Below are 72,089 nucleotides of genomic sequence, written 5' to 3'. Positions count from 1 at the left end.
AACAACATTCTGTGTTCTGTTTGCTAAAAACTGCTCAATCCAGCCACACAGCTGGTTTGATATTCCGTAGGCTCTTACTTTGTTTATCAGGCGACAGTGCGGAACTGTATCGAACGCCTTCCGGAAGTCAAGAAAAATAGCATCTACCTGGGAGCCTGTATCTAATATTTTCTGGGTCTCATGAACAAATAAAGCGAGTTGGGTCTCGCACGACCGCTGTTTCCGGAATCCATGTTGATTCCTACATAGTAGATTCTGGGTTTCCAAAAACGACATGGTACTCGAGCAAAAAACATGTTCTAAAATTCTACAACATATCGACGTCAGGGGTATAGGTCTATAGTTTTGCGCATCTGCTCGACGACCCTTCTTGAAGACTGGGACTACCTGTGCTCTTTTCCAATCATTTGGAACCTTCCGTTCCTCTAGAGACTTGCGGTACACGGCTGTTAGAAGGGGGGGCAAGTTCTTTCGCGTACTCTGTGTAAAATCGAATTGGTATCCCGTCAGGTCCAGTGGACTTTCCTCTGTTGAGTGATTCCAGTTGCTTTTCTATTCCTTGGACACTTATTTCGATGTCGATGGACTGTGGGAAAACCGGAACAGAAGAGAATCGAAACACTGGAAATGTGGTGCTACAGAAAAATGTTGCAAAATAGGTGGACTGACGAAGTAAGTAATGAAGAGGCTCTGCGCAGAATCGGAAAGGAAAATGTGAAAAACACTGACAAGAAGAACTGACAGGATGATAGAACATCTGTTAATACAGCAGGGAATGACTTCCATGGTACTAGAGGGAGCTGTAGAGGGCAAAATGTATAGAGGAAGAAAGAAATTGGAATACATCCAGCAAATAATAGAGGACACTGGTTGAAAATGCCACTGTCAGAGGAAGAGGTGACCGGAGAGGAATACATGGCGGGCCGCGTCGCCTAGTCAGAAGAATGATGACACAAAAAAATGTTTTTACCTCAGGCGGCTTATAGAAGCACCATTTGTTAATCGCTGGTTCCTGAGACACCCCGATACACCATCACTTTAGGTGCAGACGTATCAATTGTGACAATTGTGGAGATAACCACTTCCATAATTTCCGTTGACCATAAATGACCGTAATTTTTACTATATATTTTTAAGAGATGTTCTCAGGGAACACTGAAGCCTTTTTCGATATTAATACGCGTCATCGATATCCAGAGATTCAAATTTACGCTTACTTATCCACGTAAATCAAAAATATGTACGCAAAATTCTGGCTGAGGCTCAATTGTAGTTGTCTTACTGAAAGAGCTCTAAGATAATGGCTACGGTTTTCAGGTCACCAGGCTATGTTTGTAGTCAGCCTTTTTTAACCAATAATAGCTTATGATGCGCTATTCATGTATAATGGGTGCTTCGCGCCTATACAAATACGGCTCAAGATTTTTTGCAGTGGCAAGAAATGGATCAAAAATTGTCTTAATATGAATGAAGAGAACTTAAAATGACTACGATAAGTTATTTAAATGTGAAATGACAGCAATATGTGTCAAAGTATATAAAAGCGTCGCATACAAACAAAATGACGGAACTTTACTGACCCATAAATTTACTTTTACATGGGGTGGTCTGAAACAGTCTGTAAAACTTATAAGGGTATTGGAGTGTACTTTGTACTGAGAAATGAATATTCTGAAAAAATCTTATACGTTGCGCCGTTGGGTTAATTAGCACTGAAGTTAATCTACCAGGCTGCTGCGCACGCAAATTCAAGCGGTCCGCCAGATACACTTAGTGTCATAGTGTAGGCGATAGCGCGCGGGACTGCTCAGCCTTTGTCTGGTGCTCGATCCTTACTACCGTCCCATGTCCAATTTTTGCATAGTGCTCTTGTTCGGTTTTAGGGAACCAATCGAAGAACGAGTTTGGCGACACTATTTCTGGCATGTTGCATGAATTTGCGCGCGCGACGGCCTGATTGCCTAACATCAGTGGTAACTAACACGAACATGGTGTAAAGTATCGAATTTTTCCTTAAAAATTATTTCTCAGCATAACCTAAGCTGCAACAAACTTACAAGCAATTCAGGTAGTTTCTATCCATCTTATATAAGCAGCACACCCTGATGTGGCAGGTAGAAGAAGGGAACAAGGGAACAAATGACAGAATTGTCCTGCACGTGCACAAATATATTGAATCTTTAAAAGCCTCTCACAGGTATGGAAGAAACCAGATACCTCAATCCTGATTCCACCTTCATCCCCAAAAGTTTTCCCCCTGAATTGCGGCCATTTATTATCAAGCTGTAGGTGGTATTACACAGTATTTGCGTGGCTAATGTTTTGTTCAGTTTGCTTGGCTATTCCAACCCTTGTTTTGTTGAATAAATAAAAGAGTTAAAATTTTTAACTCGTTCTCGTACTATGTAGTTGACGAGAAAACCAAAAGACGTTGTCGAAATGACACCCATTTAATCATCGGATAAGACGAAATAATTAAAACGCGTCTCGTGTGTACGGAATAAGTTCTGACGTGTTAGTACTTTGTTTTCAAGTAATATAACAGCACAACGTACTGGGCTCTATTAGTAAAAAGCGAAGCACTAACACGTACGTTGTGCTGGGGAGCAAGTGGTCGTCGGAGACAAAGATATCGTCAGGAGTGCCCCAGGGAAGAGTGACAGCATCGCTTTTGGTCTTTACACACATGAACGATGTGACGAACAGGGAGAGCAGCTATCCTGCACTGTTTGCTGATGACGCTATAGTATACGGACAGTGTTGTCTTTAACTAACTGTACTAGGTTACAGAATTGCTTGGAGGAATTTTTGTTTGGTGCGATAAATAGCAGCTTGCTTTAAATGTTAATTGTCGTCTTCATCATCATCATTAATGCTCTGCTCGTAGACAGGTTGTCACATGGTAATTCTCCATGCTCTCCTGCCTTCTGCTATTATCTTCAAGTCCACGTTCTTTCTGCTTCCCTCTATGCTGTCTGTCGTCTTATATCTCCTTCTTCCTCTTAATCTCCTCCCAGAAACTAAACCTTCCAAAGGATCTGTGGCAAGCACTCTCATCTCAACGAATGTCCGATCCAATTTCTCTTCCTTTGTCTTATATACTGCAGCAGCTTTCTCCATTACCCAACCCTTTCCATCACTCTTCATTGGTTATTCTTTCCCCACATATTACTCTTTAAATCCTCCTCCACACCCACATGTCACATGCCTCTAGGTTTTTACCATCCTCTCGTGTCCTCCATAGTGTGCCACACTCCAGACAAAACACTTGCCAAGTCTTATCCTCAGACCTTTAACAAATTTGCCTCATAATATTTTCCCCTTTCTATTGAACGCCTCCTTTGCTATAGTAATGTGAGTTCTCACCTCCAGATACCGTCTCAAGACTTCAGTGATTCTTCTTGCATGATATTTAAATACTCTTATTTGGCAAATAATAACTTGTCCCGTCCTGCGTGAAAAATATAGTGCACCGAGAACCACGACGTCAATTTTATTCCGATGAAAATAGCGTAGTGGCGTAGCTTCCACAGCGCCATCTTCGTCTCCTCACAGCCAGAAGGCTCAGTGTGGTGTGAACTTGTGCACACGCAGACAGCAATGCCGCAGAGACGCGTTGGTGCTTCCCACAGCCAACTGAGCGAGTTCGAAACGATGTCGAAATGGTCCTTTTGGAGATTTGCCACACAAGTGGGACGTGCTGCGTCATTTGTATGCTGATGCTGGTCACGTGAACATTTTCCACATGTAGGCGAGGTTCTGAACGTCCACGCAGCATAGGTGCCCGCCACGGTCGTCGTACAGTTACCACACCACATATAAGAGGGCCTGTGAGCTCTGACGTGTCTACACAAACTGTTCCGAACCGGTTGTTACCAATGGGACCATAGACACGCCCCCTGTAGCCGGTGTTCCACTCATTCCGGAGCATCGACGTGCATATCTGAATTGGTGGCGTCAGAGGATAGCTTCAAAGGTGGAATGGCGCATCGTAGTCTGCAGCGATGAAAGCGGATTCTGCCTGCACGCAAGTGGTGGTCATTTGCGTGTAACACATAGACCTGGTGAGCACTGTCTCTAGGGACCGATGGCCCTAGCAGTCTGGTCCCTTCAATCCCACAAACCAACCTACCAAGCACTGTCTCTGACAGTGCATTCGTACAAGACACGCTAGCCCCACCCTGGGTCCTCAGGTCTGGACTATGATAAGCTATAATGCTCGTTCACGTTTGGTGTTCTTGAAGGGAACGGTAACAGTGCAGCTACCTTCAGAATATAGTTACACCTCGTTCTTTTCCGATTCTTGAAGAAGTATAATGCTCACCCTCCTACTGCCCGTGAAACTCAACGTGCTCTGCAAGACATGCAACAACTTTCCTGGCCAGCATCCGCTCCGGACTTGTTCCCGATCGAGCAAGTATGGGGTGTGATGGGACGAGAAGTGACTCGTGTGACTCATCAATCAATACTTCTTACAGAACTACGTGAACACATGGAGCAGGTGTCGCTTAATATATCACAGGACGTATTCGCCACGTGTACGACGACTGGATGCCAGAGTCAACATCCATGGAGACTAGACCACGTACTAAAATGGTTGTTTCAACATGAGTCTATATCTGGTAGTCCACAACGACTTGCGCTATTGATCAGCAAATGTAATCATTTCATGTACTCCACATGCATTGCCGCAAAAATAAAACTTGAGCGATATGGAAAACTCTGAGAGTGTGCACTATTTTTCTTTCGATAGTGTATTTGCCAGTTTTCATCCCTTTTCAGCCAACATAACCTTTGTTGTCACCGTACTGATTCTCATCCCATACGCAATACAAGCTTCATTCAGGTCTTTTAGCAATTTATTTACACTTTTTTCGCTTTCTCCCATTAATACGATGCTATCAGCAAGTCTAATATATTATATTCTCTTTGCACCGGTACATACTCCTCTTTTTTCACTTGAGACTTCCTCAGTAATCTCTTCCATGTATGGGTTGAAAAGTGAAGAGGAGAGAAGACGAAGTTGTCTGACGTCCCTTCCAGTGCTACTCCCTTCCGACTTTTCATTTCTAATCCTTATTCTTAATTGATCTTGTAAATATAGATTATGCACCAGATGCGTAGGGAAAACAGTTCTGTCATGTTCGACTACAGCATTAGTGATGCGTCGGTTAAACACAGTCACATCGATTAAATCTCTAGGTGTAAAGTTGCAAAGCGACACAGAATGCAACGAGCATGTTAGGTCGTTAGCACAGAAGGCGAAAGAACGACTTCGGTGTATTGAGAGAATGTGTAGGTCATCTATGAAAGAGACCACTTAGAGAAAACTTTTGCGAATAATTTTTATGTGCCACTCGAGTGTTTGGGGAACTTACCACGTCGGATTAAAGGAAGACATCGAAAAAATTCGGAAGCGTGCTGCTAGATATTTTCCGTAGGTTCGATCAACACGTGAGTGGCAGGAAGTAGAACTTTTCGTGGAACGCTATTGAGAAAATGTAGAGAACCATATTTTTCGACAGTCTGCAGAACGATACTACTGCCAAAAGGGTCACATAGGGGAATGGGAATGACCGGCAGCAGTGTAAGGTACTCTCCTCCAGGCACCATATGATTACTTTAAAAAGAAAGAATGTAAATGTAGATCAAGAATTGACATAGCCATATCTCTACCCTCTTCCTACAAACTGTAAATGGAATCACATTGTAAGGTTGCCCGACCAGTATTATCAGCTACTGTTTTTCAATTGTCCCAATGTGCTCTATGTCAGCCTCGTTACAACCGCGAGATGTACCAAAGAAGATGTACAGCAGATGTTCGTTTACGAGTGCTTCATCTGCTTCAAAATGCGCAGCCTTCTGCGTGCAAGTGGTACGTGGTGAGAGATGGCGACTGCCTTGAGCACATCGTGTGAGACCGCAGTACGGACGGCGAAACACGTCAACTGCGAGCGCTGCTTGGTGTTCGCGTCACGTCCGCTCCTACGGCCCATCATGGTGTGTAGAAACTGGCTGTTCGCCGGGATTGCCCAACTCCCAGGCGCCCAGCTTCACGAATCCGTGTTCCCCTAACAACTGCGGCGCATTCAGTTTTGCGTCGCGCTGTTCTGTTTTCGTTATTTCATTTGTTTTGCCAGTTTTATGACTTGTTTGATGCGTCTGGCCACGACTGACTAAACTTTTTTCCAATTTTCTTCCTGCAGCTATATGGTTACTAAAAGTACTTAATGAAATAAAGTACAAAATACAAGAAAACTGTTACATATAGTGGATACAAGTAAATAATATAAACGACAGTAGTTCAGGGGCATCAGGTATGAGTACATCAGATCTCTTAAGCCGGGTTCCCTGATGCACTGTCACACGCACCACTTGTATTTCAAGCGTAAACCGTTTATATTCTCTACTAAGATCAGGTCACATGTTTAATGTATAAATTTTACGTAGTTATATGATACCACGTTGGCTTGGGGTCCTTACCTCCTTACTATGCACAAACCCGAATTTGTCGTTCTGCATGTTTCCAACTGAATAGTAATTTTTAACCATTCCCTACAATATAATTTGGCTCGATTTATGTTTCTTCCGTAGTTGTATATCTGCATTAATTATGTTCACCTATAGAACTTTTAATGACACTACGTCGCTTACGTGACAGTGAGATGTTATATCACTGTTAATATTTTAATGCATACCTCCTTTCTACTAATCATGATTATAATTTTACTGTTACGTATCTTAATTACGTCCAGAGTGCATATTCCATTACAAGCACATATACACAAATCAAAAAAGTTTTCATCACTTCGGTACCGAGAGTTCCGGAACCTGTACAGAAAATTGGAATAGATATCAACATAAACATCATTTCCGCCCTTTTTATTGCTCATGAATACTACACATTGCTTTTTGTACCACCATACAGCGAGACCTTCAGAGGTGGTTGTCCAGATTGCTGTACACCGGTACCTCTAATACCCAGCAGCACGTCCTCTTGCATTGATGCATGCCTGTATTCGTCGTGGCATACTATGAAGGCACTGTTGGTCCAGATTGTCCCACTCCTCAGAGGCGATTCGGCGTAGATCCCTCATAGTGTTTGGTGGGTCACGTCGCCCACAATCAGCCCTTATAAGTCTATCCCAGGCATGTTCCATAGGGTTCATGTCTGGCGAACATGCTGACAACTCTAGCCGAGAGATATCATTATCCTGAAGGAAGTCATTCACAAGATGTGCACGATGCAGGCGCGAATTGTCGTCCATGATGACGAAAGCCCCATTAATAAGCTGCCTATACGGTTGTACTATCGGTCGGAGGATCGTATTCACGTATCGTACATCCGTTATGGCGCCTTCCATGGCAACCAGCGGCATACGTCAGCCCCATGTAATGCCACCCCAACACAGCAGGAAACGTCCACCTTGCTCCACTCGCTCGACAGTGTGTCTAAGGCGTTCAGCCTCACCGGGTACCCTCCATATACGTCTCCGATAATTGTGTGGTTGAAGACATATATGACACACATCGGTGAATAGAACATGATGCCAGTCCTGAGCGGCACATTCGGCATGTTGTTGGGCCCATCTGTACCGCGCTGCACGGTATCGTGGTTGCAAAGATGGACATCGCCATGGACGTTGGGAATGAAGTTGCGCATCATGCAGCCTATTGCGCACAGTTTGAGTCGTAAAGCGACGTCCCGTGGCTGCACGAAAAGCATTATTCAACATTGTGGCGTTGCTGTCTGGGCTCCTCCGAGCCATAATCCTTAGGTAGCGATCCACTGCAACAGTAGCCCTTGGGCGGTCTGAGCGAGGCATGTCATCGACAGTTCCTGTTTCTCTGCATCTCCTCAACGTCCGAACAACATATCTTTGGTTCACTCCGAGACCCCTGGACACTTCCCTTGTTGAAAGCCTTCCTAGCACAAAGTAACAATACGGACACGATCGAACTGCGGTATTGACCTTCTAGACATACTTTAACTACAGACAACACGAACCGCGGACGTCCGTCCTGGTGGAATGACTGTAAATGATCGGCTGTCGGACCCCCTCCGTCTAATAGGCACTGCCCATGCATAGATGTTTACATCTTTGGGCGGGTTTACTGACATCTCTGAACAGTAAAGAAGACTGTGTCTGTTATACAATATCCACAGTCAACGTCTATCTTCAGGAGTTCTAGGAAGTTTGGTGATGGAAAAATTTTTTTGATGTGTAAATCCTTTACATGGTGTTTCATAATTTTGAGTTCGCTCTCTTCTTGCATACCAACACGTTCGTTATTAAGTTTATTTAAAGTCTTTCTTACAGCTTCATATGTAAACCTGCTACTTTGTTGTTGCCCTTTCATGACGGAGCAGCTATTTTAATCCAGCTGACATTTTATTTTCATGATTGTTTCTACTTCAGATGGTGTTTCTTTTTTCCTTTCGATAATGCATTTTCTCAATAATAATGTAAAATGAACCACCTTGTTTTATGACGTTCCATCATTCTAAAGGTTAACGAATTCTCGTCCTGCTAGTTTCCATCCAGTATTTCTTATATTACATAACTTGAGCCGGCCGGGGTGGCCGTGCGGTTCTAGGCGCTTCAGTCTGGAACCGCGTGACCGCTACGGTCGCAGGTTCGAATCCTGCCTCGGGCATGGATGTGTGTGATGTCCTTAGGTTAGTTAGGTTTAAGTAGTTCTAAGTTCTAGGGGACTGATGACCACAGATGTTAACTCCCATAGTGCTCAGAGCCATTTGAACCATTACATAACTTGAAAGGTACCCTGTACCATTCTTACGGATGCCACTGAGTGGCCGTTGTTTCTTACTGCGGCCGTTGTTTCTTACTGCCTGTTTACATGGTTTCACAGTGCTCTGCATGTATACCAACTTCTACGGTTTTCACGGCATAGCTTGGAATATTTTTGTACTTGAGACAATTTTATTCTCTTTTCTTTTTGATCTAAGAAATAATTCATGTTGACGCTACACATATATTATGCACAATCGAACCTCAAACTATTTCACATTGCAGTCAATTATTATCATTTTTTCTACTGTACTACTTTGTATATTTTTTCATACTCTATGACTATATCTTTTTACATCATCCCTTATTTATGATATTTCTTATTTCTGACCTCTTACATGTGCTTCATATGTTGTACGTTGAATACGTAGGTTCGCTACATCCCATTACAGTGACACCATTGTGTTCAATAGTTATCTTAAGAGACCTGATGCACTGATACCTACGGTTGTTCATCCAATTTTTAGTTCAAAATTATTTACTCGTATCTGTTTAACGCCACAATATTATTGTATTATTGAATTATTTTATAGTTGTGGTTTTAAATATCTTTCGTAATCGCGTAGGTGTCTGAAGGAGATGCTACTGAGCTATTGTACCTACTAGCCTATTCGTCACTCCATATTTTTTATGATGAATTTATGATTAATCTTCTTTTCCTGTTTCGTACAACCAGTGATTAATTTCAATACAAGTTATTGTGTCGTATGCACTTTCTCACAAATATATTTATGTAATTAAGACCTATATTTGATACTATTAGTCTTCTTCACACAAGGAATTCCTCTCCCTGTGCTAGTCTTTTCGTTACACAATATTTGGTTTTTGCGCTATTCTTTACTTTGCTTGCAAGGTAACAGAATCCCTTCACTTCTAATCCCCAGTTTCAGTTTTTGCTGTTGTGGCCTACCTCATTTCTGCTACTCCTCAATACTTCGGTTTTCCTCTGGTTTCCTCTCAGTCCACACTCCGTGTTCAGTAAATACTTCATTCCGTATGCCAGATCCCGTAACTAGTTCTCACTTGCACTTGTGGTATCAACATCATCAAGGAACCTGAAATTCATAACCAAAAATTTTAACACATATCTGAACCATGATTTTATTTTGATCATTGCTTCTTTTATGCGCATGGGGCAGTCGAATGAAGGCGAAACACAAGGAAAGAAGTTAGTAAACTGTTTATTATATCAAAAGTAATCGACATAACTGTTAATATATTTATCCCAGTGTGAGATAGTATAGTCAGTTCCGTCATGGCAAAATGTTTCCTGCTGCATACGGAAGCAAACCGACTGCCATGAAAGTATTTCATCAGTTCTCAAAAAATCTGGAAATCGCGTGACGAGAGATCGAGACTGTAGCAGGACGTATAAGGGCTATCCAGTAAGACTTTCGCAATGCAGTCGAAACACTCTTACAACAGAATGGTGCTATCCATCAACATTTCTGGGCGTTTCGACTTCAACGCGTGCTTAAATTTTTAAAAAGTTCCCATGTACTGCACTATGTCAATTGAGGCACCGCGTTCCAGAATGTTAATGAATATCGGATCCATGCAGTCAAACGAAAACATCGTCTTGACTTTTCCGGAGCTGCTGTGCCTGTTGTTTCGCTGGGAACCCCATACACTTCCCGATCTTCCCCGTGCGATTTCCCTATTTTCGGAGCCCTGAAAAAAGACATTCGCAGATTTTATTCGAATGAAAATGTGCATACCTGAGTACAGTAATGTTTCCGTAGGAAACTGCAAACATTTTTCCGCGAAGACATTGACTAACCAGTGAGAAAGATATTAATGAATGCGTGCCTACAATCCTTTTCACCCCAACCAGGAGGAACTGGAGTTCTACATTTAGCTCTACTGCCAATATTAATTTCATTGTATGTCCTAACACATTGGTGAGTGATATAATTTGAAGGCACTAACCAATAGAGGAAATCTTGCTACTGTTTACTAATCTAGCACTAATTATAACCCTCGTGAGCTGGCGGCAACCTCGGGATTTGTCCTTTTATCTTTCCCTCATATGCTTACTAAACTGCAGCTAATTCAACTAACTACAACTACGGACTTTATAGCTATGTGTTACTAGGGAGGATTCTAGAAGACAAAAGTTCCTATGGGTCTATTCCTAACCTATATTCACTTATTATCGGAACTAGCTAGAACAGTGAGAAAAGCATAGTAATCGCCATGACCGCAGTGTGGTAAACTAGCGGATTGTTGTCATACGTGAATGGTTACAGATGGAAATCGCATACCTGAAGAAAGATGTGGCCTCGGATACAGCATTGAGGTCATTATCAAGGCTACACATGACGTTACTCGGTATTGGCATGATGTCTCCTGTGGATTTCACAGAGGAATTAAGAGTCCATATACATTTGTACTTTCTAGAACGATATTACATACTAAAGTCTGTGGTGGATCGTAATCTCACATTTCCTATTATCTCGGCAAAGCTCGTTTAGGCCACTTGTACATGATGTCCCACAAATGTTGCGACAGATTTCGAGAGGCTGTGGAGAGTGTCTTGAAGAATAAATTGAGGACAGGAATCAGTGTCAGGAAACTTCATGCAACGACGCTAGGATCCAAGTTATAGGTGCCGGCGCAGACGTGAGTTTGTACGCTGACAGATCATAGGTAGAACATCTCGCAATGTAGGTTTTTATTCATTGATTGCCACGAGGAAATGGAGCTAGTTTCTGCGTAGAAAGGCTCTGTCTGCTATGAGTGCGATGCTCTATTATCCAGGTGGATGACCGTTTCAGACATGGGTTTCCACCCACAGATTATTAATCTTCTGGAACACTCTAATTTCTCCTTTGTTTTTCGGTACTCAGAAGAAAATAATCAGCAGGTAAACTGTGCCCGAAGCCGTCACCCATGAAGGCAACAGAACATGGCATTCTTAGGCGACAAGGTATGTCCTCCAGGATCTAGCTCCATCTCTCCACTGGGTATCGTGAGCAACAAACAACATTGCCATACGTTCCGTCTATGGCCTGTGAGTCTACAAAGTCACGTTTGTTGCCGAAGGGGAGGTCTAGTGATAGTCACCATCACCTGCAACTTTGACGCTCTGTTACGTCGTTGGATGACGTTTTCTGACACGGGTTCCTATCTTTTGTTCCTCAAGACACACTCTACAGCCTCTCGGAGATTGTCGATATCATTTTGTAACGCCCTGTATATAAATGAGGCTACTTTCAGCAGAAGCTAACTGTTTTTGCTCTGCGGTCTGTTAAACCACAAATATGATGTTGGCTTAGTGGGACATATCTATTGCAAGCAAACAGTGAAATGCGTGGAAACTATAGTGCAGTATGGGATAAACTCAACTTGGTGACACATACTGCGTCATGATCACGAACTCGATGCTTGGTACGTCACGTGAAAAGAGTGAGAATCTGTTTTATGGACTCCAGTTAGCTATCCGGAGCACACCCTGATAAGAAAATGTCTGGCTTCTGAGTGGCTAGTTTTTCAGAATAGACGCCAGCCTAAACGACCTGGCACTGCCGGGTGGTTTCAGTCTGAGGAATGGAGAAAGACGCGTGCAGTGCCAGAGTGCCTTTTATTACACATCAAATGTGTCATTATTTTTCAAAGCGCTTGTGATTACGAGTTCCACAAGGATTGTGTTCTTCTTCTTCTTCTTCTTCTTCTTCTTCCCATAAAGGTTAGGCCGTGTGACCTGTTCCAGCTTCACAGGATTCATTCTTATCCTTTCTTTGTTCTTCCCACATTTCTTCATGCGACTAGCTTTTATCTACTGGCTGCTTTTCTTCACATATGTGGTCTGGATGGTATAACTATTTTTATGAAGAAACGTTTTTTTTCAGGATACGTATTTTCAGCTCTGCTCTAATCTCTTCATTTTTAAATAGATCCTTTTACAGATCTTACAAATTTTTTCCACTATTTGTACGCGGCTTGTTTTTATCTCTTTATCTATTATCCATGGCCAAACAACACAGGGACTGCCATTATATGATAGAAACTAAACTCGATTTCCTTCCAGTTTCTTTTTATGTCATTCTTCTGGCGCTACATATCATTCTGAACTTATTGAGCCGTGGCGTCATTGAGATAGTAGACTGTTGTGTCTGGCGCCAATGGTTCAGGTGTAGTATCGACTGTCCCTGTTGAGGCCCCACTGCCAATATCTATGAGGATGAGTTGGTATCTGTAGGTTGTGTCCTTAGAAGGTCTTCGCTTGCCGACATATATACGGGTTTCGCTGGCCCGAGAGGGAGGCACAAAGTTTGGGGATTAGCAGTAGCGTCGCCACAAGAGGTGGTCACGAGGTCTGAGCGGCCGAAGCCACGAGCTGCGCAAGGAGGGCCTGCGCAGAGCGCGGATACCGGAGTGCATCACCGGGGTCAGCGTCGACTACAAGCAGCAGAGCGACATCTCGTCGGTTGGTTGGCAACATTCGTGTCGGACGACCGCTCGTGGCCTGGCTGCCCTCTTCTATCTAGCTTACATCGGCGCCGCTCAGTAACTACTGCGACGCACCATGAATCCATAGAACTGCTTGCTAATAAAGGGACCTTGTGGTTCCGTCGAGTAAGTTCTCTTGTAATAAATGTTCACAAGTAATGTTTTAAGACCTTCCTTCACAGCGGTCTTAATAACTGACAATCAGTTTAACTTTGACAATATTAACAGCCAGCTGTCACTAGGTCCTTAGTCAAAATAAAATTGTCAGAAGGGACGGGTTGGGAGTCAGTCACACCTTGGTTGCCAATTGAAATTAAGAGATTGGTTGACCGGCCGTAGTGGCCGAACGGTTCTAGGCGCTTCAATCGGGAACCGCGCAGCTGCTGCGGTCGCAGGTTCGAATCCTGCCTCGTGCATGGATGTGTGTGATGTCCTTAGGTTAGTTAGGTTTAAGTAGTTCTAAGTCTAGGGGACTGATGACCTCATATGTTGAGTCCCATAGTGCTCAGAACCATTTGAACCATTTATTTAAGAGATCGGTTGCTTTGAAGTAAGCCTTATCATTATCATTTTGTTTGCTAATCGGTTTAACCTTTAAGCAAAGGTGCGCCTCTTAACCCCGAACCTTTCGACATACAGCTTTCAAATTAAAAGTCGTCTGTTTTGAGTAATTGAATCTGTCTTGTCATCAGTGGTGCTTATACAGTTTTCATGTGCTGCAGAAAGGCTTTTAATAAGACAGACTGTGTCCAGCGCTGTGGTAAACACCGCTGTTTCACCCGATAACAAACAAACAAACAAAAAAAGTGTGTGAAATCTTATGGGACTTAACTGCTAAGGTCATCAGTCTCTAAGCTTACACACTACTTAACCTAAATTATCCTAAGGACAAATACTCACACATCCATGCCCGAGGGAAGACTCGAACCTCCGCCGGGACCAGCCCACACAGTTCATGGCTGCAGCGCCCTAGACCACTCGGCTAATCCCGCGCGGCTCACCCGATAACAGGCGAGCTACATGTCCGGCAGTCTTGTAATCGTTGTCATATTGTTTGCTGTTTTGCAATACAGGACTTCAGATTTCTCTGCAAAAATTAGAAGCTTATTGAACTTTAAGGTTTAAGGTCAAAAGAATTTTGCAGATTTGTTGATTTTGTTAAAGAAAATTTTATAGTTAAATGCTTCGATTATGTGTAAATCACAGTTTGTAGATTGTTAAATACAATTGTTAATTCCAGTAAGTACCATGTACCACTTATTTCACTTAAAAATTATTGCTTTCCATTATGACACGGTGCTACAGCAATTGCAGAACAAAAACACTCTTTGTCGCGAAATTATTTAATGTCAGTGACATGTTTCACCCTTTTGGGGCATCATAAGATTGTAAAAACAAGAAACTCAAATACTAAAAAATAGAGGAAAGGGTGTAAAATTGACTGAAAGTAATACAAAATTATGTAAAGGTACGTGGATGTTTATATGGCTATATGACGGATGGTTTTCATATTCAGCTACTCTTAGGTTAGTTTTTGTAACTTTCAATTCATTTTACCTGCATAGCCGTACGGGATAGAACCATACCCCTTCCACTATTTGTAACTAATTGATTGGTTTCTTGTTTTCATAGGCAATCTGAAGATGCTACGACAGGGAGAAACGAGTCATTGGCACTGAATGATTTCGCAACCAAGATTGTTTTTATTCTGAACTATGTAATTTAGTATCTATATCTCTGTTGTCGTCAAGGTATACTCGTGTATTAATGCCAAGTTAGAGACTTGTTCTGTTAGTACATTATTGTCATTAATTGATCATTAGTTTGGCTCTTTAGGGGGGTTCGCCCGTAAAAAGCCATTACCTTTTTTTATGGAACTCTTTAAATTACGTTACGATATGCACATCTGCTATTTAGGTAATGTTCTATTAATTCAGCTTCCGTTTTATCTGTAAGCAGCAGACCGCCAGAAAATAGTAGCGTTTTTATAAATTCACTTTGCCCTTGGTTAATAACACCTTGTGTTTGCAGAGGACTTTACAAAATACGAGTGGGATCCTCTAAACATACCTTAAACACTGTCGCAGAGAGGCTGGCTTACTTCTTGGATTTATTAGCAGTACCTGCTGCGAGCTACCTTTTTGCAGAACTTCTCTGTCTTCAAATGTAGAGTCTTTATTGCTGAAAGACGATGTTTAGAGCATCCATGTCTGTAAAATGTCCCATAGCATCATTCTGTCTGCCTTGTCGATCGCCTTTTCAAAATTCGGAAGTTTATATTCTTTCGCTTCTTCAGTAATATATTTATTGTCTGTAGAGTATTTGAGCAAGATCTAATTTTATCTGAGCCCGTTTGAACTTCTTATATGTCGATTTCTGCTTTGAGTGGCAAACAAGCATTAGGTATCTTAGCACATATTTTGAACCGAGCTCAAGATACTTACTCCTCTATTATTTTTTTTTGTGCAGACTCTATCCTCTTCTTGTAGACTGACTCTGTATTCCTCCACTGTTACGGAACCCTCTGTTCTACCGGGTAAATATTTATCAAGTGGAGAAAACGATATTGCAAAAGCATTCTTCCGTATGTTGGTAGTTCCGCAGTAATTCCTTTTTAACCGGGAGTCATTATGTACTTTTTTTTATTTCTCTTCCAACATTTCTACACAGGCCGTAACAAATCGTAACACCAGCAAATAATTAATATAGGCTTTATAGGGCAATAAAATTTCGGGTATATATTTATGTAGGTAAAATGTTTGTACCATTAACATCGCAAGATCACAAGTTAATGTCAGCGAGAAATAAGACATTGCAAATGTGAAATGCTGAAACCGGCGTGATTGCCAGAATGTTGAATGCAGGCAGGAAAACGTGCATGCATTGTGTTGCACGGGTGCCATATGTCAGTTTGTGGGATGGAGTTCCATGTCTGCTGCATTTTGTTGCCAGCCACTGTGGCCGAGCGGTTCTAGGCGCTGCAGTCCGGACCCGCGCTGCTGCTACGGTCGCAGGTTCGAATCCTACCTCGGGCATGGTTTTGTGTGACGTCCTTAGGTTAGTTTGGTTTAAGTAGTTCTAAGTCTAGAGGACTCATGACCTCAGATGTTAAGTCCCATAGTGCTTAGAGCCATTTGAACCATTTTTGCACTTGGTTGGTCAGTACCGGGATGGTTAATGGGGATGTCGCTGAACCGTCGTAGGATGAAGTCCAATATGTACTCGACAGGGGCAGATCTATGGATAGAGCAGGCCAACACGACATGTCGACACACTGTTGGGAAACATGCCCTGGAACGCTGTTGATGAATGGCTGCGCAACAGGTCGAAGCACCAGATAGACTAACAAATTTGCAGTCAGAGTGCGTGGGATACCCACGAGAGTCCTTCAACTGTCACAAAGATTTGCACCACAGATCGTAGCGCCAAGTGTTTGTCCAGTGGGTCTAGGACCCAGACAGGTCGATCGAGGGCCTCAACTAGTCTCCTTTTAACCAACACTCGACCAACACTAGCAACGAGACAGAACCATCCTTCGCCAGAAAACACAACAGACCTCCACTCTGTCCTCCAATAATTTCTTGCATGACATGAACTCGCAGATGGTGGTGCTTTGGGGTCATCGATCTGCACAGTATGTCTCTCTCCGACTTTTTCACTTCTTTCATCAATCTATAAGAGAAATCCATTTACTTATGAACATCATTTGTTATTAGCGTGACAGAACTGTGTCATCTTTCTCTACATGCATTCCTGATTGTTGTATTAGCCTTTTTCCGTTGTTGTTTGTATTTATCTCTTGAACCCTGAGACACTTTGTATTAAATTCAAGAAGGCTTTTCATTTTTGTCCTAATACCTGTTTTACTTCTGTATACCATATGCTCAAACCTTTCTCAAATTTTTTTATTCTACTTTTTCACAATTCATCTGTAACTGTTCTTGTAATGGGTTGTTTTATGTTATTCCGTTCTATACCTTCTACTATTAGGATTTCTAACACATGTTTAGTCTGTTATCTTTGATAACGATCTCTTATACTACAGTTCTGTATCCTTTCCCTGTTTCTCCTTTGTAATTTTTCTCTTCGATCTTGTCCAAAGAATCATTTTATTAACAAGTAGAAAATGATATGTAAATAAGTAGTACCGTTGTAGACTCATGGACTGTGTACCACAATGTCAGTTCTCGTGGTAATTAAGAAATATGGTATTTACTTATTGCAAATTTAAAGAACTGTTACCTGGTTTTTAAAACAGGTCGTATATATTTCAGTTTTAGTTTGTCATCCTTCTTCAGTTTTTTGTATACATTTGTTCTGCAACATTTGGCATGGAATAAATACCTTTTAAAAAATATCAGATAATTTAGGGTTAAAGTATAAATGAAAGTTTATTGATTTAAGATATATGTAAAACGAAGGTAGGATAGAGGAGAGATTTGTTAGAGCCATCATTGATTGTAGCTAGCGTTGAATATCTCAGAATATTTCAAGCTGTTGACCACGAGTCGCAACAAAATTGTTCATAGTTAGTGGTATATAAACGGTATTGCTAATGCTATGCATTAACATTAGGTATTCACTGTGGGTGTCGTTGTTCACCTTCTGGAGAATGTTGTTACGTTTGCATATAGACATATCTGTTATGTCGTGTCAATAGATAATCTTCATGTGTTTGAAATACTGTCAGTTAATAGGTTTTATTGTACCCATTACTCTTGTCCCTTATTGCTGTGCAGAAACGTATTTTTGTTTCTGTGCATTCTAAGTGTACATACCTGGTAGTGAATGTCAATTGTTCACGTACGGCCGGCAGAAGAAGACTGGAGGATCTTCTTCCTCATGTGCGTGTTGGTGTTTGTCTCAGACTCACACGGTTTAAGTGCGCGGTATAAGGTCCGTGTCCAGTTGAGAAACATGCATTCATGGTTAAGGAATGTACCATCATCGTATGTCTAAAATATTAATTTAATACCTATCAGCAATTCCCAAGGAACCCATGAAACTTACAGTGATCCCCACGAGCGTCAAGTTGACTGCTGTCAGTGGACGTATGCACTGCGTGAAATCTTCCATTTTAAGGACACATCTATAAAAGACACAGTGTGAGTGGGAACAAAATTAATAACATATCCCTTAAGTGTACATGTCCAGATGCAACGCCATTGTCAAATGTCTGGCTTTTACAAGAAGCCACATTAATCACATTTTTGCGAGTAATGACGAGTGAAAACGTTGCAAAGCGCTCCCAAAACTGTGACCATATCAGCCGTGATCTAAGGGAGAGGTGTGAGTGTGGCCGTGCGGTTCTAGGCGCTTCAGTCTGGAACCGCGTGACCACTACGGTCGCAGGTTCGAATCCTTAGATTAGTTAGGTATAAGTAGTTCTAAGTTCTAGGGGACTGATGACCAGAGATGCTAAGTCCCATAGTGCTCAAACCCATTTCAACCATTTTTTGAGAGGTGTGAAAGTATATATTTATAGATACGTGGTGGAACGTAACAGCGATGTACTAGGAGTGTGTGGGAAGTAATGAAACTCAATTTTTTACTTACCGTTGATCTTATTTTGTTCAAACAACAGTATTGTCTCAATAAGGTAGTTCATTTCAGCAGCTGTAAGTCGGTAGAGTCAACGTTAGATGCTTTTTGAGGCTGAAAAACCGCCTTTAGAGGTGCTCATCTTTAACGTGTTCTCGGTCTTGATATCAGCTACAAGCTTGTGTCCTTGATAAGTACTGTTCCCCATAGGCCAGTATTCTATTCAAGGGTCAAATTCGCGGATTCCCCTGTTTCACACAAAACTTGATGACATAACGTTGCTGTAAATACCGCTGTTTCATTTGCGGAACATACAACGAAAACGCAACTTAACAGACTGCACTCCAAAGATCACGTGGTGGCGGCTCAGAACTGAAACTCAGACTGAAAATTTGGAAGGGATGAACAAGCCACCTATTCAGGTACAAGGACACAGAGTTGGCAGACCGCCCGTAGCGTTGTCAGTCTCATTGCTTGTCTCACACTCCTCGTACATTCGAGTCGCAGACATCTCCTATGTTTTTCGGTATACATGACAGAAACAAACTGCAGACAGAAACCCGTGCCCCAAACCATCACCCACCAAGACAAGAGAGTATCGCAGGAGACAAGGCCCGTCCACGCAGCAGCATCTCCCCCCCCCCCCCCCGCCCCACTCCTCACACAGCTAATCGCGGCTGTCAGACTATCAGACGCGATCACTGAACAACTAAGAATATTTCCAGGAGGGAGCGGTCCATTGACACGATTCAGGCCCATCAGCTTCGACGCTCCGCAGAGCTGCCGGAAGACGCTCCCAGACACGGGATCCCATCCTCGGACAGTGCCGCAAGACACCCTCGACAACCCAACGAAACCCGTCGCAATATCTCTGGGATGCCCTGTATAGTTACTACCCCAACGACAGTCTAGTGGATTTTCATTAGTAAAACAATCCGCAAATAAATCCCTATACGTTGATGTTGCCTGGTGCTTGAAGGACCCAGGAGAACTACAGTTACGGAGGGACGCACGAAGCGTCATCAAACTTATTGCCATCTCCCTCCTTCATACAATTAAGCAAAACAACATGCGCCCCAATACTACAAAAGCAAACTCCTCTCATACATTCATTGGACGGTGAAAAATTCTCCTTTTATCCGCAAGGATCACAACCGTGCATTGCATAAGCCACCCAGTCTAAGACTGTCTTCCGTTGTTTGAATAAAATACTCTTTCAACAATACCGTGTTAATTTTTCAAATATAGCAAATATGTCGTCTCCGACAATGACGCACTGAGTGGGCGCTCACTGACCGAAGAGGGGGCCCTCTCTGGTATTCGCAAATTCCTATTCACAAGTCTTCCATGAAAAACACAATGGTTAAAAATAGATGCGTTTCTACACCCTCTGCGCGTTAGATCATCTATGCAATCGGGCCTACAATCAGCGTCATACAAAGCAAGTGAAACGATTGCAAAATCATTTTCACAATCATATCGAAGTGAGGCCGAATAATGTGATTGTTCGATATTTTTCCCTTTATAACGGATATTTTACGTTGGGATAAATTTATTTTATTTTTGTTAGATGTTTTCGTTAAATAGCTGAATAAATTGTAATTAGGAATAATTTAATTAAGCAGAGTAGAAAAGATAAGATGTTCATTGGGCGGACATTGTCGTAATGTAACGCCATTGCGTTTTTCGGTTGTTAAAACAAGTCGTTTCTGTACCTTTCTGCTGTTCTGTCGTGCGCGTATCTGAAAGGAATTAATTCGGGGACTAGAATAAACTTTCACATAATAGTTACGATTCGATGTTCCGACAAAAGGGGTGAACGTCAGTGTTAATTTGAATTGTGGGCGACAGGATTAGTTTTGACAGATACGTGAAAACGGGTGTAACGAAAGTTGTTCGCATACCATCCTTGAACGTGACTGTTATTTAATTATCGATTGCGGGCTCATTAAAAGCTATTGTCTCCTAATTAGGATCAATCCCTCTTTCCTCCTAGATAGTGATCATTCATTAACATTTACGCCATAAAAAAAGGATTGTTAATAAAAGTGATATTAAATGTCAATTACGTGTTATTCCGTTAGTGTGGAACCGACGTAATATCTCTGAAATGACATTGATATATAATTTGTGTTAAATACTGAACTGAGACAGGAAGTAAATTGAAATTAGTGAACATTTGATACTGAGACTCTAGAAGCAGAAGCGCTTAATGTTTCTCTTCTCTAAAATGGCAAAATAGGTACGAACTTTAACTCAGTAGTCGACATTATGTATTGCAAGGACATTAGCATTTCGCACGTATTGTGACGACACGCTGTTAAACAAAGGAACGTTGAGTCTCTATACGAGTATAAAATTAAATCTAAAAACAAAATTAATAACGGCGAACTCTGCTTTAACAAACTGTATTGCGTGTCGTCATCGGCCAATAACTGCTCAACCCTGGAGACTTGTGTGAATAAAACAAACTTAAAAATCCATTCAAGCTACAGTGGAGTTGGCACAACACGACGTGGGCAGTTATACCTTCTATGGCAGAAATAAAACTGGGAGAGTCTGTATTTTAATTAAAGCCGTTTGCTATCTCAATCCATCTTTTCTCCTTTAATTCTTGAATCTCTGTTTCTCTTTTGTTCTACCAAATCGTCAAACAAGATTCATATACGACTCCTCAGATGGTAGCGCAACCAATCCGATATTTCAGTGATGCCCTAGTAAATACTGTAGCCACAATGCGGTACTCCTCCTCCGAGATAGGGTCCTTCAGTAGTCGTAGACATCTGCCGGAGATCCACTGCAGACGCTTCCGGCGTGCGTTACATCGACGCGCGACAGCCGGAGTTCGGGACGCGGCCGTCGGAGGGCGCGGCGGTGCGGCGTCGGCGCGCCCGGCCTGCCACCTGGCGGGGGGCGGCGGCGTCGCCGCGCGGCGGCGCCGGCAGTGCGCTGGCCGCTGCCCGCGCGGTGCCCGACCGTCGGCGCGTGCTGTGTGCGTACGCGGGCGCGTGCCTGCTGGTTTGGCACGCGGGTGCTGCGTGCCCCCGGCTAGATGCGGGGCTGGGGGCGCCCCCCTGCCGCCCCCCGCTGCTGCCGCTGCTGGTATCGCGGTCGCGGTCGCTGCCGCTGCCGCCGCCGCCGACGCCGCTGTTGGTGCCGGAACGGCTGGCCCGAGAGGAGCAGCCGCCCCCGCAGCCGCCCCCGCTGATCCGCACGCCCCCGCCTTCGCCGGCGTCCGTCTCGGAGGCGGCCGTCTGGACGACGCGCTCTTCGGGATGCTCCACCGGTAGCAGTGTGGGTGGCAGCGACGCCGGCCCTCCGCAGGTAAACCCCGCCACGGCAGCGTCCGCCTCCACAGACCGACGGACAACGCCGAAACCCTCTTGCGAACGGGAATTTCGCAAGACAAAGAATTTCGAGTGACCAGTTTCCAAGGAAAATCGTCCGAGTTGTTCTGCAGCTTCTTTCATCACCATCAGCAAGCATATTGTCTATAAGCCAGGAAGGCCTATATCCATTTACAAATCTGGCCCGATTCTCCATAACCTCGTATTTGTTCAGTAAACAACAGTGTGGAACTGTACCGTATGCCTTCCAAAAGCCAAGGATCACGAGATCTATTTTGTGCCTCTGTCTAAGGCTATCTGGATTACACGGACGAAGAAAGCATTTTGAGATTCGGAAGATGTCCGTTTACGTATTCCTGTTGTTACGATTTTCGTTACTCAAAAACGTTGCCATGCATAAGCGTAACACATGTTGGGTAGTTCGGCTACAATCTTCGTAAAAGTGTGTTTGGAGACCCGTCTCATTTGTTCAGCACCTTCTGTCATCGTCTTCAGCACGCAGTCTTGCACAATCACACCGCTGTGATCTGTCTCAGAAGATACCGGCGATAAAATAATCGCACTGTGTTCAACTTGTGGATCAGACGAGTTAAGTCAAAGTATTGGCCACAACTGTCGACTGCGCATTCTGAAATCCATTTTCTATGGAATAGTGACACGCGAGACATCACAATATTCTGGGAAGTGTTACAACATTTTAGACAAGTGGTGGTACACTGAAGGGACGAGAACTTCCCTGTGTATTGTTTGCAACTATTTAACTATTTGAAGATTAAAATTCTTCTGGGTGTTGCATAATGTCATTGAATAAAATATTTTCATTATGATTTTAAAATCAACGTTCCGACGGTGTTCTCTTATCCTGGAGAAAGTCATTGTAGTACGGTCAAAATGTTGGTTTTGAATTTGTAAGTAAAGTGTATTATACAATGACACGGTACAACACCCAGAAGAATTTTAATCATCGTGACACCGGCTGCGGAAGTCCGCATAGTTACGTCTAAGGAACGTCGTCTATGTTGCTCAGGATCTTATGTCATCGTGTTCAGCACGCAGCTTCTCTGTCACACCACTGCGGTTTGCCTCAGGACTCACTGTCGATCAAACAATTGCGCAGTTATTCGCCTCGCAGATCCAATGAAGTCAGCCAAAATATTGGCCATAACTACAGACTGCACACTCCGCAATTAATCTTCCATGGAATTGTGACACATGAGACATACAAATATTACGAGTAGTGTTACAACGTTTTAGTCAAGCGGTGGTACAGCGAAGGGTGACAATTTCACCAATTTCACACTGTATGTATTGTTTGAAACTTTTTAACAATTTGACGAACGAGACATTTAGGTGGAAACATTTAGGTGAAACTACACGGCCTCCTAGCGCCGCTGAAACAAGAAAACTATTCTAACATAAGGTTTTTTAGAGTTTGCAGACAAAGTTTTATCGGGAAGGAGCTGGAGAAGCCCTGATCGAGAAGCACAAGAAAAATGTCATATTACACCTTCACGTAATTTTCCTAGTAAGCTTTGGGAAACAGCACACCATATCCTGTGTGCTTCCACTCTTCTGTAGCTCTCCAAATCTCCAGATCACAACTGACACTCTCGAATAGAACGTGGGAAAAATGAACACTTAAATCCTTCCGTCCGAGTTATAATCCCTTTTATTTTATCAGGATGTTCTTTCCTCGCAGTATAGGTGAGAGTTAACCACACATTTTTGCATTCAGTGGTCGATGATTGTAATTTCGTGAGCAGATCTCGCCGCAACGGAAAACACATTTGTTTTTAATTTATTGTGACCACTATCTCGCTTATCCTACCCGCGACACTTTTTCCCCTATTTCGTGATAACACAAAACCAATTGCTCTTCTTTGAACTGTTTAGGTATACTTGGTCAATCCTGCATTACAGCGATCCCATACTGCGCAATAACACTGCGGGTGAGAACGGTCTTAGTGTAGTTAGCTTCTGTAGTAAACTTGTCGCACTTTTTTCAGTGCTCTGCCAATAGAACGCCGTCTTTGTTCGACATCCGCACGATATCTTTTACATGGTGGTTTCTATTCAAGTGGCATGTATTTGCAATCCGTTGGTAAAGAATTTAGTTGAATCTGCAGACTTTAACACTGTGCGATTAGTTGTACTTTTCGGACGAATGTATCGCATTAGCCCTTGTATTTTCATAACGTTTAACTGCATGCAGCAACATCCTATGTACGATTGTAAGTAACAAAAGCTCTTCAAAGCCGTCAAGTAATGTCTACAAATTGTGCTTGTCACCTATTTATAACAAAGTTACGATCATAAAACATGTAAGGAATCCCACTACTTTGTACTTCTTACATATCTAAACCTATCTTCGACAATTTATTAAGGATACACAATTTCCAACATATTGTACAGTAATGGTGCTGGCTGATTCATGCGTGGCACGAGTTTTAACTGATTTCTAGATGACTCGGGATTTTAGTACTCCGCCAGTGTCTGCCAGCAATCTACGTGTAATTCATACCAACTACTGAGGATCAATCTGCATTACTTTACAAAAAGTAACCTGCGTACATACTTTTCGTATAACTATTATGTCACTTCCTACAGTAGTGCTTCACACATTCAGTCTTTGTTTTACCTAGGATAAGTTTGTTGCGCACTGGAAGCAAACGACTTTAGGAAATTCTCTAGATACAAACCCATTCTTACGAAAATATTCATGATTACTAATTAGGCCGCTACTTGGCAGAGACATGAATGTTTCTAAACTGTTCATATAAATCAATTTTCTTTTACTTAATTGTAGTCGTTAGAAGATGACAAAAAAGACATTCGCTCACCGAAATGTCCTGTTAAACAAAAGTGAAATAGCATAAGTCTGCTGCGAATGGATGAAAATTTTTTAAAAAATTGAAAATATATAACTAGAATAAATTATCAATCTTGTAGAACTTATTGGTAAAATAAATCTAAAAGGTTGTATCTATAAAAACTTTCAAATACGTCGTCCAGAAAAGTATACAAGTGAGGTTAAGTGAACGAGCTTTAACTAATCCTTGACGGTAAGTTTGATGATGTTCAAACCACAGCTACCATCGAAGATGCATCTCACATACGTAATGATAAAATTATGGGATATGTACTTAGGAGACAAAATAACTGGCTCTGTCAATCGGCTCATCGGAATTTCGTCTTATACACCTTCAGCGGTGTACTGGAGGCAGACGCGCGGTGTCGATACGCGAACCCGGACGACGGCGCTCTGAAAAAGTGTGACACCCTTCCGTGGCGTCAATGGGTGATACTCATTGTGATCATAATCATTTTAACTTTCTTGCAATGAGCTGATTCACACTTTAAAGAAAGTCTTTGTATGAATAATACAGAGCGTTATACCAATAATTAGCTCTGCGATAGGAATTTAAGATTCCCTTTCTTAGTACAGTTCTTAAATTATAGCATTCGCTGTTTGTGTTATGCTTTCCTTTTTTTTCAAATTACAAAACTTACTCCAGGAAAGAAAGGTTTCTCCGAATGTGAAAAGCTGCTTCAAGGTTAAACATGTGAGCTACATACATAGGAACAAACATTCTTTGGAATTCAGAAACATTGCAATAAATACATCTGGTTATTCTGCATTTAATAGTTGATTGTTTTATTACCACTCTTCTACATACCGGTATCAGTAAATGAAACCAAATTAAGTAGAAATTTTATCAAAAACCATTTACGAGTTAAATACATTTTGAAATACATTCTGTTCGAAACTGACACAAATTTCTGTTTTCAAACAGGTAAAAATGTTGGAACATTAAAGAAACTCATTTAATTTTCAAGTACCCCTCTTTCCACGCTAGAAGGTCTTCCGTACATAAAATAGAAATGAGGCTTTCTACCATGGAACATGAGATGTTTGCAAACGAAATGAATTTCTTTAATACCTTAACAGTGTGACATATCTTGAAATTTAAATAATGCACAACGACAAAGTATGGCTTAACAGTCCCCACATTACACCATTGTTTTTAGAAAAATATGCAGAATTTTACTCACCGTGATATTATACAACTGAAAAATTGACAATATATTCGAAATAGCTTTAATACATTACACAGCAATTAAATGTTTAGAACTCGAAATATTTACAAAATGCTGCAAAAATATATCATTACTCACAAAAAAGTTGAAAATGCCAGAAATTGCTCAAGGCGGTCACTAGTTGGGATTATTTTGTGTGATTCTGAAATCGGTTGAACATAAATTGAACATGGGCCAGTAAACATCATGTTTGCGTGCTATCCTTTTATACTTTATACTGCACCCCTCCTTCCCCCCCTCCCCCCCCCCCCACTAACCATAGAAACATGACCTGTATTCCATGCTACAGTTCTAATCGAGTTTTCTAGGTTCCACGCTTTGCGACAAAATATCTATTCTTGCATAACTGGTCTAGAAAATGTTTATCTCCTTAAAGGAGATGAAGACGCCCTTCTATTTCAATGTAGTATCGGCACAGCTACATTGCATTTAATATCCAGGTCGACAACTTCGACTGCAAAGTTTGTCCACCTAAGACAGCCTTCACTACCAACCTTATATATTTGTTTGTGCTAGCTACATATGCGATTTGCATGCCCACCTTCCTGCAATTTAGCTGCTGGCGCTTTATAGGTACCATGTGCTAGTCGCTGTAGCGTTGTGGATCCGTCGTAGTGTGAATAACCTAATACATGTAACAACAGAATTCTCTCTATATCCTTGTTGGAATGGAGCTTGTGCTCCGTTTTAATAGTCATGCAGATGTCTAAAAAATAAAATTAGTTTAGGAAGTATACGACAAGTGCAACCTATCACTAACTCCAAAGGCATAAATGATCTTGTAATAAAGAATCCTACTACGGCTCTAAAAGAGATGCCAGTAATACACACTGCGCATTACTAACATTCCTTCCAAAACCGTCAGACGCAAGCGAAGGCCACGACGTTCGGATCACAGATGTACTTCACACTTTGTACACTTTTGATAGTCCTTCAGGCCAACATAATGTGCAAACAGCAAGGCGTACCGCTTAGGCGATTTCGAGAAAACCGGAATAGGAAGTTTTACTCGTCAATGATGCACCGGTGCCTTGCGACTCTGAGCACGAGCTGGCGGCGGTAATGTGGTGACGGTCAAGTTCCGTAATTGCTGGATCACTTGGTCGAGTCCCTCTCATCTGTCTTTTTAATTTATATTTTTTTCAAAACTTGTCATATTACTTCGTGCATACTACATTTACAAGCTAATAAGACCAAAAGACACGTCTATTTCCAAGAATCTCTGCGAATTTTCAATGTTATTTCCCTGCCTAATAATTTTTATTACAGCAAAAAATATTATGCGACTTTTATTGCTATAGGCAAGTTATAAACTTAGTCAGGAGTCTTCAAACTAGTTGATAACAAACGAGAAACTTCTCCTCATTAAGATGCTATTAAAATACATTCAATCGTACGTCACACATTTTCGGCGCTGATATTTACGGTAACGTTGCGTTGCGCTTGGATTTCATGCAGATGGTGGCAAGAAAGAGATATCTTTCAAAATGTCAACTTTTTTTCCTTAGGATGAAGATTTCTTGTTCATGCAGGACAGTTGCATTCATTCGATGTAATAGATGTCGTTTTAATTTATTTCCCATTTTGTATGGACAAATATCATCCTGCAAATTGCAATGTTGAAAGCACATCGGACGATTAATCGTACAGTACCCTCATGTTTTGGGATACTGTAAGTAACTGTACTATTGAATAATATTATTTACGGTATGTTGATAATTTGTTTACACTTTTATGTATCTGTCTTTCACTTGGGTTTTTTAAGTCTGTCCCTCGTCCTTGAAACCTGTTCCTGCAGATCGAAGCATCAGATATAAAGCAGTTCTCAGTAATGTATCGAATGCAAGTATAAGACATTTCGCAAATCACGACAGGCATTCATTATTATGTTTGTTATGATAGCAAAAATTAGCAAACAACCGAATAACATTAGATATTCAACAAAATTGTATGCAGATGCACGTGTATTTTCATCATATTACCTTTCAATTGTAATATAAATAAAACAATACGACTAGTGTTGAAAAACCAACATAAGCTACAAAAAGAACATGAGCGGATTTTGAGCCAGCGATCCACCGACAATGGAGTTTGAATGCTAACCGTATCACCGCCGCCATCTCGTGCTGATAGTCGCAACGCACCCGTTCATCACTGACGTGTAAGACCTCCCATGCGATTTTTTCGGAACCGCCTAAGAAGTGCACCTTACCCTAGCACATTCTGTTGTCCCAATGCACTACTAGAAGTGTACGAAGTTTGAAGTGAATTTGTGATCCGAGCGTCGTGACTTCCCCTCTCGTGGCTTCCCCTTGTCAGTTGCATTTCAGTCCTGTGATCGCAACACGGGACTCCATCTCTGGAGGTACGAAGTTTCAATTCCCATCCACTCATTTCTGTTTTCTAAATCAATTAAGAACAGTGTGGGGAGGATTCCATCCGAGCTCTTTCCAGGGTTCCCATTAAATGCTTCATTTGCAATGGAGAATAACTATTAAATTTAATTATGAGTATGCGTTAGTCAATTATTTACATTTGGATCCTGTACACAATACCCCGCTATGATGCCAAATACGTCGTCTGATTTAGATATTTATCATTAAATAAACGGCATACACAGAATTCCATGTTGATGAACTTATTAAAGTATTACGAAAAAATGTTGTGCTGGATTACGAATGAAATTATGAGAAATGTGACCGTTAGTAAGAGTTTTCGTGTGGGCAGATTGCTTGTTCTGTCAGTTTATCAGCTCTCTAAGGAGTGAAACAGTACTTCGGTGGGCAAGGATTTTTAGTCTCAAGGTACTTCACGGGGACGGAACTGTTCTTCGTATACGTTACATGGTCTCATTGGACGTTTTCATTAACGTGAGGTTTTAATTGTCAAAAATCTTTTTCTAACTTTCCCGGTTTCTCGTTCATAATGTCATTAAATTGATTGACTTCTCGATTCGTTCGATTGTTGCAGAAAATTATTGCTGACATTTTAATTTTGTGTATGATAACTTGGAGCCTCATTGAAAGTAGGGGACACAGAATTCGTCACATGGAGAGGTTACGACCTGTATAAGCCCTGAGAGGTTGTGGGAAAAGGTACAGATTGGTATATTCCTGAATTTACTCCCCACTCGTAAGAAACTTACAGTAAAATTATTATAACATACTAAAGTCTATATTTATCATAAAAACACAAATACAAAAACAGAAATACAAAAAAGGGTTCGTAATTTCGTCCTGCATAAAAGTTCTCAAAATAATTACTTTACATGTTTCTCCCCTTATATCATTGCAAAACACGATCATTGTTATAAATCACTTGAAGGCCACAAATGTATAGTTTTCGAAGTAAATTTCAGCCTTCTAAACATGTGTAACAAATAATTTTCATGTCTTGGTTTATGATGAGCATGTTTCGTCATAACAAACCAAGTATTTTGTGCAACGAATCCATTTCTCTCTGCGTGCATTTTTCAGTAGCGAGAAGTAAAATGTTATCTATAAATAGCAAAGAAAATGAGTTTTTAATAAATTTTCCAAATGTCGTAGTCGGGACGAAAATAGAAACTACAAAGGGGACAAAATTATGAACATTCGCAGATTTATTACAATGGCAGCTAGAACAACAAAGGCGAAATTTCTGACAATAGCGATTACACGCCAGAAACAACAACGCACGAGTGAAATAAAACCCGATATTTGAACGCAAACCAGCGTTCACACTAAGTATAGCAGGACTGTTAATCTGATCACTGCACTAAATCACCTCAATGCACGAAGATTAATTCCCTCGACGCGTGCTGCATGCAGCAGACTCTCTCAAAGAAACTGTGAACCGAGGTCGTGTATGCACGCACGCTTAAACGTTACTTACCAACTGTGGGAATCGAAAAATTCCTAAGGGGATGAAATTCATAGGGGAGACGATATTAACGATATCAGGGCCCGTTATATTCGCAAGACACTGTTTTTAATGGAGTAATGTCGGTGCCAAGGAAGCGTCACTATCATCAACATGCCGCAACTCAGGGTGCCTCAGATTATCATGATTCCTAGAAAAGTACCGAACAAGGAAAGAGAAAATGTATTATCTCATTATGAGAAGCTTGAAGTATAAAAGTTCAAATATTTATTCTCTAGAAGATCGAAACTGTACTTCGGCTTTCACGTTCGGTAATTAATTTGACAGAGATACTTTCTCACTTCTTCGGAGAATGGCATGCAGCTTGTCGTTACAGTGGATATAGCTAACTAATTTATTCATGTAAGTAGCACAGGCTAACTCCACATGCCGTAGCATCTTGCTTACTTAAAAACATGTTAATAATTTAAATCCACTCGTAGCAGTAGCAAGAAAACTGTTTCCGCTGAAACAGTAGTGACTAAATAAATAAAGATAACATCAGGTTCAGTGTCTGCTCCTACATATTTTCCCGCTTATATTATTATCTCCTCTCAAAATATAATCACACTTGAGTAAGATACATGGATATTAATATTGCAGCTTTCATTTAGTCTCTTTCCTGATAAGCTTCAACGTGAATTATCAAGACGCTGCGGAAATAACTTAGTCCGTCTTACGTTTTGACGGTTTACACCTAAAAGGACATTCCGTCCGCAGGTCTTCTCTTTTAATAAGAGAAGATGTTAATCTGGAGGTCGTTATTTGCTACTTTTGGCTTATTTTGAGCTTATTTCACGCACTGGACTCCTTCTATCTAATCTGTTAGAAACTTCACTTTTCTAGGATACTGTCAAAAACTCTGCGTAAATAAACTTTAATTCTACGTTCGTGTTGCTTTTCTTTCGTGTGGAAACAGATATTTGGGAGTTGATGTTAGAGATGGACGTAATCCAATTTACAATCGTATATGATGACGACAGTCGTTGTGCGATCACTACCGTGCTGCGACTTTTTTATAAAGCTCTAGTGTAAAGAGAAAAGTACTCATCGCCGACGGAGACGGGTCGAGTGCCGTTTGCTGTTCGGAGTAATGGCTAGACCTTCCGCCACTATTAAACTGTGAAATCAATGTTTGCTAACTCCGCAGAGAGCACCAAGGGGGCGTATATGTGTGTGTGGTGCTGCAAGGCACATGTGTGTGTGTGTGTGTGTGTGTGAGAGAGAGAGAGAGAGAGAGAGAGAGAGAGAGAGAGAGAGAGAGAGGGGGAGGGTGGGAGAGGAGGGGGTAACTTTAGGGCAGGAGGCGGGCTGAAGAGGGTGCTGTGAGAGACAGAAGCTTCTGCTGTCATAGCACATTTCAGGCACAATTTTTGACACTCCGAAATGCGCTGATGTCTATGGTGAAACATTTCAAATGTTCTCTTGAATAAGTAAAACAAAAGAGCGTTAGCCTCCATTGACACTCACGGTAGCTTGCATGTCACGTTTACTTTTCTTCGCATAACAATCTCAAGCCATTGTCATCTTTTCCCGCACAGAACCCTATCATATAAAAACGCGTCCGATAGAGCAATTGTTGAAAATGAAAAGACGGGAAGATTAGATTTTAACGTTTCGCTGACGAGGTGGAACGTACAGATTGGGGAGACTTTTGAAAATAGCCATTTCGCCCTTTGCGGTAAGTGACCTGGGGAAACCACGAAGACTCTAGAAATGGATGGCGCGACAGGGACTCGAATCATCGTCCTACCGACTGCCAGTCCTGTCTTACCCATTACGCCACCTCGCCCGGTAGTATGTATGCATTTCAGGTAAACGGCTAGCGGTAATTCAGAACCCATACGTAGTGATTACTTGTCCGTTTGTAAAGCGTATAATACCATTGGCTATAATTAAAGTGGAGCTACTCACATATGTCCAATGTGTGCTGGAATTATCGTGTGATAGCGAAACATGGTATATTTACTTATGCGTTAATGTAGAATCGATTCATGCTTGAAGAACTTAGTTCCATGTGGCAACCAGATGCAAATCTGGCGCTGTGATTGCAAGAAAGACGTATAGAAATATTTCCATTTGTAATGGACTAGAAACGGGGCCTGGGCAGAAAAAGATAGATACATGATAAGGTCATAAAGTTGATTTTATTGTTAACCGGCGCTTACACAATTTGGTCAGTATGTGCACAGGAGTCGTCGACAAGACGCTGCATCTGCAGAACCACGTGATCTACAGTTGCTTGCAACAGTTCAGACTGAGTCAGAGCAACGAGTTCCTATATACTGGTCTGGAGATCAGGTAGAGGCCGATTGTGTCGCTGGTGAATGCGTTCTTTAAGATATCCTCAGAGACAAATGTCACAAGCATTCAGATCAAGTGCTCTGGTAGGCCACGCATGTTGTAAACCTCTGGAGATAAAACGTTTGTGGAAGGTTGCCTTAAGCAGACCTTCACTGGGCGATCTACATGAGGTGTTGCCCCTTCTTGCATGAAAACAGTGGTTTCTACACAGTTGTGCTCTTCCAAACCAGGAGTAGCATGCAATACAACGAGGTCTCGCTAACACGAATACGTCACGGTACATCTGACAGGCCACCTGGATGTATGGTCTTTAATGAAGAACGGATCGAGAATAAAAGTGCTGGTGAATCCACACCACATTGTCATATACGGCGTCCTCAAGGGCTATTCGTGCACAGCACGTGGTTTAACGATACCCCAAATTTGGCAGTTCTGTGTTCACTACGTCCTGCAGCACAGTCAACATCAACTTCGAACAGCGCCAGAAAACTAAGAGCAAATTCAGAACGTTGCTGCTGATCATGAAGTTTCAGTCTCTGCAGCGTCTGGATCTTGTACGGGTATCCGTGTAAAATAGATCTCAGACATTCCATAGTATGTTGGCCATGAGGTGGACAACACTCGCGACATTGCACTGCACACTAGCATACTGGCACGTGCTGCATGGTCGGTTACAGCAACAGTAGCCTCGTCAATAACTTCCACCGGGACGGGACGTCCTCCTCTTACAGGTGCCACTCCAAGCTCACTCTTACATTCCAATTTTCGTTATGTTTTTTTTTAAACTATTTAGTGTCTTCGGGCATCTCCTCAGATGTTTCATTCGGCGATACTCCCTCAATGCAGCACAGTAATTTCTGCCGTTTACGTAAAACACTTTCAGCAAAAGCACACAGTCTCTCCTCAGGTATACTGTTCACTCATGTTATAACTTGTTAAATTTTGACAGCGTAAAGGTCATACCGTTATACAAACAGTGTACACCAACAGATTTGTACATGGTGGCCTGGAACTAATATTTTTTTTCGCCGTAAATTGGTTCCGAACTAACACATTGGCACATCTACCGAGTTTCTCAGTAAATGTCTGAAGATGGCCTTGTAAGCCGAAAACCGTTTATCAATAAAAGTAATATTGTAGAGCGAAAGCAAACTGGTGCTTTCCATTTATTTTTATAATGTTGTTCTACCAAGAACCGACGGAAGATTCTGTTAACACGAGTTTCTCTACCATACGATAGGTTACGACTCACTCTGCACGTCCGTGAGTTACTTTCATTATGTGATCAAAAGTACCCGGACACCACCAAAAATATACGTTTTTCATATTACATGCATTGTGCTGCCATCTACTGCCAGGTACTCGATATCAGCGACATAAGTAGTCATTAGACATCGTGAGAGAGCAGAATGGGGTGCTCCTCGGAACCCACGGCTTTCGAACGTGGTCAGGTGATTGGGTGTCACATGTGTCATATGTCTGTACGCGAGATTTTCACACTCCTAAACATCCCTAGGCCCACTGTTTCCGAAGTGATAGTGAAATGGAAACGTGAAGAGACACGTACAGCACAAAAGCGTGCAGTCCGACCTCGTCTGTTGACTGAAACACCGCAGACATTTATCCGTACTATCATGCAGGAATTCCAAACTGCATCAGAATCCACTGCAAGTACTATGACAGATGGGTGGCTGGTGAGACAACTTGGATTTCATAGTCAAGCGGCTGCTCATGAGCTACACATCATGCCGATAAATGCCAAACGACAACTCGCTTGATGTAAGGAGCGTAAACATTAGAGGATTGAACAATGGAAAAACATCGTGTGGAGTGACGAATCACGGTACACAATGTGGCGATCCGATGGCAGGGTGTGGGTATGGCGAATGCCCGGTGAGCGTCATCTGCTAGCGTGTGTAGTGCCAATAGTAAAATTCGGAGGCGTGGTGTTATTGTGTGGTCGTGTTTTCCATAGAGGGGATTGCACCCCTTACTTTTTTGCGTGGCACTATCACAGCACAGGGTTAAATTGATGTTTTAAGCACGCTCTTGTTTTCCACTGTTGAAGAGCAATTTGGGGATGGCGACTGCATCTTTCAACACGATCGAGCATCTGTTCATAATGCACGGCCTGTGGCGGAGTGATTACACGACAGTAACATCCCTGTAATGTACTAGCCTACACCGAGTCATGACCTGAATCCTATAGAACACCTTTGGGATGTTTTATAACGCAGACTTTGTGCCAGGCCTCACCGACAGACATCGATACCTTTCCTCAGCGCAGCACTCTGTGAAGAATGGGCTGCCATTCCCCAAGAAACCGTCCAACACCTGATTGAACATATGCCTGCGTGAGTGTAAGCTGTCATCAAGGCTAAGGTGAGCCAACACCATTCTGAATTCCAGCATTACCGATGGAGGGCGCCACGAACTTGTAAGTCATTTTCAGCCAAGTATCCTGATACTTTTGATCACATAGTGTATAAACGCCCGTAATTGAAGCCCATAACTGACAACTATATTTTGCAGACAATGGCCTTCCACATTTACATTCACTACTCCGCAAGCTGCTTTACTTTGTATGGCGGAGTGTACTTTGGGACCACTAACAGGACATTGGATTTCATTAACGCGATGCTTCAAGCTACGGAAGTCTTTTACTTCGTTTTTACTTTTCCATTCTCTAATGGCTCGTGGCAAGAATGGTACTTGATAAACATCCGTATTGGCTCTGATTCCTCTTATGTTCTCGTTGAGGTGATTTCGTGAGAGGTGTGCAGGAGGAAATGACAGATTTGTGCAACATACTCTCTCGGGATTTCGATAATATACCTCCCTGTGAAGCACAAAGCAGCCCCACCCACCCCCTCTTTGAAACTCCTCCGTAATGCCCTTTTGCAGACTAAATAATCCCGTGACGAAATGCGCCGCTCTTCCTTGATCTTTCGTATTTATTCTATTAATCCAATATGGAAAGGGTCCCAGAGTGAGGAGCAATACTCAACAATCGGTGAAATAAATGTTTTGTAAACCATATCATCAAATTGGTTCAAATGGCTCTAAGCACTATGAGACTTAAAATCTGAGGTCATGAGTCCCCTAGACTTAGATCTACTTAAAACTAACTAACCTAAGGACATTATACATATCCAAGCCCCGCTGATGCATTAACGGTCCTTCACATTCTTCCAGTGAATCTCAATCATTAATGTTAGTTAAAATCCGTCTCGATTACAAATTTTTTTTATTATTCATATGACCGGTTTCGGTTCATTCAGAACCATCTTCAGATCTGATATTTCAGTTACAGGATTTGGACGGGTTACTCCTGTAACTGAAATATCAGATCTGAAGATGGTTCTGAATGAACCGAAACCGGTCATATGAATAATAAAAAAAGTTTTCTATCAAGACGGATTTTAAGTAACATTATAAAATCACTGATTGCTGTTATCCCATAAGACATTATGTCTGTTTTTGCAAAGAATCTCAATCTACTTATTCTACTATATCCTTATTCTATTTTAGTATGCTGTGAATTCTTATTTCTAGGTATTTTACAGTAATTCATTACCAACAGTGTGACTGGATTCTCCTATTTATTTGCACTAACATTTCTCTGCAGCAATTACCGATCATCTGTAGGACTTACTGCACTTCGCTACAATCTTCTGGCGTTACTGACTGCTTACAAGCAACCGCAACGCCTGTCAACAGTCTTATCAGCCATCCAGTGCTATCACTAAATTAGTTACAGATACTGTAAACAAGGAGGACCTATTAGCCTTCCATGGAATATTACTGAAATTACCTCTGCGATTGTGCTCCGTTAAGACCGATAAATTGAAACCTATTTGCAGGGGATTTCTGAATCCGATCACAATTCTGGTCCGATACTCGATAAGCTCATATTTTGTTTACTATACGACAGCGTCAAACCGTGTCGTATGCATTCCTGAAGTCAAGCAACTGCAAGCTGCATTTCATGGGCGCATTGAATGAGCTACATTTCGCCTGATCTGTGTTTGCGGAATCATTATTTATTTTTTACAGAGACGAATTTCGTTCTCGATAAATGACCTGATACTGGAGCGTTTTTAACTTAATGCTGAGTGAGTCGACCTTTTCATAACTAAGGATATTGCGAAGCGGGAAGACACATTTGTATTTTTAGGTGTAGAATTGACATGACACACAGAAAAACAAACATGTGTATGTAACACGCTTCAGCCGATGATGAACAGTCTTTCCTCTGTAACGTAATTTGATATCTGGAAATACATGGTGCCGCCCCATTAAGCTGTCCGCCGCCTATGTTGGACATGAGAGTGCAACAACCACTCACAGACGTCTGGTGGCAGCAGTAGCAGTGGATGGTATATAAAGCTAATGGGGGAAGCGTAAAACAGTATATTCAATTCCAGGAATGAAATGTTCTCTTTGCAGTGGAGTATGCGTTGATATGAAACTTCTTGGCATACCAGAGCAGTGTGTCGGACCGAGACTCGAAATCGGGCCTTTTCTTTTCGCGCACCAGTGCTCTACCGTTTGAGTTACCCAAAGACGACTCACGGCCCGTCTGCACAGTTGTACTTCCGCCAGTACCTCGTCTCCTACCTTCCAAACTTCACAGAAGCTCTCCTACGACTCTCACAAGAGTAGCCCTTCTGGAAGAAAGGATACTGCGAGACGTGGCCTAGCCACAGCCTGGGGGAAGTTTCCTGAATGAAATTTTCACTCGGCAGCGTAGTGGGCGTTGAAATGAAACTTCCTGGCAGATCAAAATTGTGTGCCGGAGCGAGACTCGAACTCGGAAACTTTGCCTTTTGCCAGCAAGTGCTCTACTGACTGAGCTACCCGAGCACGACTCACGACCCCTCCTCACAACCGCACTTCCGCGAGTATCTTGTCTCCTACGGTAGAACACCTGCCCACGAAAGGCAAAGGTTCCGTGTTCGAGTCTCAGTCCGGCACACATTTCTCATCTGCTGGGAAGTTTCAGTGTACTCGTTGTCGTAGTGCGGAAACAGAGCGATTTATCTGACTCCTAAAAAGGCCAAGAATGGAAGTACTTCCGAAAAGGCTGTTTGTAATCCGCTCGCTTGCTGCCGTGGTTAGAGTACACTGTGCCAAATGGCGGTATCCCAAACCTGCGTTAGGGCATCTTTGGTGCCCAACGATCTCTACATGATAAGTGTGAACGACGGATCTGGAGATTTGTATGGGTGAATAGACGTGCAACTGTTGAGCAACTGACCATCCAGATGAATCAAGGGGCTATCAAAAGCGTCTCCTCAACGATCGTTGGTGCTTATGAGCCTCCACAACAGATGTTTGGTTCATGCAAAGATTCTACTGTTCATCGGCGACGGCAGCTGGAACTTACACGCAACGCAAATGGACGTCCTGTGAGTGTAAACAGATGGCTTTATCAGATGAATCATGGTTTATGCACCACCGGAGAGACGGCTGTTGCTGTGTATGGTGCGAACTGTCTGAAGGAAAACAACCTGAAAGAATCATCGGAAAGATCCAGACGGGAGGAGAGAGCGTTATGGTTTGCGGAATGGTTATGTGGCGTTCCCCATTATTCTGAATGGTGAAATGTATCAAGGCAACTATGCCCCTGTATGCAATTTGTTTTTTCCTCTTCCATCTACTAGCAGGATAATGCAATGCATCTTGCAGGTCACGGCATAAGAGCGTGGTTCGAGGAACATCTGGATTAGTTTACCATATTCTCCTGGTCACCAAATTCTCCAACTTTAAGTCCAATCGAGAATCTGTCTGACCACCTAGCCCGGACTGTTACGCCATGGATCCTCATCCGAGAAACCTATAATCCGTTTAAAATTACTTGATAGTTGGCATCTCTCACTTGACGCTACAGTGTTGCAACATCAGCTACCGTTCGGTTAAAGGAGACTTTAAAACAGGGAGGGCTACTTCACAAGTGCTGCAATACTGTTCATGTAACGGGAGCAATGCTGCAAGTTGCTGCCATCAGGTATGGTGTGGACACGAGATTCTCAGTGACATCTCATTTCAAATACCCAATGATTGAACTGCGGCAAACAACGCACTTCGTAGCCCTGAATTTACATTCTGTCCTAACCTAACCACAACATCTTTACGTGCAATGTGTCCGATAAAACGGCGGTCACCAATCTTCTGCAGAGCTTTGCTCACAGCTAAGCAGTCCGAGAAATCTTAAGACAGAAAAAACTTCAGTTTCAGCGCTAAAAGAAAATTCTCGTTTTTTCTAAGGGAGATCACACAATACAGACCGAGGAGTAATCCTGGTTGGAACTCATTTACCGGTTAAAAGGGACACAAACAGATTCCAGAAGAAAGAAGAATGATAGGAAGAAAAATAAGAGCAAATAAAAATCGATACGATGACGAAAATGATGCAACAAAAATTAAAAATTAAAATATCAAAATTGGAACCAATTAACTGAAAGTAATAGTATTGTCATTTTGATAAAAAAATTAAAAAATTAAAAAATGCTTTATCATTAGGCGATATTCGAACCCATATCGTTTTGCACAATAGACTACGAAATTACCACGACACACGGAAGAAGTTCTCATTATGTTGTTGTATTTATTTATCTGTAAAAACAGTTGCAGCAATTATTTTCTGCCTTCAAAAAGTTCGGATTTACACCATGTCGTATGAGGTTTACCTACAGCTGTACGATGTCTGTGATGGTAATTGAGTATCTGAAGCTGAATTGCATCTTGTGCGAAAGAATCCAGTAGTCTTTCGCTTGTGGTGTGTAGGAAATGTTTGTATTTCTTTACCATTGGTTCTTGTGCTTTGTGTGTATGTGTTTATCACGTGTGATAAAATTCGAAATGAAATAGCTAGACTCAGCATTCGGCATCCAAACAACGAATAGGAAGATAACTGACATTTTTTGTGAGAGTTTGGTAACTGGGAACATGCGTGACGTTGAGTGCTCTATTTGTAGGAAGTCAACTCGAACACGTGAAGTGTCAACTATCAAGTAATTTTAATCCAACTACAGCGCATCCGACCACAGTACTGGAGATGGAAAGCTGCAAGAGCATCATCCAGTCCTTGCGGCTCTCCCCCCGTCGGAGGTTCGAGTCCTCCCTCGGTCATGGGTGTGTATGTTGTCCTTAGCGTAAGTTAGTGTAAGTGAGGTTATGTAGTGTGTAGGCTTAGGTCCCAATGACCTCAGCAGTTTGGTCTCTTAAGAATTCACACACATTTTAATTTGAGCGTCATCGACGGTGGTTATTCATGTTTATGACAGGTCGTCACACTAATGTCACTGTATAAAACAGATAAGCCTACTGGCATGATTTTGGACATTTGGACATTAGGCCGTTGCGCGTCTCTACGTATTATAAAGTAACCCATTAAGTTTTACTGTCTGTAAATAAAAGATAGTGTGTGGAACTATCAATGGAATTTTGGTAGTTTTCAATAATAGATAGAATGAACCACAATGAATGCTTGTGTATATAATTTATAATAATGATATTGATGGGTCTATAAGAAATGTGTTACTATCTATTCCATTTTTAGTGGCATTTGCAGAGACAACTCGTGCAATGATGAGTGCTGCGAGATGGCAAGCCAAAGAGGAGGTGGCATCTAGTGGAAACGCAGTAAAGCAAACAAAGGCCACAACGCCAAAGAATGGCCAACCATTACCAGAATCTCTGCATGTCTTATGTATCTATACGTATTGTAAATTAAAGTCCCCCGCAGCGTTTTTCTGTTTGTATGTAAAGACGAATCTCAGGAACTACTGTGGGGATTTTGGTATGATTTTCAGTAACAGTGTATAATGACGTAGATGCGTAGTGAGTCGCTAGTAACAAGTGTTCGAAGTGGTGCATTGTTAAAGCAGTTGTCTTGCACTCGTCGGGATCGGGAGTCCGATCACGCTCTGGCTATCTGTTGTTTCTCGAGTCTTGTTACATCAAATGTTGCATAATGGCTATAGCATAAGGATACGTCCAATTTCCTTTTCATCCACACATTTGCATGCAGGTGATTAAGATGACGGGTAATAGGCATTTGTCGTACGAAATCAATGTTTTATGTACAGAATCAGATCCCATTGCATTGATAATCGATCTGGAAAACATGATCTAGCTGCAAGAAGAAGCCCAAAGCAGGAGTCTGGTCCAAAATAGTTTCTGTAGACAGTTTTGTACAGTTTTCGTGTATTTAAGAAACAAGATAGTGGCGCCACTAAAAGTTGTTGTACTGTGTATTCATTCAGAGACAACGAGATTTAATCAAGCGACCAGTTTCGAGTCACGAATGAACACGCATTAGCTTTGTCACTGTTGCTAAACGTCAAATATGACACTGAGTTTACTCTCATTCTAGTCCAAATTTCGATCTTACAGCATTTTCATTGTCGAACGCTTTTGCCAAATCGACAAATCCTGTGACCATACCTTAATATTCATTAAGCCTTTCTTCTATTATCAATCTCAACGTCTGAACTGCCCCTGAGGTGCCATTACCTCTTCGGAAGCCAAGTTGGTCATCATCTAACAGATCTTCTGTTTTCTTTTCTGTTCTTCCGTATATTATTTTTATCAGCAACTTCGATGTATGAATTATTAAGCTGTGAGCTATCAAGTTTTCTGACTGATTATAAATGAGCTTCCGAACTTTCAACCGAACTGCTGAGCACTCGGAAGCTCACTATTAGTTTTTAAGCTGATTATGTGATGGTTTCCGCCCCTAACTGACCTTGATATCTTTGAGATCTTGGGGATGATGTCACTATGTCTCCAGTCTCGTAGATTCCACCCTCTCGTTTGGTTGTCACTTGCCCCAATGATTTTAGCAGTTCTGAAGAAATGTTATCTATCCCATGCGCCTTATCCTATCGCATTTCTACAAAGCTCTGTTAAACTCAGTGTCTAGTACTAGATGCCCTATCTTATCCATATCGACTCCCATTTCTTCGTCTATCGAGTCATCAGGCACTTATCTGTTCTTGCTTTTAATTTCACCTAAGGTTATTTTGACATTACTACATTGTGCATCTGTCCATCTATCATTTCCTTTGTGATGTCTTCGCATTTTTCCTGCAGCATTTTGTCTTGAATTCCGTGCCCCTTGAATTTATATAATTCATGGATGACATACTGCTGTAATCGTATTTTGTCCTCAATATTTTTGTAGTTCCTTCTTTCGTCGATTAACTAAAGTATTTCTTCCATTACCCGAGACTTACTCGCAGTTACCTCCTATGTACTTTAGTGTGCCTGTCCAACGTCTGCAATAACCCATTTAGGAGATATCCATTCTTCCTCAACTTCATTATTGCAGTGTTTAATGTCATAGATAACTTCAAACGAAGTTCTTCATTCCCAGCACTTCGGTATCGCTCTTTATTTCACATCTATTCTTCATACGATTCTCTTACGGTTCCGTGTACTTTTGGTCATTACTAAATTACACAATCACCTTCTTGGTATGACTTACAATCCTTGTCCGCTATTACTAACTTAAATTTATTGCAGAACTTGGTTAGTCTTTCACTTCTTTTCTTAGTACTACCAAGTCCGTATTCTTCCGCGACCTTTCTTCTATTCAGAATAACTGTGTCCATGGCAAACCTCACAGTTTATATTTATTCTCTCTGAATTTTAATACTCTTTGCAGATTTCTCGTTGGCTTCTTTTATTGCTTGCCCCGCATACAAATTTAATATCGGAGATAGGCTACATTAAGGTCTCATTCCAGTCTCAACCACTGAGTTTTATGGCCTCGACTTTTACATCTGCATCTGGTTTCTTTACTACCTGTAGGTAGATTTTTGCTTGCGTATTTTGTTCATGCTGTCTTCACTACTTCAAAGAGGGTAGTCAAGTCTACTTTGTCAAAGAATTTTTCAGATACTACGAATGCTATAAGCGTATGTCTGGCGTTTTTCAGTATCTTCTAAGATAAGTCTTAGTTATTACATTACCAAGGGATAATACATTTCTCCGGAATTCAAAGTAAAAATCCCCGTGCTCGGTTTTTACCGGTTTTTGCATTCTTCTACAGATGACTTATTAGTAATATTCACACTTGTCAGCACCTCCTTCCTTTGGACTTGGAATTATTACATTCTGCATGAAGTCTGAGATTATTTCGCATGTCTCTTGCACAGCCGGTCGAATACTTATGGCGTGGATGGCTCTCCCAAGGATCTCAAAAATTATGATAGAATGTTGACTACTCCAGGGTCATAGTTATGCCTAGTGTAATATTGACATGGAGGTATAATACAAGAATTTGTAATGATGCCATGTGTCTTGCGCCAGAAGTTATCTTCTGATGGGCGTTTTTCGAACAGAACTGCTAGCTTGCGTCATTTACGAGTCTACTAATCGTTACGATTGTAGTCTAAAGTGCGAGGTAATCATATTTCAATCCTAAGTGAATACTGTCAAGTGATACTTTCTTTCACAAGGATGAATTTTGGTTGAACTAACTACTGTTACTGGTATTGGATTCATTTCTATCGTTTGACTTTTGATTTTCTATCAGTTCAACCCGGAAAGATCTCTCGGTGAGTAATGTGAGACGGAAAGTTTGAAACCGACAAAACATAGCACAATATGTTCCCAACATTTTCTGGAAGTGAACATAGAACGAACATCAGCTGCGCCAGTCCGTACGAAGAAAAATGCTGGATTACGAAAATAGTTCATTGCCACACAAAATAATACTAATTTCTAAACGAAATACTTGGTTTTGTCCATCATCATACTCACAAGACAAATAAGATTAAAAGTAACGCGAATTATCTCAAAATTAACGTAAGGTAAAACGAGGTTCCCAACTGTACGTTAACTACATTACCTTTGAACATACTTCAGGAACGTGTCTTGCTAATGGACTACTGACTGTGCCATATTCCAATAAAAATTTTTAACTGAATTTAGTACGTTCTTTAATAAAATTTATCAAAGGGCTTTACAAAGACTGTAATTAGTGTGACGGGAACATTTCTAGGTTATCAGACTGTCCTATACCATCACTGGGTGGAAGCGCTACTAATGACGTCTAAAGAGCACTTTTAAAAGTGATGCAGACGATAATAATTTTTACAGACTTCTGATAAACATGATACACAATAGAGCGACGTGCTCACAAAACTAGATGGAAAATTACACGTTATCTACTGTAATATTACTAAAACAAAAGGCGAAGAAAAATGCAAAACATTACTTCTCTCAATATGACTTACCAACAGCAGAATATGATATCTCTGAATTCTACGCAGAATGTCTCCTTACATTGAAAATTCGAGTATGTTGGACTAGGAGCTACTGGAAAATTCTCTCTCTCCCCCCCTCCCTCCCTCCCTCTGTCCTGGTGAAGCAAGTCGTCTTTCACCTTATTCCATGTTGAATTCGACATATGTATGTTCTGTGGTTACGCAATGAACAGTGGTTTCTACTTGTGTGTGTGGGTGGTTCCGTTCCCCATGTTATTCTAGGCCACCCCGCACTTCCTCCTTTCTGGCGGCGACCGTAACAAAATTTCTTTTGGCCATCGTCCTTGCTCCGTTCGCAGTACATGGCCTTCAAGAGCTCTTTCAAATAACTTCCGGGAATTCAGCCAGGTAACACTTTCAGCGACCGCGGTCGCTAAAAGTGTTACCTGGCTGAATTCCTGGAAGTTATTTGAAAGTTGTATACGCCAGGAGAAACTCAGGTTTCAAGAGCTCTGTTTTCGAAGCTATGCTACCAGAGACAAATTTTCGCACGATGCCAGTCCGGGAAGTCAAGTCCGAGAATCGCGGAAATCTCTGTACCTCAACTGGCAACATTTCCATGTCCTCACGAAACCCTTTAGTTTCTAACTTAAGGCTGACTTGTGTTGTCCCCAACGCCTAGACATCATTATTTCCTATTACACGTAATCTGTACCTTGGACTGTGTAGTCTCCTCCTGCCACAGAGGTCCAGACTTAAAACAGACACGCACGCACTAGTGTCTAACAGAAATTTATATTCTCTGCCTAGCGCTAAACCAATCAAACAGCAATACGTCTCTGCACACATATTTTCAGTATTATGGATTACTTGGATTGTTCCCTGGCGGACTCCCGTTTGCCTTTAACGATTGCTTTCTTTTTCTTTTGTCTTACCTGTATCCTGCTTCTACATTCGCTTGCCTTGTAGCCAAAGCGTTCACATCTGTAACACTGTAGCTGTCGACATTGTACCTTGATATGTCCTTTCTCCCCACACCGACAACATACATTTTCTTAAGCAAAGTTTCGTCAGTTGTTTCGTACTTCCGTACCAATACAGATCTTCTGCAAGTGCATGACAATGCGAAGCGCTCCAGCTAAATCGTCCTGATTTTTCCTAACGAACTCTATGTAAATATTCCACAGGAATTCCCCATAGAAAGACGCCTAGAACACTAATTTCCGCTTCTCTGGATGTGCCCCGATTCACTTCTGGATTCATTGACAGCTCATATACCTGCGCATTCACTTTTCGAATTCCATCAAAAAAGGATACGACAGAGTCATTGACTTCCTGCTGTAATCCACTCAACTTTCCTCTAAAAAAAAGTCCAGCACTGTTCCGTTTACGGTATCTCTACCTTGAACCCTCCCTCTGCTAATTGCTCGAACGTGCAGGCTTTATTAGTATCTCGTAGCACATCACATACGTTTTAGCCTGACCCATTGGACCTAATTTGCCATCCGCTGACTACTTTCGTCTGACCAACTACTCAGTTCAGCTGTGACAAGAACATCATTTATGAACTTACTATCACATCCTCAGTTGTTTTGCAGGAGAAAGTCGTTATTAGGTGCTGAAGGATCTACGGGGCAGGAGCATACACTGACAACATCCTTTACCTCATCTGAATCTGTGGCTGTTGCGTAGCTTGAAAAACTTCTGGCTGCTTACGACACTCGTCATAATACTATTTCTGCTGAGAATTATTGTCTACCTGCTCTACCAGAGCGGCTATAGTCTCAGTCGTGCTACCTGACCGTCTTTCCGGCATCTTTGTGCAATTTATTACTACCTTTACAATTAAAAAAGTAATACGAATGAAACACTTCCTCTGTCAATAACAAAATTCAACGGACATAATTGCTCCCAAAACTTAAAACAATCTTGACTAAACTTTACGGCTGACCATTGCCCAGCGGTATTCGGTACAATTGTGTGACGCATGAGCATAAGTGGTGCAAGTTACTGGTACCATTCTGTTACACGGTACACTACGTCCAGTTATAAATAGCTCTTATATCTCACCAGTACAAAATATGTTTCCTACAATTTCATATGTACAGGTTCTTCGCGGGTACGAAAATCGCTTTCCCCAATGTCTGCCAATATCTGCGCCGACCGAGACGTCGGAAGGCTGTTGCTGACGCTGTATCGTACTCTCCTGATTTCGCAACTACTCGAGGGCATCAATGTCGTATTGATGTCACCGAAGAACCTGTTTTGGCACTGGTTTGCAGTGGCGCCGAGCGGAGTACCTCTACGTTGTCAGGATCGTATTGTGGAATCCGTAGAGCGGCTTTCGACAATGATAAAATATGATTAGCAAGTCAATATATGTTCTTTCAGATGTTAATTTTGGTGTCCTCTCGTCAGCCTCAGCAGACGGCGCGTGCCAGTAACACGGAGGAATTCCGCTGACTCCTCTTTTCGCTAGGCTGTGTTGGGGAGGCCGCTGCTCCATTAATTGATCTGAAGGGTTCCGGGCTGCTATATAGCCGTCTGCAGATGAGGCAGTAACGTGAGATTATGCCCTCACACAACATTACAGAGAGCTCGATCCTGCTCCGCGAGATGGTGATGACCCATCGGGATGTGCAGCGCGATCGGAAGTCGAATGCTCCTTGCCCCACTGGACATGTACGCCTTGGCACTCGGAAGTGCCTGCAGCTATGATCAGAAACGAAGGCACAAGATGATCCTCTCATCCATCGGAGATGATGATGCTAATGCGATAATCACAACGATATGTAACGGTGTTGGAAAGCCCTCAGTCTCCCCGTTGGCGGTGTCGTAGGCGACTATTATGAAGTTCTGCGAATGGCAAATCGTGGTTATTTGGATGTTGCCGTTTTGGGAATGGCAAGTAAGCGTTGACGTGAAGATATGGAACATCTAATATATATTAACATCACTCCGTTCTACTGCCGCAGTGGCACTGGTGCAGCAAACTTAATAGATCTTTGAAACAGAAGAAACAGTCTTGCTTGCACAAGATAGGTTTATTTAATCTTCACATTTGACGTGTTTCGGCTGTTCTAGGCATCATCAGACAATCTGGGGAAACTAAAAACCGGTATAAGAATCAACTGTAACTAAAGGGAATAATAAATTTATAAATTAAAAATAACAAAAGAAGACATACTCCGACAGGACTATGGAGCACAGAGCCACATTTGTATTGCAGGGAGTGGTAAGGAAATTTTTGGAACTTTGTGGTAAGTTCCTATGGGATGAAACTGCTGAGGTCATCGGTCCCTAGACTTACACACTACTTAATCTAACTTACGCTAAGGACAACATGAACGCCCATGCCCGAGGGAGGACTCGAACCTCCGGCGGGGCAAGCCGCGCGAACCATCGCAAGGCGCCCACACCGCGCGGCTACCACGCGCGACTGGGTGGTGAGGGATATAAATTTCAACTCGTAAAATATTGCACTATAACTGAGCTTACCGATAAAAGTACTTGCTACTCATGACCGAGACGTCTAATGTAATTAAAAGTCAAATAAAAATCCAAGTTAACAGTCAGATAACCACTGTCACCGATAAAATTCTCCCTAATCTTAACTGAGACGTCAAACGTGATTAAGAGTCCCAAAGAACTAGGAGGTAACAGTAAAACGGCCACTATCAATGCTTCAGTGTATCACCTAGAAGCGACATGAAGAAAGTTACTGACAGTAGCAAAAAGGAAGCTACTAAAGCGTGCTGGGGGTACCTAACTTATGAAAATAGGTAAATTCAGTTTGGAGAGAAAACTGACGAGTGCAAAATACACCCATATAATGGATAAGCTTATACACCTTTGGCAAATGAATGGGCACTAATAGGAAAGAAACAGCTAAAAAAATTTTGTAAAAGATTTGGGGTAAGGAAGTAATAAGCAACGCTAAACCGGAAAACTATCTGTAACTACCAAGAAGCCTCCCCATGAACACAAATGTGGTCTGGTTACAAGAGCACGCGATGTCATAGCGGTAACTAGACTACGAAGCAAGTTTTTACTGCTCTAATACATGGATGTCACTACACAGAAATAATCCTAGAATCCTGTGCTTCATTACAAATTCCATCAATTCTAATGCTCAAATGAATTCATAGCTAGATAGCTGATGTATTTGTGGTGATTGTAGGGGTATAACGACGTGAAGCTCTGTTCGTTACGACCGAATGTGACCTACTTCTTTACTAGTGGTCGGACGTTCTCGTTCCACTGTGTGCGTAACGGTTTTACACACACTCTTAATTGCACTGCCAAGTCTCCGATAGCTATTATTTCATCCGACGTGTAGATTGTTGCTGCACGTAACAAGAGCTAGCGAATATATCTTTGTCTCTCTATCTCAGTGGGCGTTTCACTAAATGTGTTACTTGTGTCTGGTGACTGGTGAAGGTGCTCCAGCATCTGTTAATGCCCGCGCCCGACTTATAAAGATAATTCTTTCGTCCTGCTGCATAGCTATCTCACCACCACTGATTGGTGTCGTCTGTGACTGCGCTAATGTCAACCTTAGAAATATTGTAATTTCTTCCTCTTTTCTACCTGTGTTGAAACACTGCATTACAGTTTTAATAGTTCCTTGCGGCTGTTCTATGCCCTTTCATCTCCCCTGCTACTCGGTATCCTGTTTTGTTCATATTGATTCTAAGGCCACCCCCGTCAAATGCTTCCATTAACTTCTTTCCCATAAACGTGACCTCCTTCTTCCTCTCTGCTACTAATAACTGCTCAACAGCAAGTAATTATAAGTAGATTGTACCATGCTGGAAAGGAATCCCCATACCTACAAAGGACTGATTTCACCGTTCCATTACAATCAGCAAGTGTATTTTAAACAGGTTTGGCGACGTATTCGGACGGTCGGCCGAGTGGTTCTAGGCGCTTCGGTCTGGATGCGCGCGATCGCTGCGGTCGCAGGTTCGAATCCTGCCTCGGGTATTGATGTGTGTGATGTCCTTAGGTTAGTTAGGTTTAAGTAGTTCTAAGTTCTAGGTAACCGATGACCTCGGATGTTAAGTCCCATAGTGCTAAGAGCCGTTTGAACCATTTGGCGACGTATTGCAACCCTATCTACGAGTAGGTACTTTCAATGCTCGGAGGGGCTCATTCTCCTTTCACCCCACTTCAACTGCTGGGTTCGACTGCTGGTGACGAAAGGTATGGGGCAGCGATATGTTCATATACAAATGGCGATAACATAGCGTACACAAGACGTACACAAGATGTAAAGGAATAGTGCATTGGCGGAGCTATCATTTGTGCTCAAGCAGAACATATTGAAAGGTCATTATGGTCGTACGACAAGATTAAAAAGAATTTGAAAGCGGAATGGTAGTTGAAGCTAAACACAAGGGGCTTTCCTTTTTGTAAATCGTTCGGGAATTCAGTGTTCCGAGATCCACGATGTCAAGAGTGTGCCGATAATACCAGATACCAGGTTTTACCTCTCACCAAAGAAAACGCAGTGATTGAAGGTCTTCACTTAACGATCTACAACATCGACGTATGCGTAGAGATGTCAGCGCTAACGGGCAAGCAACCTTGGGTGGAATAATGGCAGAAATCAATGTGGGAAGAAAGACGAACGTATCCATTACGACGGTGTGGCGAAATCTGGCGTTAACGGGCTATGGCTGCAGACGACCGACGTGAGCACCTTAGCAAACATCGCAACATAGCCTACAGCGCCTCTCCTGGGCTTGTGACGATATCGATAGAACCCTAGACGACTGGAAAACCGTGGATGTTCAGATGAATCCCAGATTCAGTTGATAAGAGCTGATGGTGGCTCCATAATGCTGTGGGCTGTGTTTACATGGATCATTGACTGAAAATAGTTATGGTCGACTACTTGGAGACCACTTGTAGCCATTCATGTTCTCAAACCGCGAGCTATTCATGATGTCCCCAAACCACGATGGAATTTTTATGGATGACAATACGTAATGTCGCTGGGCCACAGTTGTTTCCGGCTGGTTTGAAGAATAATCTGAACAATTACAGCGAATTGTTAGTCCACCCAGATCGCCAACGTGAATCTCATCCAACACTTATGCGACGTAATCAAGAGGTCAGTTCATGCACAAATTCGTGCACCGGCAGCGTTTTTCGCAAATATGGACGGCTATAGAGGCAGCATGGCTGAATATTTCAGGAGGGCCTTCCAACTTGTTGAGTCCATGCCTCATCGAGTTACTGCACTATGCCAAGCTAAACGAGGTCTGACATGATAACAGTTGATATGCCAAGACTTCTGTCACCTCAGTGTACTCTCCGAATTAGGGATATTTGCTATGCTTCTTCAACTTTATAGCTTCTTATAGTGCGTTGACGGGTACAGAATCATATGCTTTTTCTAAATGCTGCAAAATGAAGTGCATTTCTTTTACCCTGGAATACGCTTTAACACTTACTTGTCTAAGGCTAAAAATATAACCCACGTAAGATCGTCAAACCGTAAAACCCACTTGGTCCACTAGCATCTTTCCCTCCATCTCATTCTCCAATAAGTTTTTCAGTGGAGCGCTAAAAAGTTAGCTAGTAGATGCCACAACACCATCTCCCCTATAATTATTTTTGCACTTAAAGCTTCCTTTTTTATTATTCACTTTCTTATGTATTCCAGTTTGGAGGGTAAAATAAATTCACTTTGCTTTTGCTTCTTTGTGTTTAATTTTCGTTGCACCCAAACTTCCTTCATTCTTCGAGAGTGCCGTTCTTTTCTCCCAGGGTCCAATTTCTTCCTTTTGCAGAACTCTTTATTTCGCGAAATCTTGGAAGCCTACCTTTTGAGCAGCTTCTATCAAAATTATTGTGTCACCTGTTATAATCATTGTAGTTCCGATGTTTTTCATAACCTTGTCAATTTCAGTGAACCATGTGGATTTGGGTTTGTAGCTACTTATTAAGTTGAAGATTTGCTTAGTTTGTCCGTTACTATCCATTCCGTGTTTGTATCCATAAAACTGCAGTCTTATTTTCCTCATTAAATCATTTAGATGTCCCTTTTTCAGTTATAGCTCTCTGTTTGGTTTTAATTTGCATTAAACATCTACTTCTAGGTCCCAGTACTTTCCAAGGAATGCTTCATTCATCCAGTTTTTCCAGATCCACTGCTTAAATATTTCTGCTGCACACAGGTTTTCATATCTTACTACTGTTCGATAGTGTCTTAGTCTTTTGTTCCAGGACAAAGTTCTTTTTACACTTTTGTTACTTGGAATCCCAATTTTACATATATTTTCTATGGTTAAGTTTTTTGTGTTATTTGTTATCCATTCTCTCCTTAAAACAATTTCCTTCAAGTATTGTGTGTTTATGAATTCTAAGAGTCTGGCGGATATTATTAGCATCTCTCACGAAGCGTGTTTTTCCAAATGATGTTTTTAGTCCTATTTTGTTTGCATGCTCTGGCTCTGAGCACTATGGGACTTAACTTCTGAGGTCAGCAGTCCCCTAGAACTTAGAACTACTTAAACCTAACTAACCTAAGGACATCACACACATCCATGCCCGAGGCAGGATTCGAACCTGCGACCGCAGCGGTTGCGCGGTTCCAGACTGTACCACCTAGAACCGCTCGGCCACGCAGGCCAGCTTTGTTTGCTGGTTTCTGTAGCTCTGTGATATGTTCTTTGGCACTATTCAGTATGTTAGTAATTAATGCCATGTCATCTGCAAAAGCCAGACATTTTTTGATGATTTTATTCGGGTTTCTTCCTAGTTTAACATCCTTAGTGTTGACGGCTTTTCTTCATCATTTACGTTCCTTAAGGCGCACTTGAAATGTAGGGATGATAAGACATCTCCATGTTTTACTGCTGACTTTATTTCAAAAGGCTTTGAAGGTTCCCAAATGCATTTCACTTTCAATGTTGTGTTCGTTAAAGCTTCTTTCATTATTTCTGTTGTTTTGCTCTTGAGTTCGAATGCCTTTTAATGTGAATCAGTGCATTTATTTTGAATGAGTCCTACGCCATTTTAAATCTACGAAATTTATCAAATATTTAATATTTCTCGCTTTCCTCATCTCTGTTATGTTTCTTAGATTCATCATACCCTCTGCACAGAACCTTTCTTTCCTAAATCCTGTTCTCTACTCTCCTAGTTGTTAGTCGAGTATTCCTTCAGGTCTCTCCAAAAGTGCCATAGATACTCGCAAGATAAAAAATATGTGCGATACATAGCACTCTGTATGTATTTCGTCTCCCTCCACAGATCTGATTTAACAGTTTATTTGTAAATGGTCAAACTAATTTCAAGCTTAGAGACGATCGTTGTTTAGTTCATCGCACGATATTTCGACTGGGCACCTGCCAGTCGTCTTCCGGTGGGTCATCGAACACTGACGAAGATTGCCCTCTTCCGCAATACGTAGCGCGTTGCGAGTAATACGCGCATGTGACAAAATCAAATTCGTCGACGGGCCGCAAATCCTGGCGGCAGCTCCCTCGCTGATGGAACCGCAGAACTCAGCTGTCGTCCGCGTTCTTACACAGTACCTGTGGTCTGCATTTTGGAAATACCGCCCTTCCTCAATAAAAATTAGTCTTTCACCGATCCTAAAGGCTGTGCAACCTTAGATGGTGGACTGAAAATAAGTTTCACCTGAAATTTACAGAACATTCTTGCTATTTTAAAAGAAATGTTCCCACAAAAGGAGGAAAAGCTAAATATTTTGCTGACGTGTTCTCCTCTTTTTCACATTTCTTAATTCTTGGTTTTAATTGACAGAGCTCTGTGAATCTTCTGGTTGGAATATCCACCTTTTTCTAAACGCTCTTTATATAGGTGGGTAAAGCCTTCAAGCAAACTATCAGGACCTGAGGCAGTGTGAGCTCTGTGTTTGAGCGTGTTAAGAACGCACATAGTTGGCGACGCGTGATGACAATTTGACGCTTGCAAACACAAATCAGTGTAAGTGGACGCACCGTGAACTGAATTTCCCAGAGAACCATCGTGCATTCGTCTAACCAAGTTATCCAAGAAAGGCAGACAACCATCTTCCTCTAATTAGGCAATGAACCGATTGTTATCAACGAAGTTGAGGTGGTGAAGAAACTCCATCAATTTATGTTCTCCATGAGACCACGCTATGAAAGTATCGCCTACATTCCTTCAAAATACAAGGACAACTGATCGAAGTGCTCTTTCCTCGAAATCTTCCATAAAAAATGTAGGCCACCACGGAGGAAAGAGGGGTCCCCAGGGCGACGCCGTCGGTCTTCGATGGTTTACCTGAAGATGACTGGCACATGCCCTGTCGAATCATTGTGTGATGGATTAAATGACGACCGGTTGCAAGCTCGAATTTGTAGAAACATTCAGTTCGCAGTGAAAATTTTAAAATTCACAATTAACCTGTAAGTCTCCTGCCGGTCGGGGAGGTCGTGCGGTTCTAGGCGCTACAGTCTGGAACCGCGCGACCGCTACGGTTGCAGTTTTGAATCCTGCCTCGGGCATGGATGTGTGTGATGTCCTTAGGTTGGTTATGTTTAAGTGGTTCTAAGTTCTAGGGGACTGATGACCTTAGAAGTTGAGTCCCATAGTGCTCAGAGCCATTTTTTTTTTTTTTTTGTAAGTCTCCTTTTTGAGAGGGCCCATATTTCCATAGTTCCACTACGGCAATGTGGATTGATTTACATGTCTTGAATTTGTTCAATGTATAATTGCTTGTCAGTGACATAGCCAGCCGTCGGCGCGAGTGACTAACTCACGTGCCTCAGCAGGCGTTGACGTTGCTGGACGTAGTCAGCGCCCGCACACTCGGCGGAGACAGTGTCGTGCAGGATGCCGCCACGTAGGTCTGCAGACGTTGCCCGTCCAGCCGGCACGCTGACAGCTTGGCGAACGATCCACCGACGGGCTCTCGTGCTCGGCAGCCAACAGCTCCACGTGGGATGACGGAAGCCGTGCAGAGGTATGCCGTGGCCTCCCAACAAGGTTATCTTACAAGACTGCTGCTCCAACTGACCCTATGCTTCAGAAGTCCTAATATTTATACCGGTTAGTTCGTGCGTATGATGTTACACAGCCATGGCGATGAGCAAATTTGTCCCCCAATTTTAGGCTTGTCATCAATCTGTACAACACCGCGTTTGCTTTCATGTCTTCAGCGTAGTACTGCCAACAGTGTCTGGATGATGCGTTGGCGATCTTGCATGCGTGTTGCACGGTCTATTTTTTTTTTTTTTTTGTCATCAGTCTACTGACTGGTTTGATGCGGCCCGCCACGAATTCCTTTCCTGTGCTAACCTCTTCATCTCAGAATATCACTTGCAACCTACGTCCTCAATTATTTGCTTGACGTATTCCAATCTCTGTCTTCCTCTACTGTTTTTACCCTCTGCAGCTCCCTCTAGTACCATGGAAGTCATTTCCTCATGTCTTAGCAGATGTCCTATCATCCTGTCCCTTCTTCTTATCAGTGTTTTCCACATATTCCTTTCCTCTCCGATTCTGCGTAGAACCTCCTCATTCCTTGTAGTGTCGGTAGCTGGACCGACACCGTGATGTTGATTGCTGAAAAGGAATGCTAAACTAAAGCTGTAGCCGATAGTGCACGCACGGCAATAAGCAGACGGGCGTGAAGTCTGGAACATGAGAACTTATGAATGAATAAGAAGAAAAGTATGTAGATACTTTTTACTTATCTTTTATTGATTCCTTGGAATACATCTCTCTTGATTACTCGTAAGCTATAGGCACTGATACAAATGGCTCCTTGCTAGTTCTTAGCCATTAACTTAGCTGATGGCTATTATGTCTCTCGGCTAATGAGAGAGAAAGGCTTCGTACAACTGGGCGATAGCTAGGTTCGCGTACAACTGGGGGCGAGTCCACTCTCGTATCACGAGACCTGCCTTGGTGGTGGCGCTAGGTCTGCGATCACAGTGGCGACACGCGGGTCCGACATGTACTACATGGACCGCGGCCGATTTAAACTACCACCTAGCAAGTGTGGTGTCTGGCGGTGACACCACATTCCTTACCTTATCAGTCCACCTAATTTTCAACATTCGTCTATAGCACCACATCTCAAATGCTTCGATTCTCTTCTGTTCCGGTTTTCCCTCAGTCCATGTTTCACTACCATACAATGCTGTACTCCAGACGTACATCCTCAGAAATTTCTTCCTCAAATTAAGGCCGGTATTAGCTATTAGTAGACTTCTCTTGGCCAGAAATGCCTTTTTTGCCATAGCGAGTCTGCTTTTGATGTCCTCCTTGCTCCGTCCGTCATTGGTTATTTTACTGCCTAGGTAGCAGAATTCCTTAACTTCATTGACTTCGTGACCATCAATCCTGATGTTAAGTTTCTCGCTGTTCTCATTTCTACTACTTCTCATTACCTTTCGTCTTTCTCCGATTTACTCTCAAACCATACTGTGTACTCATTAGACTGTTCATTCCGTTCAGCAGATCATTTAATTCTTCTTCACTTTCACTCAGGATAGCAATGTCGCCTTGCAATGCAGTCAGATTTACGTTATTGTTTAGTCGTTCTGCTGCGATATCATTCTGCGCTCTCTGCTCAAGTGTTGCCTCTCAATCCACCATTGATAGGGCTTGCCATCTGCTGCATTGGATTTTCTTCTTGGTTTACATTCATACTGAGCGACTATGTTCGAGCCTGTCTTAGCTTGGCGCTGTGGTTGCCAGTGAAATTTTTTTAAAAATTTACATACACCCAGAATTTCATTATGTGTTTCAACAATTCACTGATTTCGAAACACAATCTGTCGACTATAACATATCCCTCACCAAATTCGAAAACTGGCTGAATTATCATAACTGTGGCTGTACCCAAATCCAAGCAGTAATACAGCAAAACATTGTTGACTTTGCTCCACCTAACGTGAAAGAAGCCTGATTTTGTAGATGAGTACAGGAAGAAAGAATATTTGTTCAGCCAAGAAATTTAATTTTTCCTTTTACACGAATTTTGTTTCTGGTTAGATTGGTTCAAATGTTTCAAATGGTTCTAAGCACTATGGGACGTAAGATCTGAGGTCATCAGTTCCCTAGACTTAGAACTACTTAAACCGAACCAACCTAAGGACATCGCACACATCTATGACTGAGGCAGGATTCGAACCTGAGACCATAGCAGCAGTGTGGTTCCGGACTGAAGCGCCTATAACAGTTCGGCCACAGCGACCGGCCCCAAGTTAGATTGGTCAAAGTATGATATCACTTAGTAGTTATCGGAATAGCACTTTCATTTCATACTTGCGATCTTTTAGCATGCTGCAGATGGAAAATAGGTCGGAAACTTGTTTTATAATTGAAAGAAATGGTTGTAGCACCACAATAAGTTGCACTGAATACTATCTTTTTCATATTTGTTGATGGTGACTAGTTTAGGACACCTGTGTCCATTTTCAACCATCCGTATCGTCCTATGTGATTTAGTGTTGTTGAGTCGGCCATTGTGCCGCTTCGATCCTTACTGCAAGGAACGTTTTTCCATATAAGCCATCACCTGCATTGTCGCACATACACGATACGGATGGTTTTAGAAACCACTAAGTTCAGCTCTCATTTCATGATAATCCTTTGTGTGTTAAGCGCTATTCACTGAACTTAATTTGCAGTATGAAGTTCATTACAAGGTGAATTTGATTTTGAGTTTATGATGGATGTTTGTATCAGGAATATGACAGAGGGGAAATATACGTGCATCTAAGACAAACCTTACATCTCTTAGTGAATAAGGACACCACATTTTAAGTACATACAAACGACAGAGCTGCTATGAAACTGGCACAAAAATTTTAATATGTAGGGGCCTCTCTTCACAAAAGTGGACTAGGTAATACAAAAGGAAACTACACAATACAGCAAAACACAAAAGTGATACAGTGGATGAGTGCCTTTTGCTGCGACAAGAACTTTTCCAACAATAACAAGAAAAGACTGTGTAGGCTAATGGTTGAGTCTGTTATATGGTATGTATGAGAGCTATGGGTTTTAAATGGTGACCTGATAGCCGTGGAAATGAAGAATTTACGTAGAGGCTCCATAATATCAAGAATCGAGGAAAAAGGCTTATGATGAAGCAGTGGCAGGATAGCAAAATATCATTTAAGTTATGTGAGCATTTGCTTGATAGGTTCCCGGGAGCACATGTGAGCATTTGTTAAGACTAGCAAACTACCAATGACATAAGAGAACTTATGAATGGAAACCACGTGGGAGACAGAAACGTGGTAGATCACAACTTTCTTGGAAACACCACATCAACAAAACATGTACGTAAGTAGGATGGCCTGGACAGAGAGAATCGACAGAAGATAAAGGGATTATAGCAAAATGTTTATATTCATTGACGTCTGTATTAATTAATCCTGTATAATAGTAATATTAATATTAAAAATAATTTCTTCTCGGTCCACTGCATTAGCATTTTTCACAAAAAATAGTGGAAACGGACGTCACACAATTTAACAACTCTTATAGGCATTTTGTAAAACATTTTAATAATTGCAGTGTTACGTTCCATTATATGCAACTTTCAACAATATTGTTATTTTAATAAGTTCGATTGTATGAGTTATTTCCCCATTTCATGTACATGTGATGTAGTGTCATGTCCTGGAACGCGAGTAATACAATATTTATCTAATATTGTACAATTTTTCTGAACAATTCTGTATTTAACATTGTGATATCATTACTACCACAACAAGTGTGTTTCCTTATTCTACACATTTTAAGCAACATCTGTCTTCCATCGTTAACATTCTCTTATGAAATATAATATAATTAAGATATTCTAAACTGTGTGCCATTCAGCTTCTGCTGAAGTATGGTTGCGACAGCACGGTCCCTATTTTACGCATCGGAGCAATAACAGTTATTTGTCATAGTTTGTGAATGGTTATTAACGGATTTTGCATGATATTTTAAAGGACGACCGGATGCCCTTCTTTTAGGCACACCATTATCCCGAGGGACTGAAAATGAGTACCCAAATTGTTTCCCTGTAGTGTTTATCCACGGAAGTTTTCTGAACATTTATGAACCGTGTAACTTAAGCGGGACTCCGGTAGAAGACTGATATTCACCAAGTGGGACGAGGGGAAACTGTCGGAAACACCGAGTCCCGGATGGCCGGTGTACCGACCGTCATCGCTAATCCGCTAGGCAGACTCGATCCGAAACGGACGCACCTCACGTCATGGAAACAGCGCTTTAACACGCACAGTTATCTGGGAGGTTCACACGTGATTGTCGGCAACCATTAAAAATGAATACTGCACCCTGACTACAGTCACGGTATCCGATGATTATACTGATAAGTTCCTGAATATCTAAACCATAGCATAATTTTGCGCAACTCTCGACGGAAGAATTAAAAACCCTTCCGTATATTACGATAGTTCTATCTTTCATCTATTCCTCACTTCATTTCATTTCTAGTAACTGATATTTCGATTACGCAATAAGAGATACAACCCACCTCCCCCCCCCCCCCCCCTCTTTCCCCCTCCCACCGGTTGACACTAGAAGCATCTCGCCCAAATATTTATTAATCGAAAGTCTTAGATGCAAATTATCGAACACGTAATTACCGCTGCCGTTACAAAGGACAACTAGTTAAAAGTACTTCTCTGCTCTCCTGCCCGTAATAAATGTCGAAGGTCTCGCACAGACTGTTTAAAGTTTACTAATCAGGAAATCTTTCAGTCTGTCCTTCCGTGCCACTTCAAAATTGCTTCCGTCATAGCTATTAAATTTCTAGAGATTAGACACTGTAGTGACGCGAGTCACTGATGCGGTAATTCTTCCTGCATTCCGTTAAGTATTAATTATAGTGAACTTGGTGTAAATCTATAATTTTCAGTACATGCGGTTCGACATAATTTGTATAGGGGAGGACAAGACATAGTTGTAAATTTATCACCATATTCTTCTTATGTCAACCATTAACAAGAAAAGACTATATGTTTTGTGTTACGCGTATAAGAATGAACAAAAGAGCCCCTCTAAATATGTGCAGTAAGGGTACTTTCAAGTTCAAATATTTATAAGATAAATGTTTGAATTGAAGCAAGAAGGTGTAGAAATATTCTAATTTAAAAATGTTTTCGTGAATGCTGCAGAAATGACGAAAAGTATTGTAAGAACTTAAAGAACAGCGGAAGAGTTTCAGTCCGGAACCGCGCTGCTTCTACGGTCACAGGTTCGAATCCTGCCTCAAGGATGGATGTGTGTAACGTCCTTAGGTTAGTTAGATCTTAAGTAGTTTTAAGTCTAGAGGACTGACGACCTCAGATGTTAAGTCCCATAGTGCTTAGAGCCATCTGAACCATCAGCCATCAGCGGAAGGGTAGCCCGCAGGGATGGAAATGCGTTGCCCCATAAAAAACACTTCGTGATGAGAGCGAAAGTTATTATGCACTACAGTGTCAGTCGCAGTCATGACCGAAGAAAACTAAATGACTATGAACTCTCCAAAATTATGTGTGATCACTATCTCGAAATGTGGGCTTTTTACGGAATTCAGCATGAACTATAAGAAGATAGAACAGACCTACTCAATTCTCCTGCTTGTTTTGGAACCCAAATCACAACCACATGTTTTTTTGTCCAATTGTATCATGATGGTCATTTAATCAATTTAAAAAGTTCGTTGTAGGGCTGTCAGGAAAGATTCCATCTTCCGAGCCTGCAGTAGACACGAGGGGCTAAACATTATCCAGCAAGTATATCCCTTTAGTTGTCAAGACCTGTGGCTGTCAATCACAAACTAATCCTTGGGAGGTATGGAAAAATATGAAGCATGTGCCAGCATCACCGTGTGCTAGTAAGACGGTGCTTATGTGTTACGAGATATGTCGTTATTTGCACGGGGACGCCGCCTATGAATAAAGAAATAATGACTGCACAGAAAACTCTTTCCAGAGCTACCTGTTTTTGTTTTGTTTTGTTTTATTTCATTTCTTAGTGTAAACCGCAGTGTACAAGGTGTTAAGGGTATAATTGCAGGTATTTCTATTGGTGACTGAGGACAGTGTAGCATTATATCAGCATTTTATTTATTTGCAGAATAATAAATATAGTTATTAGGAGTAGTATGCTTTTAGATTGTTTAGTACCTCCAACTACACGTGGCAAGAGAAAGCCGTTAATACGTATTTCCTCTTGGGCAGCAGGTCAGGTGCAGAAGTGAGGTCGCGTGGACATGTGGAGCCAGAAGGTTAGTCTATACTGACAGGCGTAATCAACATTTTGGTGCAATTGCGAATGTGCAGAAGAACATAGTAAATTATGTGACTTGTTTACAGCAGACTGTTAGACGCTGAAAAAAAAAACCGGATTGCAACAGGTACTTATTAAGACAATAACCACAATATCTCCACTTACACCCTCAACACAACGTATATTCCAATAAGGGACATGAACTTTACTTTATTCAAGAGTGAAAGTTACATCTTCATTAGAGAGAAATAAATGCGATTAGTCTCACTTTTGAAAGTATTGAATGATTTTTCATAAATCACATTTTTAAGAATGAGACTATTCCACAGCTGATAATGTTTCGTTACTGTTTAAAATGACATTATTTTTGAATAGATATCCTTTGGGGCAACATACAAGTAAAAGACTACGTAAAATTTCTATATTGCTGACAGTATTGTTTTAATAGGATTATATTGTGTGTATTTTGAATATTATTTTAAAGGAAATATTGTAGTGTATTTCGTATTTTATATATGTATTAAATTGAACTAAAGAGCCAACACATTACGACCACAGTGTTAATGGTGCCTGGTAACCTTGCAGGCACCTGACACTATAAGGAATGGATACAGGTGAAGCAAATACGATTATGGCTAGCAGTCCGCTTACTTCTGTTCTAAGCAGTTATAGAAAGTTGTTGCAGGACGGTGGAACCATCAAAGAACTGGAGCTCGAAGGCTTTCCTGCTCCGGAAACTAGACAGGCCGCATCTGTAGAAGATCTGACGACCGAAAACGATACTGGCGAAAGCACTTCAGTTTTCGTTAGGTGAGAACCAATAGCAGTCAAATAATGTAGAAAATTCATTTTAGCCATCAGCTGCATAATATAAAAACCAGCTGCCGGAGAAAGTGCAAATAAATTTTTCGGACCCCTTAAACGCACTTTGTTGAACGTAGGGTTCCGCATCAGACGACCCTTAGGTCTTCCGATGTTGACCCAGTCAGTTACATCTGCAGTGCGCACGAGATCGTCGAGATCCGACGGTGGATAAATGATAAAGTTTCTTGTTACATCAGACCGTGTCTCCATACGCCTCCATCCACACAAACACCTGGTGAAACATGCGTAGCGTCACGGGCCCAGACAGATGGGAGGCGTATTGTGCTAGGGGGGATATTCACTCAAGCCTCTATGGGAGCGTTAGTAGTAAATGAAGGCATCACTACACTGTGGATTGCGTGAACATTATTGTGGACTGCTAGCATCCCTTGAAGTCACCACAGACGACAACGGAATCTTCCAAGAGGACAAATGTCAGTGTCACAAAGTTAGACTCGGGCTAAATGATATCAGGAGCGTAATAGTGAAATTATGATGTCTCGGTCAGCAAATTCGTCAGATCTGATCCCGACAGAACAGATTTGGACAGCTGTCTGGCACAGGCTAAGTGCCCACAAACCACTGTCTCGTAGAACCTCTGCAAGACTCTTAGAGCATATCAGCAGCAGGTTTGAGAGAGACATTGTGACCTTGTTTAAACATGTGCTTGCCTCACTTCCTTTTATTCAACAACGAATATTTTAAACAAGTGGATGGTATCGCAATGGGAAATCCTCTGTCTTCCATGGTGGTCAAATATTTGATGAGAGACTCTGATGAAAAAGCACTGCAGTCGGCAAGACTCCAATCTTCCTGCTTCTGGCGGTATGTAGACGATACATTTGTGATGTGGCCTCAGGGAATAGGGACATCGCCTATGTTTCTCCAGCATCTTTACTCGCTCCATGCGAACGTACAGTTCATCACAGCATGTGTAGTACTAGCTTATCTTCGACATATTCGCTTAGTGGAGGTGAGGAAGAATTGCCGTATCTGCTAAAAGAATGGAAAGTTTAATGAGCACTCAATATGAGCTGCGATACTACACGGCTATTTATCGAAGATATATAGATATCTCAGAATGATATCACTAACTGTAGGAATGTCCATATAGTTCTAAGCTGTACACTGGATCACTTCTTTTAGTACTGACTACTGGTTTCAATCTGCGCAGCAGGTTATCTTCAGGTCTGGCGCCGCAGAAAGTATTTGACAAACTGCATTTTGCGATGCCAGATCTGAAGATAATAGGAAGCGCAGATTGAAACCGGTAATTGGTAACAAAAGATATAACCCAGATGGTGTTTTGTTGTTTATTACGATACGTTGAAGTGATGAGTTCATTGAATCTGGCCAAATTACAGCCATCTCGACTGAGTTGTACAACACAGCACAAGGAAACAAAGTCGAGGGAATTTTAGCTTCATCTAACGCTGGTCTTTGTTGTGAAACGTTACCAGGCAGACAATTTGTGGTGGTGCAGTTGCAATCAAAACGATAGGCGTAGAGGTAACAGGAGGTACGGTGTAATTGTCACCGAACAATCATCTAAGCAGTGACAGCTCTCTGAACTGTAATGCTGAAGGTCGTGACCGGAAATTCTGTGAATCAAAGTGGTGATGGGAGAGAGGCACAGCCTGCGGCGATGTCAATATCCTCCCTCATTGTATGAACTAACGGGAGGCCCGCATGCGGATAACTGTACGGGCCGGTGCTTCCAGCGCGACGGCAGCAATAAATATTGACAACGCTGTCACCACGTTCGGTGCACTATTGTATTCCGCCAGCGCGAGAGCTCCGAATTCGTTGCGGCTTGTAGATTGTTCTGTTCCGCTAGTTAAAACAGAGTGGCGTGCGCATTCACATCATAAAAAATATGCAGTGCGGCTGGAAGTTGTAAACATTCAGACATCGTGGTGTTCTTCGCCGAATCGTGTTGCATATTTTCTGTCACAGATCTTGATAGAAATTAAGCTTTCTTTTGGTAGAAATTAATGGATGAATTTAATTTGTTCATGTACTATACAGAATACCAAACAGAGGGAATGTAACACCCAAATGACTATTCACACTGGTCTGTAGAATGTATGAGACTCGAGACATACCATACAATACATGAGAAAACCAAGACGGAAAAATGGAAATGAAAGACTCAGACGAAATGTTCGGATCCGAAAGGGAGATTTTTTCCTCTACTGTTTGGTCTGTATATCGAAGAAGCAATGACAGAAAGAAAAGAAAGGTTCAAGAGTGGGATTAAAATTCAGGTTGCAAGTATATCAGTGATAAGATTCGCTTAGTGGAAGTGATGAGGACTTGTAGTACCTGCTGAAAGGAATGAAAAGTTTGGTAAACACTCACTATGAGTAGCGAATAAACCAAAGAAACACGATTTTAATCGGGAGTAACACAAACGATATCTGCGGTAAACTTCACCTCAGACGTGACTGAAAGAGAATGAAGGAAGTAGAAAGCAGACTAGTACAGGCAAATAGGGTATTTCTGGCCAAAAGTATTCTAATAGTACCGAAAATTCGCCTTAACTTAAGGCCTTTGTAAGTTTCATAGTCTGGTCATTGTCTAGAAGTGAATCGGGGACTGTGGGGTAATCGAAAAAAGAAGAGCGACGAAGCGTTTGATGCATGCTGCAACACAGTGTGTATATGTTGGAAACGTTAGGGATTTAGTTGCAACAGTACAGCGAAAAAGCTGTATAGGTCAATTACAGAATTACTGTTTACGTTAAACCATTACAATAAATTCGTATGAACATGGGTGTGTTAATCCTTCATTACGGAGGTGTGAAAGAATATATTATACATAACACAAAATTCAGGAAATGAATCTGTATGTATGAAAGGATCTATTATTCAATGCGCAAAAATGATACATTTACTAAGCACATTTACACAAATTTTTGTAAGTCGTCTCCTTCTGCTTACATGTATCCCCTATGCTTGTCTTCCATACTTCACCGTATGTCGTGGGGAAAAAAGCCTTGTGTGTCCCATATTTGGTCAAATAAATTCCCGATATGCTCTCTCAGAACATAGACAGTAGTACGACAGTTGAACACACCAAGGACTTTGAATGTACCCAAAGCATGAACATTAGATTCAGGTCTAACAATCGGAAAGGCACCAACCTCGATCAATCCTCTCTTTCGGAATGTGGTTTTCGAAATTCTGGCGAACTATCCGGAGCATCATAGTGCGTAAACAACAGTCCATAAATGATCTCTAGAAGAACATCATGAAATAAATGAAGCAACTTGTCTGAGAAACTGCAGATACGCTTGTCCAGCCAGAAGTTCCTCTTGTCACACATCATGAGGGTTTTCATAATTTCGGGCATTATTCCCTTTTGATAAAATACCCTGATCACCAGGGAAGAGGGCGGCCGGTGTGGCCGAGCGGTTCTAGGTGCTTCAGTCTGGAACCGCGCGACCGCTACGGTAGCAGGTTTGAATCCTGCCTCGGGCATGGATGTGTGTGATGTCTTTAGGTTGGTTACGTTTATGTAGTTCTAAGTTCTAGGGGACTGATGACCTCAGATGTTAAGTCCCATACTGCTCAGAGCCATTTGAAACATTTGGTGACTTGCGCGTCGATGGGGCTGAAATGATGATGAAACTTCCTGGCAGATTAAAACTGTGTGCCCGACCGAGACTCGAACTCGGGACTTTTGCCTTTCGCGGGCAAGTGCTCTACCAACTGAGCTACCGAAGCACGACTCACGCCCGGTACTCACAGCTTTACTTCTGCCAGTACCTCGTCTCCTACCTTCCAAACTTTACAGAAGCTCTCCTGCGAACCTTGCAGAACTCCGCTGCAGAGTGAAAATCTCTTTCTGGAAACATCCCCCAGGCTGTGGCTGAGCCATGTCTCCGCAATATCCTTTCTTTCAGGAGTGCTAGTTCTGCAAGTTTCGCAGAAGAGCTTCTGTAAAGTTTGGAAGGTAGGAGACGAGGTACTGGCAGAAGTAAAGCTGTGAGTAGCGGGCGTGAGTCGTGCTTCGGTAGCTCAGTTGGTAGAGCACTTGCCCGCGAAAGGCAAAGGTCCCGAGTTCGAGTCTCGGTCGGGCACACAGTTTTAATCTGCCAGGAAGTTTCATATCAGCGCACACTCCGCTGCAGAGTGAAAATCTCATTCTGAAATGATGATGATTAGGACATCACAACACTCAGACCCTGGGCGGAGAAAACCTCCGACCCAGCCGGGAATCAAACCCGGGCACTTAGGATTGACATTCTGTCACGCTGACCACTCAGCAACCGGTGACGTTTGAAGCTGTGGTATACGCGAAGAGTTCATTGTTGAGTGACTGCAGGAGGATACAAGCTGACTAAGACAGAATTTCTAGTTGGTGTGATGAATGGCAGCTTGCTCTAAATTTGGAAAAATGTAAGTTATTACGGATGAGTAGGGAAAACAATCCTGTAACTCTCGAATACGGCATTAGTAGTGTGCTCCTTGACACAGTCACATCGATTTATCTAGACGTAACGCTGCAGAGCGATATAAAATGGAATGAGAACGGTCAACATCTGTTTATTGGAACAGTTTTGGAATGTGTAGCTCACCCATAAAGATGATGGTACATATGTCGCTAGTGTCACCAGTTAGAGTGCTTTGGACCCCTGATAACTCAGATTAAAGGAAGGTGTCGAAGTAGTTCAGAGGCGTGCTGCTGGATTTCTTACCTGTGGGTTCGATCAGGTCGCAAGTACTACGGTGAACGTGCTCTACTCAAACTGGAATTCCTGGAGGGTAGACGACGCTCTTTCCGCGAAGTTCTATTGCGGAAATTCAGAGAACCGGTATTTGAGGCCAACTGCAGAATGATTCTATTTCCCCCAAAGTACGTATCGGGTAAGGGCCAAGAAGGTAAGGTAAGAGAAATTAAGGCTCTCACTGAGGCCTTTACACAATCGTTCTTCCCTCGCTCTGTTCGGGAGTGGAACAGAAAAGGAAATGACTAGTAGTGATACGATGTTCCCTTTAACATGCACTGTCTGGTAGCTTGTCGAGTATGCATGTAGAAGTAGATGTTGATGTAGAGAGGGACTTCGCTGTCGATAGGTCGTTAAACCGTAATTTTCGTATCTTTGCCCTTGAATGTTATCTGGTTTTCGTTCTTAGTTCAGGCGATAGACGTGGACCGGTAGGCCGATGACTGCCTGCTGGAGTCAAGAGAGGGAGACATTGTAAGCGTTCCATACATACTGAAGAACAAATTCCTTGGATGCTATGGTTATGACAATCTGCAATTTTACATACAGGCGCGAGTGCGTTTTTCGTAGTCAGTGGTCCCTAGAATCTGGTGGGGACAGTCAGCATTTTGAGCAACAGAGTTACGTGAAATATTAACGAATGTATTACACGAAATAAACTTCGACAAAGGATAAGCGGAGGAACGATGATGACAGGGAGAATTTTAGCCAGTTATTCGGAGGAATATATGTTAATCAGGAGTTATTAAGAAAGTTGCGTTCCAGTTTAAAGTAGCCCCAGTGGTTGAAGTCAACATATTAGTGTGAGTGATGAGAAGCAGTAATAGACGTACATGATATATCGTCCGAATTTTCTTTATTTTTCTAGGATAATGTTGCAGAACGACGCCAGCCGTGCTGAAAACAGTATACTAGTAACTGAAGTACATGATAAATCATCCGAAGATTCGTTATTTTTCGAGAAGTAAACTCGATTCTTTTCATGAATCGAACTGCCTCATCTAATACAGCTTCAAACTTTGATTACTTCACAAATGAGTTAATATGTTAAACATTTGGCGCTAAGCGTGTAAAGAAGAGAAAGTTTTGAAAAGGTTTGAAATTATGTGTAAAGTTTATTGGAAGAGCTCTTATTGTGAAATACTAGATAAAAATATGGAGGTTCTTGCTCGCCTTTAATTACGCTGCCTCAAGATAGTTTCTAACTTCAATATCTGAGGCACTGACCTGGAAAACGTAGTAAGTGAAAAAAAAAAGACAATTTTCCGTGGAATGAAAAAACAAATTTACGAAATAGTTACCACTAACATTATTACACAAACTACTTGAAGTGAAGGCTGTGTTCTGGTTATCCTATCACTTTTTACTTCGGGGACAACTGGTCGCGTTTAAGGCGTTGAATGCACTAGAAACTAGTGATTGACATTAATGTCCTTTCTGAAAATATCTGTACTCCTCCCACGCTTCAGCGTCATTGAGTGACTGTCTTATTTCTGTTACAGAACACTCACTTCTTGACAGTCTAATCCAGCTGACGGAGTTGATTTTTTAATTATGTTCGTTCAGTATGTTGCCACATTCTGCAAAAAAGTCAAAGAATTCTTCAACCCGCGTCACTTTAACGTGATTAGCCCTTGAATCTACAACACTTCAAATCATTTCTGCTACCTCTTGTGGAATCATTATCTTATATCTCATTTTTCTTTTGTCAACGATCCCGAATCCCTTAGCACAAGGCATGTAGGAGTGTCCGGAAACTATAAATTTCCACTTACTATTCTAAATAGAAGAGGTTTTGGCAGCATACTGATTATAGATCTGTATCGCTACGAATACTACTACTTGTTACCAGCAACTCTAGACACCCTCTGCTACTGTAAAATGAGATACCACCTAGTCTGCACCAACATATACATCTTACGCTACGTAGCGACTACGCTTTCACAAATGTTTGATTATATCTGGACCAGTGGTCGTCAAACTTTTTCACTTGCAAGCCAATATTGATATTAAATGGCGACACATCGACTTTCATCGGAATATGGTAGGAGGAGAGGGGGCGTAGTGGCCACTGATTTTTGTAGCAAATGATTGTTATCAGGGGACTGATGACCATAGATGTTAAGTTCCGTAGTGCTCAGAGTCATTTGACTGTTATTAATGGATGTTTAGCATTTAAATATATTATATCTGATTGTTAGAAGATGTCACACCAAATATTTGAAGTGAAAAATTAAATAATATGCTGGAACGGCATGCATTTTCTGAAGCCTTATATAAAGACCAATCTTCCATACCTAAGCGGGTACTGTAGCTACTGCCATCGCTATGGGATCTAACAATACCATCACTTGCAAAGTAGGTTAGAAATCAGATTAATAATGTTGCTCACACAGCATATGTTTGCTTTATCGGGCAACAACAAAGTTCTTGACTGTGGATGGTATCTTCAGAATGGAAATAATGAAATCACTGTAAAGAGGTCATGAATTCTGGCACTTCGTAGATTTCGTCGAAGTTGTTATGCCTTATCTTGTTGATTCTAGGATGATTCCACTTTGACTGCTAGATGGTCCAGATCTGTATTTTAGCAATTTTTGAAGACCTAACAAATGCGTTTTTCAGTAAATTCTTAATGATCAAACAATCCCTGATCAGATCAATGGTATGGTAGAAATAATTTTTGACTTGGCGTTCACGATCCATATTTTTATTGAACTTCAGGTAAATTCACATATACTTCTTTTTAATTGTCACATCATCAAGAAAACAGTTTCGTATCTATCTTCATATTTTTAATTTCCACTTTAACCAAACACAAGACTTAACTGTTCTTTTACAAAGCGAAATAACAACTTAACTTCCGCACAGTGAAACAAAGACTGCTCTGTGCGTATTCGTACCAAAACGGTTACAAGTAAGTCAAAGATTAAGACAGTCTCACAGAAATGAATAGACACAAGAACCATATCACTGTAATATATCGATACATCGGAGTACCTATACATTAATAAAACCAAATGTATATATAGTCACAAAAATACGTCAGTTACTTCGCAGAAAGATAGTACGATATTACTGGTATCGAGAACTGGGGTTGGAATGCCGTAATGGTCACGTACATAAAGAACCATTACAAGCAAAAACAGACATAATGTCTTATGGGATAACAGCAATCAGTGATTTTATAATGTTACTTAAAATCCGTCTTGATTGCAATTTTTTTTTTAAATTCATATGACCGGTTTCGGTTCATTCAGAACCATCTTCAGATCTCAAAAAATAATGATACTCATTTACTATTTCACGGAAGCAAACCTTTTTCACCCTATCTAATCAACATCAAATGTACCAGAACGTACCTGATATTTCAGTTACAGGAGTAACACGTTGCTGGATTTCGACGTGTTACTCCTGTAACTGAAATATCAGGTACGTTCTGGTACATTTGATGTTGATTAGATAGGATGAAAAAGATTTGCTTCCGTGAAATAGTAAATTAGTATCATTATTTTTACAGATCTGCAGATGGTTCTGAATGAACCGAAACCGGTCATAAGAATAAAAAAAAAAAAAGAAAATTAGCAATCAAGACGGATTTTAAGTAACTTTATAACCATTACAAGGACCCTTTGTTTGTTGCCTTGATTTCCGACCTGTTATCTGAAAGAATATCATACGTCTACAGTAAATCGTTTTGAATCGGATTTTTAAATTAGGCCAGATAGAATGGAAGAGAGACTCTTTTAAATAACATAATTTTATTAATCCAAAACTGTTACAAAGGGATAGAGTCGCGGATGAGAGCTTTGCATATGTAAAAGAATGTAAATAGTTTACATGATGTATGGATGTAGTTAACTCTTATTGGGGTGAACACATTGCCGACTTATCCGGGCAAGCAGTGTGGCCAGGTTTTCAGAACGGACGCCATGTCGGCACTAGTGTTTCACAGAAGAAACTATCAAAGTGAAATGAATAACAAGGAAATACATTTGTAGGCGAAAAGACATTGTTTAAAAATTCCTATTGTGCAAATCATTGCCCTTTATATAAGTGAGGCAACAAGAATAATCTAAATGACTTCCCTTAGTTCAGACGACTCAAAAAAAAGTAATATGTTATAGTAGTTAAAATCAGCAACTGCGATATGAGACACGATCATAAATTTTAACTGATTGTTTTGAACGTTATTCTTGTTTCACTCATTGCATTGATTACAACAGTGTTAATTTGATTTCATATTATCTTCTACAAGCATGCACTACGTCTGAAGATGATTGTCTTTGTAGCGTGCATTCACGAAACCATGGTACTTCCGTTTGACATTTATACCTCAGCAGCTGGTCAGCGCTATCTGCGAGCGCTGGTGATTTGTGAGCATTGGAAGACAAACAATAAAACATTGCCCCTCTCATTTTCCTAAAACTGCAGTGATCGTGCTACATAACACTCCGCCCCTGACATAAGCTAACTAGCGTGAATTAAAATTAAGCGCGCCGTAAAATGTAATCTGTAAATATTTTTGTTTGTTATTGAACAAGAAAATTACACTCTTAAGGAGCTGCTTACGTTAGTTGCCGTTTTGGAATTCCGGTATTAGTTGCTAGAAGCATTTTATCAAATACGGCTTACAACCTTTAGCCGCACAAACACTTGATTGGGGCCGCAGGCGGCCCACGAGCTGCAGTTTCACGACCATTGACCTAGGCAAACTACTCTCTCTGTACCACACCTTCTCCCCACAAAAACCACAACGTTAGCATTTTGGCGGATACGACCTTTCCCACGACAGTGCCTCATTTGTCTTACGATGTCCGACCCTTAAAATAAAGGTGTACCTCTTAAACATTAGAGTATAACAACATTTTAAAATTTTAGAGATAGAAAATCTCATTTTTGTGGACCCTGGAAGCCGTTAGATAGCCAATCTGCAGCTGAGGCTGGGTGACAGTGCACCGGACTAGTCGTTTAGTAGTGCAGATAGATAAATAAAGAGCACTCTATTAGCTATTTGATTTAAAATGTGGACAGTAATAAAATTGTATCTAACCGAAAATGGAGGAGGTCTAATAATAACTCATTTATACGTATCCTTAAAAACGGACTCGTTCCGTAACATTTCGATAAAAGTATCGTACCAGGTACGGGGTACAGCTCTTAGCCTGCACTTGTCTATATTTATTCTGCATCAGAATTCTTTTCCACCCACCCATAACGTCCTTTTCCCGCTCTTCCACCAACTACTTAATTTCCGATTGACTTTAATTAAATTTTAATCCGCTAATTTCCATTCAGATATAGAACGAGTGGGTAGCGGAAGTTCGCAACGTCCTGACCTACAACTACTCGAGTATGCGACAGTGCGGACCGCAACCTTAAATTACCTTCAGTTATCTTTCTGTGTGAATGTTCTAGTGGAGATAGAGATCTACATACACTTACATCCAACAAAAAGATCAAATTACATTTTAAAAGGAACTCCAAAATACAACAATATATTCAGGAATTTGGCAAAATTCTCAATACGCAGGTAATTCAGGACAAAAGACAGTCATAAATTTTACACTTAATAAGAAACTGACTTACATGAATGTAACACACCAAAATGGTGTAATATACCTTTGACATAAAAGTAGATCAATAAAAAGTTTCTCTGTTACTTCATAAATATGGCCATGCAAAATAACGCAACAGCAGTTAAAAAACGCTAAAACGCGGTAACCGCAAGTAAACACTTTGCGTACAGTGTGTGTGTAAATGATTTTGTAGATATAGTGCTGCAGTGCCTGTGTTATTCTGATTACGATGCAATGTTCCTTTGGACATGCAATTCCAAAGAAACGGCCACTGCAGCGATCACATTCGATACGAAAAACATGAAATAAATTCGCAGCTGCGATTAAGGACTACCATCAGCTGTAGAACAGAATGCCGACAGTGAAAACTTGTGCCGTGCCGGCACTCGAAACTGAATTTGCCGCTCATCGCGATCGGTCGCCTTATCCTTTGGCTATCCGTGTGTGATCTGTTCGGGAACATACAGGGTGGTCCACTGATCGTGATCGGACCAAATATCTCACGAAATAAGCGTCAAGCGATAAAACTACGAAGAACGAAACATGGCTAGCTTGAAGAAGGAAAGGCCGGCAGGAGTGGTCGAGCGGCCGAGCGGTTCTAGGCGCTTCAGTTCGGAACCGCGCTGCTGCTACGGTCGCAGGTTCGAATCCTGCCTCGGGCATGGATGTGTGTGATGTCCTTAGGTCATTTAGGTTTAAGTAGTTCTAATTTCTAGGGGACTGATGACCGCCACAGTTAAGTCCCATAGTGCTCAGAGCCATTTGAACAATTTTTTTAAGGGGGAAACCAGATGGCGCTATGATAGGCCCACTAGATGGCGCTGCCATAGGTCAAACGGATATCAACAGCGTTTTTTAAATAGTAATACCCATTTTTACTACATATTCGTGTAGTGCGTAAAGAAATATGAATGTCATAGTTTGGACTGTTATATCCTAGCCAGTAATGCCACCCGAGCCCGCTGCCAAAAGGTTGGCAGCATCAA

This window comes from Schistocerca piceifrons, chromosome 8 (genome assembly GCF_021461385.2).
Source record: "Schistocerca piceifrons isolate TAMUIC-IGC-003096 chromosome 8, iqSchPice1.1, whole genome shotgun sequence".
Taxonomy (NCBI): Eukaryota; Metazoa; Arthropoda; class Insecta; order Orthoptera; family Acrididae; genus Schistocerca; species Schistocerca piceifrons.
Note: the sequence above shows the minus strand (reverse complement) of the source record.